The sequence below is a fragment of the Nilaparvata lugens genome, chromosome 5 (genome assembly GCF_014356525.2).
Source record: "Nilaparvata lugens isolate BPH chromosome 5, ASM1435652v1, whole genome shotgun sequence".
Taxonomy (NCBI): Eukaryota; Metazoa; Arthropoda; class Insecta; order Hemiptera; family Delphacidae; genus Nilaparvata; species Nilaparvata lugens.
Window position 1 is genome coordinate 31,500,598 of NC_052508.1, and position 72,089 is coordinate 31,572,686.

General features: G+C 34.6%; 1 protein-coding gene across 1 annotated transcript; it reads left to right on the plus strand.

Moving 5' to 3' along the window:
- Positions 1–2,159: 2,159 nt before the first annotated feature.
- On the plus strand, positions 2,160–53,994 carry LOC111050519 (anamorsin homolog; the record flags this gene model as incomplete). The annotated part of the gene is given in 5 exon segments (XM_039428172.1): positions 2,160–2,264; positions 14,542–14,716; positions 46,495–46,787; positions 50,889–51,022; positions 53,792–53,994. Coding segments are annotated over 5 exon segments (821 nt in total), but the record flags the coding sequence as incomplete, so codon positions are not given.
- Between the last annotated feature and the right edge of the window lie 18,095 nt (positions 53,995–72,089).

Sequence of the window (72,089 nt, forward strand, 5' to 3'; positions counted from 1 at the left end):
TGATTTGCGCCTTGTATTTTATGCAAGTTCCCATTATAACAATAGGGCCATTCAAACTTCCCGCCGCTTCTTGCCTCTCTCTGTCATGGCTGCCAATGTTCAATTCGTAACAGGAATAGTGGCCACTCAGCCGCTCTATAGTTTACTATAATAGCTCGTTGGTCAGGGCACAGAATAAGCAACGTTAGTAGACAGAAGGTTGATCACTCACAGGTGGAAGATTCGAAGTGGTGGGGGAAACGCCAGCGTGACGTCACGTGTAGTAAAAAAGTGATAGAGTAACCACACTGAGCATACAGTTTATTCACTGTATCTTCAAATACGGTACATCGTCGTTTAATCCCCTCAAGATTGACCTAGAACTTGAAAATTCTCCATACGTATAGCGATTGAATCACTGATTCTAATGATGTTGTTAAATACTTCAAGTTCATTCAACTTATATGAATAAAGTTAAGTTGAAAGTTTTTCAAGAATCTAAAAACGTGACACGAAAAAGTTAATAAGCTGGAAAAGCGTTAGTAGACAACGTTATACTATTATAATTTCAGATTAACCCATAAAAAATCTTGATAAACCAATGCATTGCAATGATCCGATAAACCGATCCTAATAAATCCGAAGAATTTCATTCATATAAATGCACTGGGGGCTCAACCAACTGACCCAACTCCCATTTGACCCAACCTACCACTAGACCCAATTTTTTAAAATAGAGAGAAACCGCGAAACCATTTGACCCAATAGACATCTGACCCAATATACCATTTGTCCCAACTCTATGAATATCAAAAAACCAACTGACCCAATTGACATCTGACCCAACCTACCACTTGACCCAACTACTGTGCTGCACTCTGGCAAAACGTCTGCAATGTTCCAGGCTTGGTTACTCTCTACCTACGGTCTACTCTTCAGGTAAAAGTCTAGAAGGCCTTGAAACCAAGCACAACTGTTTTGACAGTTCTTGCTATCTTTGAGGTTAGATTTGTGTTATTTTGTGATTTGAGGTTAGATCTGTATTATTAAATTTGGATGAGGTTATTAGATTTGGTAAAACCACCATAAAAGCATCTTATCAATCAGTAAATGATTGATGATTATTCAATTTGATATAGGTAACTTTTCACAACTAGATTTTACCTTACTCCAAGTATTGTAGTCTATTGTTGCTATCATAGTTTTTATTAAGTCAGAAAAAAGCTGTTGACAGGTATCCTACAGCCTACGATATAAGTTCTGTAAGACAATGGAATTGAGTTACTGTATTAGAAATAGAAATTGGAAATGAATATTTATGGACGTTCCTTATAACCTAGGTTAAAACCTACAACATAAATAATTGTAGAGAATGACTTTGATGGAATCTGCCTTAAAAAATTTCCTCACAAGTTTCTTCCCTCAGTAAATGAGGATAAGTGTTTCTAGAATACATCGATTTAGAGTAGCCTACCTACATAGTTTTATGAATATTTCAGAAGCTATGTTTCTGGTTGTACTATTTATTTACTGAGAAATAAACAATTTGCACAACGAAATTTGTAAAAAAATCAAATAATCTCCATGATATAGTACCCTACAATTCTCGGTTACCGGTACTTATGAGACTGCATTTCTCAGTTGAGTTATTTATTGAAGTTGTCGAAGGAGTACCACTCATCAAGAAGGCATTGATGTTTTGCACACCATAAACTATGCCACGAGAGCGCAGCACAGTAGTTGGGTCTAGTGGTAGGTTGGGTCAGATGGTTTTGTGATGTTTATAATATTGGGGCAAATGGTATATTGGGTCAGATGTCTATTGGGTCAAGTGGTTTCGCGGCTTTTCTCGATTTAAAAAAATTGGGTCAAGTGGTAGGTTGGGTCAAATGGGAATTGGGTCAGTTGGTATGCACCCAATGCACTGAACATATGCTGGCATCGAGCACATGTTCTACGAGAATCAAAATATCTCATCCCCGAAATTCACAAGCTGATGTATAGCCAAACTACAAAATATAAACACGACCTAGAAGATGAAGAAACCTTAAGGAATGTAAAGGGAAGGTTAGGAGTTGGGGTTTTTGCTTTTATATGGCAAAATACTTGTATTATTCAAATGTTTTGATGATTATTGTAAAGCAGAAACAGAAATCTTGCATGTCAGAAAATGTTTGAAGATTTTACATCAAGTGTTGAATGGATTTCAGGTCTCAAACCAAATACAAAGCAAGAAACCAAGTTCAAGGAAGTGATTTTGGAGCAACCAGATCTTAAAATAACAGGTAACTAAATATGATGTTTTATGGCTTAATCTAGTTGGTAGGTAGGTAGGAAACATGGTTTAAAGTGGCTCCAGGGCCTTAGAGAGCCGTGGCGGGCCCCCCGACTAGACCCGTAACGGGCCCCTACATATTTATACACGATGCAGTACTTGATCACTAAAACGAACACAATGGCCTACACATGAACACAATGTTTTTCAACCTTACTTATGATACACGAATATTCTCTCTTTTCATTAGGATACCGTAATGGAATTGCATAACATTAATTTTATAATAATTCATGTAAGTTTATGTGTGTATATATAATACACATATTTATGTTTCATGTAGTGAAAATATAACAAAAAATCTTTGTTGAAGGATTAAAAACACAGAAAAATACTAGTGAGACACAATACCAATTTGATTCTTTGAAACATATACAATACACATGAACGTGAAAATAACGTGAATATTTTTTGTGTGTTTTGAATTGAAAATAATTTACAATTAAGTTATTCAATTAATTCACTCAATTATTGAGTGTGTAACTGAATAATGTTGAAGTGACTCATAACCCAGATACATTTAGACTGTTGTATAAATTAGAATTAGAACCCTTTTAGGCGTGAACCTGTGGTATTTTTCTGTAAGTAGTGTAATTGTGAATGATTAAATTACGTATTATTTATTTAGGTACCGGTACCTACTTATTATTCTTATTTCCAAAAATTACAAATCAACTTTCCTTGCTTTACGACTAGCAAAATTATCAATGTCTTTGCTGAATTCCAACTTTCACGCTAGTTCACCTTTTAAGGCCAGCACCCCTTGGCCCTAGGCTTGAAAGGCGATCTTGAGCCATGATAGATCGTTGAACATTTTTCACACATGCCATCAAGCTGAATGAATGACTCTAAGCCTCGGCAACAGTTACTGGCAAGTGCAGAAAATACTTATACTTACTTGATACTTGAGGTCGTTGCCATGACTGGGGTTTCCAGATTGGCAGTGTCGGAAATATCAATAAAATAACCTAACATGGTCATTCACGCTGTGGAGGAGATTTACTCCCAAAAAGAGGTTCACTGTAAAAATCCTGCAGTGAGTAGAGTGGGTTTTCCAGGAGTTTATTTTTCAACGTGGTATAAAACCAAGAGTCCCGTGTTTCCTGAATTTGTCTAGAAAGGCTGCTAAAAAATCTAATTGCCTGCGAAGGAAAGCTATTGTAGGTCCCCGCCAGTCGGCTCCGGTGCACCTCCAGTCTAGTTGCATGTCGTGTATTGTGGCTGTGTATATCACACCTTTTTTGTAACTGCTCCAGGTTCTTCTTGATATACATCAGCGAGCACAACACATATTGACTGTATACCGTAAGTATCCCAAGATCCCTAAATAGTGGCCTGCAGTGATCCCTACTACTACTACTGGTGTTCTAAACACCAGGGCAGGTCTAAACATGATTCCTCCTTCTCCATTCCTCTCTGTCCTGTGCAATTCTCTTCATCTTGGAGTACTTTCCCTCCTCCCTGATATCATCCACCAACTTCACTCTTTTTCGTCCCAGCACCCTCCCTCCTTGCACAGTCCCTTCCATTGTCTCCACAAGTAGTCCGCCATGCCTCAGCAAGTGTCCCAGCCAGTTCCGCTTTCGTCTCCTTATCACTGCCATAATATTCCTTTCCTCTCCTACTCTACGCAGTACCTCCTCATTCCTCACTTTATCCCTGAAGCTGGAAAATGTCACTATCCTCAGAGCCTTCTTTTGCAGTAGCAGCACATCGTGGACAGCTGGTCGTGACCCCACAGGAGCAATCCACAGATGATATGGCTGTGAAACAGCGAATGATAGGCCTTGATAAGACTTCTCTGAGATCCACCACACATCTCAGCTTACGAAGGAGGTATAGCACCCTGGACAATTTCCTGCATACTTGATTCACATGATGATTCCAGCTCAATCGCTCATCCAACCAGAATCCTAACAGTTTTACTGGATCTGATACAACTAGTTGTCTCTTCAATGAGCAAACCAAGATGTTTGTTTTGGAAACCTTCCTGCCACAAAGCAGCTGTTAATGGCTGCAGCCAATGGTTCAGCTATTTGTTTTTCCTACAGTTACGTTGAAAAGTGGCCATTGCTGCACTGATTACAGAACGCAAAGAATCACTTTTCCGCTCTAGTGCGGGAAAATTTTTTCTGCACTCCAGATTTGCAACATGGCAACGCAAAATACTTAGTAGGTTATATGGAGCAACAGTGCAGCAAAATCAAAATGAAGTTGGTAACAGTGACTGCTGTGGCTGCTATAGTGAGCAGAGGTGCAACGAAGCACAACGCGCAAATTATTAAGTAGATATTATAACCAAGGACAACATTTTTATTCAATTTGACAATAAATTAAGGTTTTTATCAATAATAAAATTACACAGAAAAACATTTGATGGATTTCAGGCAATTTTACCCATAATTACCCACTTTTCATATTCAATGGTAACTGTAGGAAAAACTTAATGTGAAGTACGTGCGCAAAGTTCCTCTGCTGCACTCAAGAAACCATTCCACGCAAGTAAACGTTTCTTTCGGTGCAGCAAACTGTCACTTTGCGCACTAGTTGCACAAATAACTATTGCTGTTGCCTTTAGAACAAAGGTCAGCACTCACCGGCTTCCAGTCCATCATCCGCTGTGGCACCTGTCCTACATTGTTGATGGGATTTGAGCCACAGTCAGGCAACTCCTGTAGAATGTTTTCTGCCACACTAACAAAGTAATTGTTAAATATGGCCGGTTGCAGAGTAGTCACATAACTTTATTGGCTCGTATTTAGCCTATGTGCATCCACATAAACACAATTTGCTTTGCACAGACGCCACACAGCTATGTGGGCTGGGGTAAACTAAAAGCGCTCAATTAAATCCTTTCTCAGGCGTTGCACAGTCGTCTGATAGCATTTATGAGCATCTACATAAGCTAAAATCATCCTTTTAAACTATGGGTCCGAAGTCGTGCTGTTAAAATCTAAATGCATGGTTTTGCGATCTGCAATTCATCACTGGCCTTCACGGAGATGACGGCTCGTTGGAGAGGTTCAGTGCATGACAGTACAATCTTCAACTCTTCATCAATCAGATTAAAATTTGAGATGGGCGTGTTTCAGAATTGCTATTTGTTGGGAGATTCTGGTTATCCATGTCGGAGTTATTTGTTAACACCAGTTCTCAACCCACAAACTGCAGCACAGGGTCGTTATAATAGAGCGCAAATCAAAACAAGGAATTGCATTGAATGAACATTTGGGGTATGGAAGAGGAGATTTCCGTGTCTATCTCTAGGCTTGAGAACTAGAGTTGAAACGACATTAGCTGTAATAATTGCAACTGCAGTACTGCACAATATTGCCATTCAAAAAGATGATTATTTTGGATTTGATGTCAATAATATTGCAGTAGAGCATGAAGCAGGATTGTTGCAACCCCATGCAGCTGATGACAATCAATTTGCTGCCCAAAATCATATTATTGAGACAGCATTCTACTAGTAGTCTGGATACCCCAGTTTACTTACCCTGCAGTATAATTTTTCTGTACAAAGTTAATTTTCAAATTAATAATAAAGTTTACTGCTATTAATTCGTTATTTTGTTCTCACTGAAGCCCATATAGCTGAACTAAATTGTTCGAGAAGTATTCTACTCAACATGTAACAGTGCATAGACTACACATCTGTGCGCCGTGTCCCAATTTCTAGGTTTCATGTGAATCACTGGCGGTTTGTTGATCAACAATTAGGACCCACGGCGCACAAATGTGTATGCACCTTGGAACGGCACAAGACATACATGAGCCCAGTTGCACAAAGGCCTGTTGAATTCCAACCGTGATTAAATGCCATAAAAACCAGTCAGGGAAGCCTTCTTTTCAAAAAAAAACCTTCTCTGATTAGTTTCTGTGTCATTTTCAATCATGATTAAAATTTAACATGCTTTTTTGCAACCTGGCTTTTGACTTTACTTAAACGTTTCCAAATTACAAGTTGTTTTACAAATAAAATTCAATTTATTCTTTGTGTGCTCACTGTTAAGCTGCGTTTACACCAAAGTTATTGACAAAATGTTTATTTTTTCGTCCTTATAGATTCTATTAGATTGAACGGAACTTGACAAACACATATGTTCATCATGTGCATGGTAAGTCATGTTCAATCTAATAGACTCTATAAGGACGGATAAACGCAGCTTTACGGTGTGCGCAAAGCTTAAGTTTTGAAATTAATAGTTCAGTATATATTATTATATTTATAAATAATTCAAAGAAGACATGAAATTAGTGAATTCTATATCATGCAAATTAAGGAACAAACAAGCCATAATAACAAAAGCCGATAAGGAAAACACAATAGTAATAATAAACAGACTAACTTATAATGAAAAAGTATATTCAAATTAACACTATAATACCCTAACCAATATTTACAACGACCTAGAACCAAGTTTCATAAAATATTTTACAATACAGTATTTACACATCTCGAACATCTCTGTCCATTTTCAATTTAAACATTTCTAAATTAATTTTTTCTTTCTCCAATATTATTCGAGCCGTTTCCTCTTGGACATTCAAGAGTCTAATTTTTTTATCTACTAGCTCCTCTTCCTTTTTCAAATTTGAAATTTTTCTCTCTACAGCTCCCTCCTCCTTTCTCGTTTTTAGTTTTAAATTGACTATTTCCTCCTCTTTGTTTAGAATTTCAATTCTTTTTTGATGTTCAGTTCTCTGAAAATCAAGTTTTTTTGGGAAAAATTGATTTTTTCTCTGGAGTAACTCTCCATGACCACTGTTGATTCACCAGCGGTAATTCTTCTTATTTTGCTGTCACTGGCTGCAGCAAAATGCATGTCCTGGCGAAGTAGATCCAGCCGAAACTGGTCTAGGTGCAGGTGCTGGGTGTTCCTCTTCCTCCTCCTCGATAATACAAATGATTGGAGACCCAGCGGCTGGGGTCGGCAGCTGTTGCTGCTGGGGCTGGGGCTGTCCAGCGGCTGGGGGAACGACTTCCATTGGTAGGGTGTCATCCACGATATCGATGACTGCATTCCCCTGCGACAGAAATGTGAAGGAAAATTGAAATAAAGTTGTGTGAGTTTTGAGATATTGGCTGAGTATCATATCATATTTAAATGTAAAACTTTTTTTTCAAATTCTAACTTCTGTTTAATAATTGTATGTTATCAAATTAGATAAATGTAGGGAACCTCATTGGACTATTTACAATTCATGTGAAAGATTAATTGAAAATGTATTGTTGTAGTTATCCATGATTGTGAGCTGTAGTAAATGATACAATGAAACATACTTCCACAAGCAGAAAATGTATTGTTAAGTAGTCATGGAAAAAAAATTCATTCAATATTTAATAAATTTTTAAAATTTTATTTAAATTGTTCAACTGCCCACCTATTGAATTAATAAGAATTTAGGGATGTATGAAATCTTAGAATTAAGCTGAAAGACCTTTTACTGTCTGTCTCCCCCTACTCACTGACAGCATTTCAAAACTATCACTAAACTTTACTAACTTCTAATAGAGTTCTTGATCCTTCACTGAAACTTGCATGCTTTCATCTATTATTAATTATTTGAAGGACTGCTTCCTTGTACGTAGTTGATAATCTTTCCCAGAAACTCACTTGCTGTTAATCTAGTCTTAATTTTTAGTTTAAATTTTTTTTAGCTTATATTCGACTCTCTAAAGTTTTATTATACTTTTCTGTTTATCAAAATGTATGATGTGTTGCATGTTGCTGGAGTCTATGACTGCCAGACAATTGCATCAACAATTAGATGAATAAATGAATAGATAATTTCATTTGATATTTTGCATCTGAATGTGAAAGTGCTCTGTATTGCACAAAAACCTGTTAAATTTTAACCGTGGGTAATTTCATGAGAAGCAATCAGAGAAGACCTTTTTTATAAGACGGCTTCCCTGATTGGTTCTCGTGGAATTAATCACGATTAAAATTGAACCGGATTTGTGCAACCGGCACCAAGTATTATTATCATAATATTAGAAAAAAAAAACATTTGACAATGTAAAAACACAATCCATGCAAGTAAGATGACTGGCAAACAACCACAAATATGGTGTGCTGCGCATTCACGAAGTGTTTGTAATTATAATATATAGTGTATGACATTTCACCAACCTTCAAAAGGCAATAACTGGAGTCATACTTGTTTAGTAATGGCTCGAACTGAACTCCAAGTTCTCCAACAATACGAGCCGATAATTGACTCATTTCACCAAGAAATGGTCCACCCCCTGTTTCCATTGTTTTCACCTGGAATAAAATAATTGTATATGGTTAAAAAAAACAAGTAACATACAAAATGAGATGTATGGGAACCCTTCAATAAGTGCGAAACTGTTGTAGATATAATACTGTAACTTTCAGGATGAGTTACTGGTCGAATGCTCTATCTTATGACGTACAAGAGAATTGCAACCATTCATAAGGGGGTTACTTAGGGATTGTAACTCAAACATTTTAAGAGTAAACACGCATTGTGTGGAACATCATTTTGAAGGCATTTTTAAAACAAGAAGGATGGCATCAATAACAATTTTCTATGATACTTGTATCCAGAATGGTGGCTTGAAAGTTTTTAAAGAAATGATTGGTACAGTAAAGAAACTTCTAAAAACCTTTTTTTCTAATAAATAACGGAATACATTGAAAAACTGGTTATTTATTTGGTAATCTGTTCACTACTAGTTTTTTTTAAATGTATTTCGTTATTTATTAAAAAAAAATGTTCAAAATTTCTTTACTGTACCAATCATTGCTTCAAAAATAAATTATTATAATATGTGAAAATATGTCATAATAATGAATGTGTCTTGGAATGCCAATAAATTTTACATGACATCATGAAAAAGGATAGAGAATTGGATGAGTTTATAGAAGTATTTGAAAAATGCTAGACATTTGATTGGATAGCTTTGCACAAAAAATATTATCTGAAATTATTTTAAAATGACTTAAGTTACTTACTCTTTCGTTTGTTTTCTCTTTTCTTGCTTTGGCTTTCAATGCCTCATATAAGGCCTTCAATGCCTTGCTCTCCCTTACACCAGTTGATTGCAAGGCATTGAACTCTGCAGTTATTCTACTCCAATAATCGGATTTTCTGGAAAGAGATATTTTGTCGCTCCTCTTGTTTTCTATTACATCTTTATACTTCAAGACTATTTCCACTAGTTGGGATTTTTCGATTTCGGAGAAATTCCTTCCCCTCTCTCTTTTGATCAGCTGTAAAAAGAAGAAATCACTATGAAGCCCTTTTACACTGTCACAATGTTTTGATCAATGATGAAAGGTAATTGCAATGTTTTCATAATAAATAATTAATGTCCAGTAGTATTATTCTTGATACTTGTGTGTTATAATATGGAGTGATGGAAAGTTAGTGGATATTGTCAGCTCACTGCTCACACGGACAACAAGTGCAGTTCAAAGTGCAAAAATAGGTTTAGCATTAGCTACAAATTAAGACCAACTTTCGCTTCCAGCTTTGCCGTCCTTATCTCAAATTTGTATTTTGTTTTAATATTTCTAAACACAGACTTAACTATAGGGTTGTTTGAATTTTTCCACCTAGTATAAGCCACAAGAAGCAGATTTTTCATCGCCTCCAGTTCCGGCGTAAACCATTCTATTATAGACTTATTTCTATTTCGTGGGCAACTTCTGACTTTTTTCTTTGGACAGCTTATGTGAAGATTAAGTAACAGAATATTTAAAAAATCTTTTACAGCTACATCAACATAACATCATTATTATAAATACCTGACCAGTTAGCAGAGATCAATAAACTTTTATACTGATCGAGTTTATGTATCATGCTTGTGCACAGTCAGTGTTACAATAATTATGTTATCATTGCCTGGGGAGGGGTATCATCTGCTTGATCTGCTTGACTGCCTCTTGCTGTCACTCAGCGCACCATTATAATTAAAAAAAAAGAACCCAGGTATCCCACGTCGCTGTTGTTCTCAGACTTCCCTGTGCTCAATTTAAGACAACTGTATATTAAAACTCTTCTCACATATATCAGGAAAAACAAGATAGAACTACTCACGAATATTCAACATAACTATCAAACTCAACACAGGAATAATCATGGATATTCAACACCTCAATTATATCACGGAATAGAACTTTGGTTTCCTCACTATCTAGCAAAAATCGTCTATAGAAATTTGTAGACGATTTCTATATTATTTTTATTTTTCCATGTAATGTGAATTGTAGGAATAATTCTACATTGATTTGTCACTGTTCTCTTTTAAATAACTATCCATTAATTTGTAACTATTCTCTTTTGATTAATTATGATTGATCAAAGTTAGTCTTGATTTTGTAATAGGGTATTTTTTCTAGTATGAAATGTAAAGGGTTGTGAAATATGAAATACTAGCAGGTAACCCGTGCTCCGCAAGGGTCTGATTAGAAACTTGAAAAAACTGAAAACTTGACCTACTGAAATCTCGACGAATCTAAAATAGGCTTATAACCATCCTCGGTAAATTAAGAATCTTCATGTAAATTTCAAGATTAATCAGTCCAGTAGTTCAGACGTGATGATGTGTCAGTCATGTATTTCCCATTCCATATGTGATAGCCAATTTTTCCATTTATAATAGATAACTGAAGAAGACATAATACTTGAAAACCTAACAGTACCTATCATATTTATTTTTCCAATACATCAATTTTAGTATCGATTAGATCCTCTACAATTTTAATAAGCAGCCTTTTATTTTATTTTATTTATTTATTTACAATGCAAATGACACTAATGTAATAACATTGAAAGATAAAATAATAAGGTAGTCCTTGTGCTATTTTTCTTCCAAATTTATAGGTGAAAAAGTCCAAGATAAGGTTAGAATTTCACGTGTACAATTTTTATAAAATTTTGGTCCAAAATAAAAATTAAAACTATAAATTTTGAATTTTGTTTCCCCAATTCCTCCCAAAATACCTAGAATATTCGTTTCACTCCGAATTTGTGCCTGATGGTACATCATAACTGAAGAATATAAATTATTACTAATTTTATTGTTATCTGTTTATGTTTTTCTTATGAATTCCAATGATACAGCGTGAAACCTATGTCCATTTCATTTGTACTGGTTGCAAAATTTTACATTTTATTATTATTTGATGAAATCCAATTTCAATCATAATGAAAACAATTTCGTTAAAAAAAATTTCAATTCAGTAATACGTTCCGAGAGAAAAAATCAAGAACAAAAAAAAGGGAAGAATCGGGGACTCGAACCGAGAAACCTTCGCTCCGAAGTCGAGTACTCTACTGCTAGACCACGACACCGCTGAAACAATAAGTCTTGTAACAATTTTATAACCTCCTCATAAAAAAACACATTCTACAACAATGAAACAATGTAAGCCGTATGAACTTGATGTCCCGTGAATGAATTTTAAACTTCAATTATGAAAAATCTAGAAGGAAAATTGAAATTTGGGCTACGAGGTGCAAGAGATTAATATTTTTAGAATCTATGTGCAAAATTTGGAGATCTAAATCATTCCCGTTTTTCCAGTATGCAATCCACAAATTGACATGTTTTGATGCGAACAAACACGATCCTACTCTCTCTTATTATATAGAAGATATGTCAGTCTACTTGCGAAAACTTCGGCACTCAAACGTGAGCTTGCGAGTAGCTTGGTTGTTGGGTTCGGTGACGATATCCAAGCTCCTTGCACGCTGGCGTCAACGAGTCTCCCCGACAGCTCATCCCTACTGGTTCAGAGGGGATTAGTTGTCGGGACCGTAGACGACAACACTAAGCTCCTCGCACTCTCACGACAACCAAGCTCCCCTTCAGCCAAGCTCCTCTCTCAGGAGCTCGGTTGACGCCGTCAACCAATCCCCTCGTAAGTGGTTTTAAAAGGAGCTCAGCTTACGGGGAGCTTAGCTGTCTGGGAGCTTGGTTGGCGCGTTCCCGTTGCAGGGGTGCAACGTAACGCGCATACCATACCTTTACGATGTGGTATATAAAAGGAAGCTGTTGAAATGGTTGATTTTCATAGGTTGGGCTGAAACCAAGGGCTTATTCCATTCCTATGCTTGGCGAAGCGGTTCTGGAATCTCTACAATTTAATAAATACATCGTCACGGCCTCTTGCTCTTTTTAAGATCTTTCGTTCCATTTGAGTACTTTATCTTGGTTATGCACTCTTTGACAAAAACATCAAGGGAGTTTCTGCTGCTACAATTGAGGCTCCGTGCGTATTCTGTGGTCACACAACCGTTGGATTCAAAACTGCAGTCTTCTCGGTTGAGAAAGGAGACATAGTCTCCGAAAATTTCCCCCATTTCTAATGTAAGTTTTTAAGTGTTTTCAATCTATTTGTATCGTGTCTCCTGTTTTAATTTATATTACAAACTTTAAAGTGTCTTCTGTTATGTGCTATATATATATATATATATATAATATATATATATATATATAATATATATATATATATATGTGTGTGTGTGTGTGTGTGTGTGTTAACTTAGTATGTATATTTTTTGCTTACTACTCTTTATTTCACTCCTTATTCACTTTCATTTTGCTATTAGCTTGCTTCTAGGAACTCTCCCCCATTCACAGACCTATAATCTTCTTGGGGGATTCCATTTTTTAATGTTGTTACAATTTTAAAACAAAATAGTAATATAATTCATCTCATATTTATTATTTTATTGTAACTGAATCATATTGTACAAACTTGTAATTTCATGTGGAAATAAATTGAAATTGAAAAATATATTACAGTACTGTATAATAACATTTGAATGTTTCTCTATTCTAAAGGTACTTATAATTTAGATTCGATAATTCATTAGATCGTTGATAATTCATTGAATCGTAAAAACAAAATAGTAGCCAACACTTTCAATTCATCTGTCGCCATAACGTACTTACAACTTGAAATTCAATAAGTCATCGAATCTAATGAATGCTTGTAGCCGTGCGTCTCGAAACTCCGCTAAGATCATGTACTTCAAGGTGTAATACATTATAGGCGTGTCGACACACGCCGTTTAAGACGCGCAGCTGTTAGTAGGCAGCTCGATACGCATCGCCTCTAAGAAATTGCACGTTTAAGTGACGATTTAAGACGCGCGGCTAGAGCACATAACCTATGAATTCATTAGATTTGTTGATTAATTGTTTTTTATGCTGGATGAAGATTTTGGTAGCTGATGAACTGGTAGTGTTGGCTACAATTTATTGATTTTGCAATTAATATTAAGTCCAATGAATTTATAGGTTATGTTCTCCAGCCGCGGCTGCTCTAAAAGCACGGCTCAAGTCGTCTCTAAGGAATTTCACCTTAAGTAACCTTAATATGAAACAAACATATAGAAACGTGTTAATACAAGGCACCCACCACCTCTAAGACCATGGAAGCACCTTTTCCAAAAAAGGGTCATGTGTTAGTGGTCACATTAAGCACTGCTAGTGCTGACTTTTTGATGCATATTGATTGAGAGCCTATAATTCGCAAATTGGGCACCCACACAGTCTGCGAATGCTACATCTTGACTTCACTACTACATGTAACGTGCAAGGTTTCAACACTGCAGCAAAGGGAGCAAGTACACCACTACATCAACGAATGAAGATCAAACCTAGACGTACCACGATGTCGTTTATTAAAGGTGTGAGAATGCTTCCCTGTGTTGGCGCTGAAGATGTTCAATCACTTATTTAGGTCAGGGAGGGTCCGCCCAGTCAGTTTTTTCAAATCTTATGTATCTAAATGGGTGATTGAAAAGAGGCTATACCAGACACAGGATAAATGATTTTCTAATGTTGATAAGGACTGTGAAGTGTTGTTATCATGACCATGCAAGTTGTGATCTGTTTAACCATTGTGATGGACGTCTTTTATACTTATGACTTGTACAGTTTTTATTTTATAACGTGATCTATCCAGGAGTGGCCTGGTCTACAATCAAGATATTGAATTAATGAATATTATTGTATATTAACACAATGTCTATAGTAGTTTGAAAAATAATAGATGTGATGAGAGTGCAATTTAATGTTTGGCACAATCTACCACGAGCTCTTTCAACTCATTGATGTTTGTTTTTGGATCGCTTCAAAGAGAAAAAATATCAAAAATTATTTAAAAAATCTGTAGAATTTCAATAGTTAAATAAGAATAGCCTAAAATAATAATAAAGTTTCATTCTTTTTGTAGCGAAGCGCGCCGCCTCCTCAGTGGATGCTATTTTTTCTGTTATTGTTGAGCCAGACCTACACACTCCAGAACTTCTGGGAGAGTACTTGAGAATTGTCAAACCCAATGGAAAACTCACAATGATTGAATCGGTGCTTACTGAAGGAACAACGGCAAACAATTCTCAGATCTCAAGGTAAACTGTCCAAACTTTCTATCGAATTCTATATCTACACTCATTTTTTTTGTCAAATTCAACTTGAATTGGAATGATTTCTGTGGAAGTTCATACATTTTTCTTGTGAATCCGTAAACGGGGTAATTATACCTTGGTATGATAATATTTATTGTAAATTTTTCAAAATTATATTAATGATAATAATATTGGTCCTATAATAATGATATTGGTCCTACTTGGTCCTATAATAATGATAATAATTGGAAATTGTTATCCTGCTGTACAAAATGCCTAAACTTGAGCTTAAACTTCAACTTTAAGCTTAAACGACACATCTACACTGAGAGACAGCCTCCAAGTGAGCGATCTCTCACGTGTGGAGACGCCCTAAGGCCAGTAGTCCATTCACTAAAGAGGTTCACCTGGACAGGTACACTTGAGCGTGTGTACCAGTCGCTTCCGTCGTAACTGTGCAGGCAAAACTGGTTGTAATAGAATTGGACTCAACACGAGCTTTATTCGACATTAAATATGTGTCTTAGTAACAGAGATAACAGATTATAAATATTACAGCTGTTTTATCATCACAATCTTCCCCCCTTAATATCAATCGGCACTCGTGGGGTATGGGGCGAGCTGGCGAAGTGAGACTGTCGATTCTCTGCCGTCGTTGTGGCGAACAAACGCATATTCAGGGTTACTCTCGATTAATTCAACTTTTTCAACTTGCGATTCTTGTTTTGAGTTTTTTGTCATCTTCTTCAACCATACTGGTCCAGGTGTCAATAGCCAGGTTGGTAATGGTTTTCCATTACTTGAGTTTCTTGCATGTAAAAACATCCGCTCATGTGGTGTGCAGTTGGTGCTTGTGCATAATAGGGAACGAATAGAGTTAAGGGCATCGGGGAGAACTTGTTCCCAGTGACTGTTGTTCAAACCTCTCGATTTTAGGGCTAGCATCACACTTTTCCATATAACTCCATTGTACCGTTCGACTTGCCCATTACCGGCTGGATTATAGGGCGATGTTCTGCTGCTGGCAATTCCTTTTGATAGTAGGAAATTTTTCAAAGCTGATGACATAAACGATGTTCCTCTATCGGAATGTATGTAAGACGGTACACCAAAAAGAGAGAATAGTGATGTAAGGTGTTTTATTACTGTATTAGTAGTCATGTCAGGACAGGGGAAGGCAAATGGAAATCTGGAATATTCGTCTATAAGAACTAAAATATACTTGTTCCTTGAACTTGATTGTAGTGGGCCTTTGAAATCCATATTAAGACGTTCAAATGGTCGAGTTGCTTTGATAAGGCGGCCAGTTCCTTTGGCATAGCGTGGTTTCATTTCAGAACATGTAATACATTTGGAACATACTTCTTTTACATCATCTATTGAATATGGTAAGTTCTTTGTTTTGGTCCAATGATGGAGTCGAGTAACTCCTGGATGACACAGGTCCTCATGAATTTTTATCAGTTTCTTTATATCTGTATGGCATCCAACAGTGGCACAGACTCTTGATAGTGTATCTGCTGGTATATTCTCTTTTCCAACTCTATAAATTATATTGAACTTATATTCTGACAATTCAAGGCGCCATCGTTGGATTTTGTCATTCTTAATCTTGCTGGTTTGTTTATTACTAAACATGAATGAAACTGATTTCTGGTCTGTGATAAGTGTAAATTCTCGTCCAAGTAAGTAATGTCGCCATTTCCTGATTGATTCCACAATGGCATAAGCTTCTTTTTCCACTGCAGAGTGCCTAGTTTCAGATGTGGAAAGAGTTCTTGAGAAAAACGCCACTGGTCTCTCATTCTGTGTTAATACTGCTCCAATAGCGTAATCTGAGGCATCAGTTTCCAAAGTGAACGGGACTAAAGTCGTTTTCTCGGTATTTTTATTCTCGTTTGCTAGGACTGTGTTAACATATTCTGAACTGGTTTCGTATTCTTTAGCAATGTTTTCAGCATTCTCTAACATTCGTGCTTGTGAGATAGCGTCTTGCAAAGTTAGCGATTTCATTTCGAAAAGATGTTGTCTGATTTTCGATGATTCTAATCCGGAGATGAACGCGTCTCGGATATATTCACTTTTGTTATCGTCAGCCGTGACTGCTTGAAAGTTACATGGTAAACTTAGCCGTTTTAGTTTATTATAGAATTGATCAATTGATTCTCCATGGGTTTGTTTTGCTTTAGATAAGCAGTAACGTGCATGTACTACATTTTGAGGTTTTATAAAGCTTTCTTCAAGAGTTGTTATAGCTTCTTCAAATGATATACAATTGCAAATACTTTCAAAAATATTCGGTGACACATAATTGATCAAAACATTCAATTCATCCTTTTTCGGGATCCACGTTTTCGGTGCTTCATCTGAATCTTGGTCAATCGATAAAACTGTTGGTTTCAGTATTTTTCCAAGCATTTGGTTTTGCGAATCGTTTTCTCCTTCACTGACTAAATCTTGACGTTTACTCGTTTTTCTTTTCGGACCCATTTATTTTATATTTAATGTCGAATAAATTGTAATAGAATTGGACTCAACACGAGCTTTATTCGACATTAAATATGTGTCTTAGTAACAGAGATAACAGATTATAAATATTACAGCTGTTTTATCATCACACTGGTCAATAGAGGGGACTAGAGGGTAATTTAATTGCAATTGTTTCTATCTGCACAGACTAATTGTTTCTATCTGATTGCTTGTGAGAATCATCAGACAAATTTACACCAACGTGAGGATAGTTGTGGCGAATTTGGATCTGTTTATAGTCACTTAGCCTATGGTGTGCAACTATGGGAAAATTCCTCAATGGCCATCACACCTTTCAGACTACAGAAAAGGCTATACGAATTATTAGTCATGCGCCACCACTTGCTACTGGCAAACCACTTTTCCGAAAATTGGGGGTTTTGACTCTCTCATCTCTATATGTATAGAGAGTGAGTCATATGTATGGGAACCCTTCAATAAATTGGAGACTGACTGTTGTATATCTACAACTACACTGTAACTTTCAGGATAATTTATTGGTCAAATTCTCTATCTTTTGACATACAGCTGAAAAACCCCTCATAAGGGGATGACTTTGGGGTTGTAACTCGAATATTTTAAATGTAAACACCCATTGTGTGGTACATCATTTCAAAAGCCTTTTTAAAACAAGAAAGATGGCATCGATAGAAATGTTCTATGATAGGCCTACTTGTATCCAAAATGACAGCTGATTTAAGTTTGTGGTTTTTAAGAAATTAGGGGTTGTAACTCAAATATTTTGTATATAAACACCTATTGGGTGATACATCATTTTGAAGGCCTTTTCAAAAGGAGAAAGATAGCATCAATAAAATGTTCTATGATACTTGAATCCAAAATGGCGGCTGATTGAACTTTATGAATCATTTCTTTAAAAACTAAAACTTTAATCGGCCACCATTTTGGATACAAGTATCATAGAACATTTTTATTAATGTCATCTTTCTTGTTTTGAAAAGGCCTTCGAAATTATGTACCACACAGTGGGTGTTAACATTCGAAACATTTTAGTTACAACCCCTCATTTCCTCAGAAACTTAAACTTCAATCAGCCGCCATTTTGAATACAAGTATCACAGAACATTTTTATCGATGCCATCTCTCTTGGTTCAAGAAGGCCTTTAAAATGATGTATCATACAATGGGTGTTTACATTTAAAATATTCTAGCTACAACCCCTAAGTCACCCCCTTATGAGGGGTTGAAATTCAGTTGTACGTAAAAATGTAGAGTTTTGGACCAATGAATTATCCTGAAAGTTACAGTATTATATCTACAATAGTCTCCAATTTATTGAAGGGTACCCATACATATGACTCATTCTGTATATTTGTTTAATGTGCATGAAGAAAAGCTCGAGTAAATATAATATAACTGCTGATGAACATAATTATTAGAGGTAGGCAGAACATAAGACTTGGTTTTCACAAACATGCAAGTACTCAGAGAAATCGGCATTATTGAAATTGTCTATTTGCCCAGTCAATAAGGGTTTTTTTGATCCGAAAATGAAATAAAAGCTGAATCTCTTCGATTAACTTCGAAGCAAGTGATTTTAAAGAAAAAGGAGCCACTCTCATTGCGAACCCATTGATGTATATTGTTATAAATAGAAATAAAAACCTCAGTATTTTTATTTTTTTATTTCATCCCAAACATCCGAATAATCAGACTGAGGATAAGTCAAAAAGAGCAACCTAAAACCTAAAGGGGGGCGATGTCAGGATACACCACCGTCAAAGTCAGACACATCCATCCTAGCACTAAAAATCAGTCTTGTTTTGGCGGTGGCTAGTTTTGTCGTTCTTGTGCTGAAAAAGAAGTGTCTTGTTTTGGCGGGGCGAGTCCGTGACTAATTTCTCTACCTGGAAAACAGTCTCTGGTTGTCGCTATCTGCATTTGACGCTTATGTCAGAATAGCTTGGAAGTAAACTGGTTTTAATTTTGGCACAGACTGTACTTTCTTTGAAATATTCTGTTTATAACTTAGAGTGACTGTAGAAGTGTGTGTGTCACCACCGTTAGACAATACTCCTGCGTGACATTGTCTCTTATCTCAACCTTATTATTTTAGTTCTATTGCTTACTCTCTCATTCTCCCTCACGCTCTCCCCCTCCCTCTCTCTCACATCCTCCCTCACACTCTCTCTATCACTCCTGCGCCTTTCGCTCTCGCTCTCTGTCTCACACAAACACACACACACACACACACACACACACACACACACACACACACACACACACACACACACACACACACACACACACACACACACACACACACACACACACACACACACACACACACTCATACACTCTCTCTCTTACCCGGTTGTGTGCTAATGTTCTCCTTTCTTCAAAACCCCTCAGGGTTTTGTTATTATTTCATAGAATGCTTCAGACATATTATCTTCAACCTATCTTGAATTTGACTTTCCCATGCCTAGATTTGTATTTTTTTTTTTGTGTCAATAATATTCATTACTATCAACTCTTGCTTGTAATATTGTGAATTCCCTCATTCCACTGAGTAGGATTGTATAATATAGTTAATGTAGCATCGTACTGGAAGGTTGATGGTTGAATGTGAGAGAGGGCCGGCCGTGCAAAAAAACTGCAATTCAATTGAATCCTCACTTCTTCACTTTCTCACTATAGGCCTATATCCATCAGAAACACACTCTCTTGTAAAATACTCAATCCCCTAGACTGAAATAATTTGACTCCTTCAAGTTATGTGCTCCCAACTTGATAAACCGCCCGTTGTTCTCTCAATAATATTTGTTGAACGAGAGCTAGCAAGTTCTTACTTTATACTCAAGTTCAAAGTTGTTGCCAGTCTGTGGGTTTGCTTGTTTGTTTGAATGCACTACAATAACTTTAGAAAGAGTTGATCGATCAGCTTCAAATTTTGAACACGCACTCTTCGAACCTTTTTACAGATCAAGTTCGTTGAACAACAAAATATTTTACTCACTTCTTCGTCCTTTTTCAGGATATAAAAGTAACATTGAAAGTACTAAAATAACTTGCTCCTGAGTGTCTGCCTGACTATTATCTTTCAGTAGCATACGCGTAATATTAATGATACAAATTGTGATGGCAGTTGCTATGTCGTTGGTATTATTAATTTGGCAAACTTTGAATTTTGTTTCTGAATCATTTACCCATACGGAGAAACCTATGAAGTTCTATTGATTCACGAAGGCCTACAGCGTAATATTAATAGGAAAACAGTTTGATGTTCCTTTTCCCGAGATAATTTGACAGTGGGCTCCACTGGGATTCCTATTCAAATTAAAAAAAATTCTGTAGGTAGCTTCATAATTTAGGTCTGCCATCTTCGTTCCGCCACATTGAATTAAACATTTTCTTTGGGAAGGTTTAATACAAGATTCAAATAAAGAATTTCAAGAGACAATGAATGGTGGAAATCGCTCATCAATGTATCAAACCACCGTTTCAAAGATATTCACATTTTAGTGTTGAAGTTTTTGGATATCTGTGATACAGAAATATTGCTCGCCTAGAACAGGATAGATTATTCATCACATTCTTATTATTATCGTTCCCTAGCAACCTATGTTAAGCGTTTATGTAGTCGCTGCTAAGAATAGCAATTGTTGTCAAGTATAAAAAATATATATATATATAATTAAATATATTTGAATTGTTTGTATTCACAATTATATTTTTGTTCACTGCCAGTCTGTCTCCTGTTTCAAGAAATTCACATAGTTCGTACATGGGCCTTCCTTTGAGAAACTCACTAAGTCTTTTTTTCAATGTCACACAATCCAGCCTCTTTATCTTCTCCGGTAGGTGATTCCACAGTTTTCTGCCCACGTATGAAGGTTTCTCTTCGAAGATTGCAGTCCTGTGCCTTGGGAGTACATAGTTGTCTGCCTGCCGAGTGACGTATTTATGAACATCTGTGCCTCTCTGGAGATTTAGTCGGCTAACATGGGTGATGACTTCCATGATGTAGATGTTGGTCACCGTCATGATGCCCAGATGACGGAAGGCATCTCGACATGTCTCCTTTTGTTTGAGACTTGCCAGTGTATTAAATACTATATTCGACTAAACAACAAGTGACCCAAATGAAGCGATTCAAAATATTTAAAAAAAAAATGGGAATGCGAAAAATATTATGATATTTGGAACTCCATAACTTATCATTTAACAGACATTTATGGGATTAGTAATTTTCTGAAAAAGACTAATAATTGGCAATAATAATTAAGCAATATTGCACTAATAGTTTTAATTTTAGATGACTCTCTCCTGGATTATTGAAATCTGTGTTGGAGATTCCTAAGTGATTGCTGCATCATCTGAGAAAACCCCGTGGAAGGGAGCTCTGTTCGAAATTAACAGAATGCTCAAGTATAGACATTTAGAAGAAGACAACCATTCCATTTAAATAATTGAATAAACCATTTCATTTAAATAATTTGTTCATTGAAATCGACCCCATCAGTATTTACTCGTGAATTACCAGTAGTGTATTGTTAATGTATCAAGATTTGAGAAGATAATATAAGCATCTTATTAGTTTTTCTCTCAATGATTGTAATGTATGGCTTAATTGCTTTTATATAATTATAAAAATATCACAGTTTATTACATTCCAGTTCAATTATCTTGTTTCACCATCCATTTCTAAGTAGAGCTCATAAGTATCGTAATCTTGCCATACAATTACCATACAATAATTGAAGTTGATTTCATTCAACTTTAGTGGCGCCATTTCACCAAACTGCTTTGGAGGGGGAGGGGCAAAAACCAAGAGGTATTGGGGGGGGGAGGAATACCCCCAAAGGATAGAGGGACCTGGGTTTTCGAAGACGCTACATTCGAAGATGTTATTATTTATGCTTCATTTTTTCCAGTTTTATATAAATGTGGTTGAAGTATCAATACAGACATATTACATTTGATTGTCTGATTGTGCCCTTTGTCTTGCTTTCACTGTGACATCTTGCAACTTGTTAATTCTCACATTGAAATTTATTCAATAACTCACTTATTGTGCTCTGATCAATAAGTGTACCCATTCTGTATTCAAACTATACCACAGAGAAAAGTATATTCTTTATTACTCTGTACCCATACTTTCAAGGCAATTTTGCTACATTGTTAATACTGTAGAAGGAATTATACTACTGCTGTTAAAAAAGTATTAAATTTTTATGAGACTCTAAGGATTCGTGTAGATAGACCCGCATTTTCATTATTTATCTGATCCTTGAGGGGGGCTTAGGACCCCCTTTTTACTGTCCCTCTTAGGACTGATCAATTTCAAGGCCTCTGACATGACCTAACGACTGTTTCCAGGCAGCTGGGACTGGCAGTTTAACGTGTCCAACCGAAACACGGGAGTGGTATGAGAAACATATCTTGCCCGGGCCTGAATTTGTTATACATTTATAATAATAATAATAATAATTCATTGGATATTCTAATTCGTTATTATTATTATTATTATTTTATTCTAGCAGTTGGTCCTCGGCTGCGAGTTTTAGGATTGGTGATACCGCCGTTGTGCAAGAGGCGGATGATGTGGAACTTGCACCAATTTAAAATAATATATTCTAAGTTATTTATTTTGTTGTCCAAGTTGTTTTAGGTAGTTTATAATCTCTCATTTATTTTTCATTCCATATATATTATAATAAATTACTTTAAAAATGTATTGGTTGTTCACTATATTATACATTATTTTAAATATACAAGACCGTATGAAAATAGTCTCATGAGGGTAAATGCAACGTTGCCAAATAAGATTTGATCAACTTCGTCCGCAGCTGATTATAAGTAAGAATTAATATTGATATTTTCATAATACAGTACACCTGAAGAATTGGCAAAGTTTATGGTAAGGGGTGAGGAGGTACTCAGCTCTTCCAACTAACATCGGATTAGTTTCATGCAGTCTACTATAACAGACGTTCCCATATGGATGTTACTATAGACGTATTTATCATCGTATTCCATTTCTGTTTGTTAGTTTGTTTGTCAGTATGTCTGATGGAAATCGAAAACGGCTTTAACGATTTTGATTAAGTTTGAAACATAGTATATAGTTTGAAATATAGTGAGTTTGTGATACGAAAATCATCATTTTAATTAGGACTCATGTTTAGGATAACTCACTGAGGGAACTTAAAAATGATCAGGTAATAATATTCATCAACCGAGTAGCAGCTGACTGAGAGAGTTTTCCGTCGTCAGTTGAAAGCAATTGATCAAGAGAGTTTTTCATCGTCAGTTGAAAACAGTTGATCAAGAGAGTTTTTCATCGTCAGTTGAAAACAGCTGATCGAGAGAGTTCGCCATTGTCAGTTGAAAACGAGACAGATGTGTTGAGTCACCAAGTTTGTTGACGTCATGTTTTAAAGTTATTGCATGATTCGAGAAAATAGGTGCAGAGAGCAGCCGAGTGTCAGCAACGCAACGCAAATTTGAATTGTTGGCGTCATGTTTTAAAGTTATTGCATGATTCGAGAAAATAGGTGCAGAGAGCAGCCGAGTGTCAGCAACGCAACGCAAATTTGAATTTGTAACATAATGATTGCGGTAATATTAATCAGGTAAATGCTAAAGTAGTCAGTTTTAATATACCTGGGTAATTGAATTATAACAAATCATTTACTTCTAAATTTCCATTTCTATGCCTTTGTACTTTCAACTCTATCCTTTGATATTGTTATATTCATAGACGTGAAGTAGATAGATAAGGGTGGGTGTCTACCATAAGTAAAATGAAATGTCTATTTCTGACTTCTGTAGTTGAATACTTGTAGCTAGTAGTTCTGTGAACAGTAGAGCTTGTACAGTAGTTATAAAGTTTATAAGATCTCATTGTTTAACAGATCTCATTGTCAATATGTCACCCCAATAGCCCTTCGGACATCGGAAAAAAGAAACCGGTACCGTGACGAGAAATCGGTAAGTGTTGAAACGGCCAATGACTGATTGGCGTGTATTGACGATGGCAATATTACCTGTTATGAATGAAACCGAGAGCAGTGCCAAGCTGTAATCATCAAAAGCTAATCTACAAACATGCCAACGTACATATACAGACAAAAGCAAATCCCGTCGTTGAAACGTAGAAAAATCAATCATCAAAATATTATCATGAAAAAATAACATTTTCCCGCTTTTTTGGGAAACGACAACTGTATATCTTCCAGTATTGAAAATGACATTCGAAATGAAAAACAATACTGAAAAATTTTATTATAATCAAAATTCTCAATGTTCGAGTATGTTAACCCCCCAGTAGACTACATTCAACACAGTAGAACTACTATAATTTGTAGCTTACGGGACCAAGCATTTAATAAGAATTTTGGAGGGTGACGAATTATATATCAAGCTCTGCAATATCGAGGCTGATAAAATAAAATACAAAAAAAATATATCATGGATACTGATCCCATAATTACCCATAATTAATTCATAATTATAGCCTGTATGAATGGATATTAGAAAATATTGTTAAATATTAATTTGACATACTTCTAAAAGAAAGTTCACTCCGTATGGGTGAATAATTCACAATCAGAATTCAAAATCCCTAAACTAATAATACCAATTACTATAACGTTAAAGGTATTGCTATCACAAGTTGTATTAACTAATACATGTGGGTGGGCTATGTTGAAAACAAACAATACCTAGACAGGCAGACAGACATTAAAGAAAGCGAGTTGATGTAAGTTTCGTATATTAATCAGCTGAATTCAGCGGAGTTATCAGTTACTATGGCATACTAACGTATTTATCGTTATGGGAATACTAGTTACAGTGTTTTTGATGGCAAAACTACGAATTATAGAGTTATCGAGAAGTTTCAGTGTACTCACTAATCTTGACAATTGAACTATTAAGTGAAGTTATTTTTGTTTTGTGTCAAGAAATTTACTAATAGTTATATTATTCAAGCTCCAAATAACTGCAGAAAAGAGAGACAACTGCACAAAATAGGAATGATTTATATAACGAATTATACAGTTACAAGATAAGTCATCGCCTGATATTACTACGAAGAGGGATAGAAAAGAGTGATAGGTTTCAGAAATAAATTGTCAATGGTCTTGTTAAGAATAGCCTACATGTGGGGATCCATCAGAACAATAACCATTGTTTGAAAACCCAGACAGCTCTGCGTAGTACAGTCCGTCCAAGAAGTATACCTTTTGGAAGTGTCAGAGATTCGATGTGTCTGACTTTGTCGTGTCTGTACGAATGTAAAAGTGTCCGGTTTTGGCGCCTAACACACACGCCAATTCGAGACTCTTTCAAAACAGTCTTTCCCTGTCGCTGGCGTACGGTGTCGATGGATGAGATAGTCGCTGTCCACTCCTGTCAGGTTCTGGGTGTGTCGGAGGACTAAGGTGGCGCGTTCCCCAAAAATGAGGCTGAATTCTGAAAAAAATATCTCAACACATATCATAATTCATTGATAAAATACTGTAATTATACAATAGTCACATGAAATATTAATATATATATATATATATATAATATATATATATATATATATATTTACGTTTTTGTGCCTGTTGTGGCATATATATATATATAATATATATATATATATATATATATATATATATATATATATATATAATATATATATATATATAAACGCAGTTAGTCAAGAGTACCTATGTACAAGGACCTGGGAAGAATCAAAGACAAGGAACAATAATATATCACTCCTGCAGAAACTCATCCACAGAATTGTATGGCCTTTCAAGCAACAGCCTCTTTAACATTCCTCTGAATCTTCGTAAGTCCGCCATGTCTCTAATATCCTGAGGTAATCTATTATATATTTTTGGGCCCATATATTGCGGAGATTTTTCAAAAATTGCGGCTTTATGAGCAGACACTGATAGAGAGACTGAGTGCCTTGTATTGTAACTGTGGATTTCATTATTGCGGTGAAGTTTGGTAGGTTTTTGTGAACGTATGAGCAGATCTCCAAGATATACAGTGACGGCAGTGTAAGTATCCTGCTACTAAGGAATAGTTCTCGACAGGGATATCGGAGGGGCTTACCAAAAATAACTCTTAATGCTGTTTTCTGAGATCTAAATACTTGGATGAAGAATTTTGATCTTCCCCAAAGGGTTATGCTATACTTGAGGAAAGGAAAAAGATAACCGTAATATACCACCATTAGGACTTTGAAGCTCAATGTGTTTTTGAGCACTCGCAGAGAGAAAATAGCCGAGTTAACCCTGGAGCATATTTTTTGAGTGTGTACTGACCAGTCCAATCTACTATCTAGTGTTACTCCTAGAAGATCAACAGCAACGCTCTGCTGGAGTACACTCAAATCGGCCAACTCATTAAAGTTTCTGGCTGCATAATGGGGGGGTTGGAAGGTAATGAACTTAGTCTTACTTGAATTCATAGACAGAAACCATCTCTTGATATTCAGTAGCTCTTCCTGTGTTTGGGTGACTACAGCTCTCAAACTTGAATTAGTGATAATAGAAGATGTGTCATCGGCATACTGAATAAGTGGCTTAGTAGAGCAAGATGACAGATCATTTACGTATATAATAAATAATGTGGGACCAAGAATGGAGTCCTGTGGTACACCAGCATTGATTACAGCCCATTTTGATTGATAATTTTTATGGTCATGGTTTATTAGGGTGGCCTGCATCCTCTCTTTCAAAAACGAATTGAACCACAACAGCTCCCTTCCCCGAATGCCATATTTTCTCAACTTTTCAACAAGAATATCATGATTTACGCAATCGAATGCTTTTGACAGATCGCATAGCACTCCACATACCTGCTGGGAGGCGTCTAAACTTGCCGACACAGTATTGAAAAATTTTATTAGAGCAATTCAATTCAATTCAATTCAAAAAATTCTTCATTCCTCATAGAAAACAAAACAATATGATTTACAATCTGCTGTCAGTTCTACATACTCTTACAAGAACTCATACATAAGAATAATATTTTGTACAATAAAAAACACCAAAAAATTCAAATTAAATCAAATAGAAAGTGGTTCTCAAAAAATACACAACCTAGTATTTCATCATGATTGAGATTCATAGCTTATCAGGGAAGAGTCGTGAACCGACAGTGCTTTAATTAGGAATGATCTTCACATGGACCTGAGGTCTGTGTGTGAAGACTATTTCTTCGGATTGCCAATACGTTGGAAGATTCCGAGGAATGATTCAGATTTTTGTAAACATTCACGTTAATAAGGATTGACTTTTTTTAAATAGATAATATGGTGAATTGATAATATTATACTAGGTATTACAAAAACAACAGCTACAATAATCTGTTGATGATTGTGTTTAATAGCACTATGTCATAGGGTATTGGTATGCAGACCTGTTGTCTGGATGACGATGACTAATCCACAAGAAACAGGCGCGGGCCCCAACAGATTGACCAATTAGGGATATTGTAATGGTCTCAAGTTGTAGAATAATAATAATAATAATAATGAAGGGTTAGTTTAATGTTAAAAGTGAGTAATTAAAAAGAAAAAAAATATATGCAGTGAAATGTGAAAAATATAATGTAAAAAATTAATAACTTTATAAACAATGTTGATTGGAGGATGAGCCAGAGGGCGTCCCCAGGACCATGCGCGGGCTCTCATTCATCAGGTTAAAAAAAAATAAATAAATAAATAAAGAACATTTATCAGAGCGCGAATATATTACAATTAGTTAGATAGATATTGAAAATAAGATTAATAGATATTGAAAAAATAATGTCGATGAGATAAATTAATTCCAGGTTTCAATTATTTTTATGTTCAGTTCGGTTACCTATATGCCGACATTATTAGTCCTTCAGAGTTCTCTGACCCTATATTTGATAGCAACAGGCGTGTTTTCTTCTTGAATGAACCTATTGAGAGAGACTCAAATAGGTTCCAACTGGTAAAGTTGCTACTTATGTTTCTATAGAGAATTTCAGAAATATATGAAGGATTGGTTGTGGAATAGGACTTATAAAGATGGGAAGAAAAAATTTGGATGTTTTGTGAATAGCGAGTATTATGTTGATGTGTGATTGTGGAGAAAATAGTGTTTTGATTTTTATATATATGAGTAAGGAGTGTTTTTATGAATAGTTGCCTAATTGTAAGAATAGCTGTTTCCTGAAAAAGTGCAATAGTTGGGTGAAGTCTAGGTTTCTTAAAAGCTGTTTTAATGATTTCTCTTTGGACCACTGCGAGGGGTTCAAGCACTGTTTTAAAAGCTCCCCCCCAAGCAATGATGCCAAAGGAGAGGAGAGACTGAATATAAGCATAGTAGGCCATTTTGATTTCGATCTCATGGAGAATGTCAGTCAGCATGCGAAAAGCATATATAAATTTGCGAACCCTACACTTCAGGCGGTAGATGTGTTCTGACCATCTCATTCGGCTGTCAAAAACAACTCCCAAATACTTGTGATGACTCCACTTTCTCTATGCTTTCACACCTACATAGGTTGCTCAATGGATTATCACAATTATGTATTTTTATATTCTCAAGGTTGTAGTCTGTTATGGGGCGCAGAGATATTGGCATATACTTTGTTTTTGATATATTAAGGGAAAGGGTGTCCTGGTCCAGCCATTTCTTCACCTGGAAAAGGTCCTGTGAAGCCTTGTTACGTACCTCCTCCCATGATCTTCCCTTCAAAAAAATAAGAGTATCATCTGCAAATAACATAATTTTCCCATTAAGTTGTAGTCTCGATATATTGTTGATGTAGATAAGGAAAAGCAGAGGGCCCAAGGTACTCCCCTGGATCACCCCATAATCCACATCTGTTTCATCACCCAAAACACCTGCTATGGAAACTGCCTGTCTCCTTTTAGAGAGGAAACTGCGTGACAGGGAGATGCCACGGATACCTATATGTTCCATTTTTTTCAATAGCTTACTTCTATCTATGGAATCAAATGCTTTTTTTAAATCGAGAAAGATCATCATTGATTTTGTGTTTGAAGAAATAGCTTGGTTTATCTCTACATTTATATCAAAAAGTGCATCATTCAGTGTTTTGTCTTGCCTAAATCCATACTGGCATTGGCATATTATTTCATTTTCTTGAAGGTAAGTCGTCAATTGCTCCTTAACAATCTTTTCTAAGATTTTTGAGAAAACACTTAGCAGAGAAATAGGTCGGTAATTACTTTTATCATTATGCGCTCCAGATTTGAATATTGGAATTACTTTTGCTAGTTTGAATGGGTCGGGAAATATACCGCTAAAAATACTTAAATTTATAAGGTGGAGAAGAGGTTTCAAGAAAAGATTTAAATTATTTTTGAGGAAAGTAGAAGAAACAGAATCATAACCAGGGGCGGAGCCACCACGCAAGCTGGACACGTGACGAATGACATTCTGCTCTGTGACTGGTTTTATTATAAAGTTTGAATGTTTAATGTACATATTGTCATTTATAAGAGGCTCTCCTCTGCAATCTATATTGTCGGCTAGTTTCCTGCCTACTTCAGAAAAAAAATTGTTAAAATCGTTGGATATGTTCTTATATAAATCTTGGGGAGAATCATGGTTAGTTGTGGAGAGGAATTTATGCACAGGGAATGAGTCTTTAGTTTTAGAATGACCAGCTATTTCATTAACTGTACTCCAGAACAATCTAGGATTTCCATAGTTAGCATTAAGTTGTGACCGATAGTAAATTTTTCTAGACTGTTTCAAGAGATTACTCAGTAGGTTTCTGTGATTTAGATATTGATTTTTCAAGTCAGTATTAAAGGGTTGTCTCTTCAAAGATTTACTCAATTTATCCCTTGTTCGAATGGCTGCGACAAGGCCAGATGTAATCCACGGTTTTAATTTTTTTGATTTGGCTGATTGATTAGGTGAATTTTTTCTTGATTTCTCGATGCATTGTTTTATGTTTTGACAGAACATCTGAGCACACACATTGGTATCATCACTGGCGAAGAAAGGCTCCCAGTCCACCCTCGCCAGGTTATCGTTAAGTAAATTTTCTACTTCAATAATAAAATTATCAATGTTACTGTCAAATGTTCTGTACAATCCTAATAAATTGAATACTTCCCCGCGATAATTGAAATCAAGACTCAAGCCATAAACATCTCCGAGAGTTACCTCAGTTGCCGTTACTGATAACTGCTTATTGACATAAATAAGAACACCATCATTCTGGTTGCGATAGTTGTTAGTTCTGTATAGATCAAAGTCTGTCAGGTCGACCGTACCGTCACACTTTGACAGCCAACACTCTGAAAAAATTATAATATCTAATCTGGGAAAAACTGAGTTTAAATAGACCAAATAATCTTGGAAATTTTTATTATAACTCCTTATGTTACAATGTAAAATTTTTAGGCTGTCAAGACCGGCACTATTGAAAAATGTGGAATATTCGGAAAAACTGTCAAGGCTCGCGCAACCCCCAACCGAAAAGGAAAAGCCATCGTCATCCTCATCATCACTCAAACTATTCATTGTTGTTAGCAACGTTGATTCCAAGAACCAAGGCTTTTTGGCCGAACTCGACCTACCGGCTATTTTATGTGTATGAATCTCATAGCAGTTTTATATTTTGAGCCTCGCTGAATGCTATAGATAAACACTGGGTTCAGTTATTTGATTGGAACAATATAATAACAATGCTTATTTAAAGAATTAAAAAAGTTAAAGTTAAAATTGAATTATTGCTACTCAACTAAACATGCGGATTCAACTGTCATTGAGCAATTATAAATTAACATATCATTATTAGCATCTACGAATTCGTCGAAACAATGGCTCCATACAGTTTTTTCATTAGATATGCCATTCAAGATTAGAGGCATCTGGCGAGACACAAAGTGCTATAATTCCATTCACTATTAATATTGAATCAAATAAGTCTGAAATTAATAATAAGTAGCTTGTAATATAGTCTATTACTAGAAAAAAAACAGAGTACTACTAATCCAGAAAAGTATACAGAGGGGGCTCCATATATTTATCATTTACAAGACAACTAGACACAAAATTACCTCATATTCCTTCTTCGGTTTGATTTCAAAATTACTTCATATATTCATTTTTATGATCGTTTGAGGCATGTGCAATTCTACATCGGCTGAACTTATAGTTCATTTTTATTGTGAGAATACTGAAGGCAAAATTATCTTCGGTATTGTAGATAAGATTTTAGAAAACTGCCTTGTGCCAGAGATTATGAGAGATTATATATATGTACATTCAAGAAATTGAAGTATATACCGATTTCATGCTGTCATTTGGGGAACCCTAGAATATAGATACGACTATCAGTACGATAAGTTGGAGCTCGCTAAAATCAGTTGTAGATTGATTATTTTAACGGAGTAAAAGCTTATTGTATTGTATTTCCTATAATGCACAGCACTAGGGATACGTTTGAATAGCGATTGGGAAGTCAATTTTAATAAAGTACATAGCAACTCTTAATAATAAAAAAATGCAATAATTTGCGGCTTCATGTCATTCGAATTATGTTAATTTCTTGTTGATTGATATCCTTCAATTATTGATCAAATAAATTAATTATTTACTCCTATCTAGTTATAGTGTACAGAACAACATGCTATAGAGAGGCTATAAGAGCAATATTATAGATGCATATTATGTTTGAATATACTAGCATATTATAAATTAAATTCATTGAGGTATGATTAATATACGGGTGATTATTACTAAGGATGAATATAGAACGACACTTAATTGATGGCATGCTAAATAGCGTTTTGAGATATATTTTATGACTGAACTGATAATGATTAGTTTAGTATAGACTTCGAGTTAACCCTGTTCATAGCACTTTGCTTGTTAGATAGAGCCAGACAGTATAAAGTGTAGAAAAGTGACGATAACTCAAAATGAAAAAACAGAAAAGTAACTCACGATACGGCATTTGAAGTCACTAAAATCACTACTTAACACTTTCCACCTTTCACTGCTGCTCTGGGGGTGTTGTCTTGGATGCTGACACTCTTGGTTGGGTCGCCGCCCAAGCTGTCCACATGTGCCACATCACGGATCCGGAAGGGGCGCTGCTCCAGCGAAACCTTGGCCATCACTTTGCAGTCCGATGTCCATACTGACAGTAGCTTCCCGTCCTTCATCAATTTCCTAGCGGCGGTGAAAGTAGCCCTCGTTTCAGGTGTGAGGTGTTCATTGAGGTAGATTTGAGTTTCAGGAAACGATTGTTTGAGTTCATGTGCTGTGAGTGTGCCCTTGTGTCTTCTTGCTCTCAGCCATATATTTTTGGTAATTCGAGATGTAAAGTGAACTACAATGGACGGCGGTCTCGCGTCTCCTCTCCTACCCTGTAGCCTGTGCGCCGCACATATGTCTGAGTTGTAAAAGTTCAATTGTAGGGTCCGGGCTATCTCACTCAATATTTCAAGAGTATTCTCGCTATAAGTAACAGGTACACCGGTTATCAGGATATTATTTTTACGCGTATATTGCTGAAGGTCCTGTACGTTATCTTTTACATGTTCCAGTTCCTTTTTCAGACGTACGTTTTCTTCTTTCAATGCGTTGACGGTTTCACTCGTTTCATCACATTTATTCTCGACTGCCTGAAATTGTTCCTTCATGTGTTCCCACATTTCCTTATTTTTATCCCACTTTTCGTTTGTCTCCTTCCTGAAATCGGTGATTGCCTTCATTAATGCAGCGTTAGATGGTTCGTGATCCACTGTTTTGTTAGTTCCTGTGGCTGGTGTTACACACTTATCACACTTCCACTTTTTATTCCGAGTAGTAAGACCAGTGCAGCTCAAGTGGTATTCAGACTGACAGTCTGAACATTTAGCACCATCCTTCGTGATCTCCGATTTACACTTAACACACTCCATAACGCCGAACTTAACCTACTCGAGAAATAACACTTTGTTTCTATTATTAGGTTATAAATAATTGAGAGAGACAATAAGACCGCTAGTAGAAATTCAATTTGAAGGTTAATATTTCAGTACAGTAGTAGCCGGCCAGCCGGTTCAAGCTCGCAGCCTAGGAGCTCGATAAGATTGCTTCCGATCGCATCGGCTGCCCGATCAGAACTGAACAAAACGTTAATATGCATTTTTACATTGCATAATTACAGCAGCTTCTGTATCAAGTCACCTTAAGAAGCCAAATTGTGTATTTGAGACTATATTATTCACTCTCATAAAGGTTTTGTTTATATTACAAGTAGCCCTATACAGAAAAGAGACAGTATATTGTTATGTATTTACGATTTGATTTGACGCCATGGAAGGGGAAACTGCGGTACGGCGCGGCTGACTCTCTTCGCCATAGTAAACAGTAAATCAATTATCTCTGTAACCATTAATCGAAAAAAATCTATCATATGTCATTCGATTCGTTACATTATGGACTACAATATTAGTCGTATTCATTTTCTCGATAAAACAAACCGTTTTCTTAATAAAATAATATATTTATGTTGAAATTTAGGGGTTTTTTGATTTGTTTTTTTTTCGATTAACTTAGAAGCAAATAATTTTAAAGAAAAATGAGACAAATAGTTAATGTAGCCACTTCTATTGCGAATCCATTGATGTATATTTTTATGTATTTGTGATTCAAGTTGACGCTGGGGAAGGGGAAACAGCCGACGCTGCTGACTGCCTTCACCATAGTAAACAGAATAGTACTGCTTTCCACATTGTATCTCATTTACACTATGGCACTCGAAACAATCAATTTTGTCTATTGTTTTGACATGCGTTGAATCTAGATTTTCACTTTTCAATACTCTAAAAAAATATTATAATTTTCTTGATTTAACCACGCTGATGATAAAAATCAGGATTTCGTTGTCTGCTCACAGAATTTATTATATTAATTTGAAGTGTGCCTTCTCAATACGAGTCATAGGTATCACAATTTGATAACTCTAGTTTCAAATATTCATGTTTTTCAATGCAGTTTGATGATATATTATGTTTCCGACTTTCCGACTCCTTCATCTTATCCTTATTTTGTGAAGAATGAAGATTCAAAATTTCTTTTCATAGCTTTTTTGTGTTTTTTATTGTTTGATTACTCTTTATAATTTAAACACTTGATAATGGAATAAATATCATCAGATCACTTTAACAAAGAAAATAGAAGGGTAGGCCTACCTGTGATACTATAATGATAACACTGTACTCCTGATAAGTTGAAAAATTTCAAGCTGAAAGTAGATTAATTTGTTGCTCATTCGGTTTAAATATTAACAAATGTTACCAAATATTACCAATATTATCACATGCAGTGAGAACAAATTATTCTGAAGTTTTCTCTTCTCACTGAACATGAAGAGGCAATACCAAGCCAGAATTGCAGTTCCGTTCAAAATCATTATTATCAGAGCTTTCAAATTGATGCTATGTAAATTTAACTATGGATTTTATCTCCGTCTCACAATTTCCCTATTTATCCTTATCGTGATTTATAATAAAGTGGTTGATCTATATAATCAAAAGAATGAATGTACAGTACCTATAATAAATATTACAAATAACAAAATTTCTAGTAATAATACAACTTTTTCTAGGTACGAATTTCAAGGCTCTCAAAATGACTTTTTATCAATCACAGGCAGAAATTCCAATGATCATCATTATAGTAATTCAATGAAAATTTTTTGTATTGTACATTGTTCGACGTAAGATAAGCTACATCCTTAAGGTAATCAACTTATTTAGGATTATCATGTTTATGAATGAAAGCGAGACTGTGATAAGAGATTAGTCAAACTGAAATATAAACATTATATACAATGCATATTTCTGATCAACTAAATTAAAAATGATAGTATCAAGCCGAAATGAATTGAGCAACTGAATTCCAAAGTTCAAATTGCACTGTGATTTCAATGTGAAATTCTGTGCAATATTACACACAATTTCAATGTGTAATTGCATTGTGAAGGCCAATATCCACTGTTCAAATTGCACTGTGATTTCCTTTAACTTCCAAATGGATTAAATTGCTTGACTCTTCAATGTAACAATTATTGTAAAAAAACCAATGGAATGTGAAAGTCATCCAAATATCATTTAAATTTGAATTTTCAGATCATGAAATGCATAACAAACTAATTCTTGAGAGAATAGTGATGAATTTCAAACAGTTCATGTAACATTGATACAAATCGATACAATGAAAAACAACATTGATTAATTTAATACTGGACTTATCAAATTCATATTACCGTACCTTTAAAGCTCATAAAATGTAAAACCAACATTTTCAATTTTCTCTACTGGAGAAAAACATCATTAGAAAATAAAAAAGCCTATTATAACCACAAAATACTTGTACTAGAATTCACTTGAACTAACTCACTTCAACCCTTCAACGATCACAATGAACTAGAATGGTATAAAAACTATAAAATTGATAATCAGGTAAATTTTTAAAATAACTTCACCCAACTTAATCTGTAAATGCAAAGTCATAAGAAATCATGTTCACTAGATTTAATTTATATGCTTCAACATATAAATAGAAATTGATCTATTCTTTTGGTGCCCGAATCAAAATTATTAATATCAATCAACATTCAAGTTTCAAGTTCAAGTTTCAAGTTTTTATTGGGCCAGTTGAACATAGAAGTATATATAGCCAATTCACAATTCACATTAAAGAAACATACAATAAATTGCACAGATACAATACATACAATAGACAATAATAAATAAAACAGATCAGTTAAAGCAAATTTACAATTAGATCAGATCATTTAGTCTCCTGTACTTGGGTATCAATAGACAAAAAAAGCATTATATTAAATTGACTATGGTGTTGTGATCAGCAGTAATGAATTCCTCTACTGAGTAAAATTGATTAACAATCAACCAGGATCTAAGTACTTGGAGAAAACGTTTATTTGGCAAGGATCTAACTTGAGTTGGTAGCAAGTTATGGAATTTGTAGCCTATCACAGGGTAGCTCGACTTGGACTTTGCAAGTCTGCATCTTGGCATATATATATACTCTCACGGTTTTTTTTGAAGTGACTGTGAATGTCATTGCTCTTTGGTAGCCTATACTGCATCTGACGTATATCCTTCAAACATTGATAGATGAACTCATTAATGACGGATAGAATGCCATTTTAGAAAGAAGGGGCTTACAGTGATCGAGATAGCCCGCCCCAGAAATCACCCGGACTGCTCTCTTCTGAATTAACAGCACTTTAGAAGTGCTAGATGCATGACCCCACAATCTCAAACCATAACTCATCCTCGAATGAAAAAAAGCAAAATAGGCCTGTCTGACCACCGAAATTGGCAGTTCAGACATCAGCCTTCTCAGTAGATAGACAATGCTGCTGAGACTGGAGCACACCATGTCTATATGAGGTTCCGAGAGTAACTTGGCATCAAGAGTGAACCCCAATAATCGGACCGGCTGCAAATACTGACATCTGATTGATTGATTGAGTAGGCTACTTTATTTATGTAGATTACAATATATACTGGCTTATACACTTATATACAATAGCTTACAATACAGCAAAATTATAGATGAATTTACATAATATAGACTAAGAAAATAATCATTGAACTGTATATGATATGAAAAAGTAATTTTTAATATAATAACTATAGATAATTATATTGTTATGCATCTACATAAATTGGCGGAGCTTTGGACATATCAATGTCCATTCTTCGGAAAGAATATTAAAAATATCCTCCTCACTAACTCTCTACCAAAAAACTAGCTCTCTGATAGAGAGAACAATATACAATATATATGGGTTTTTGCCTCATTCAGAGACAATCTGTTTAGTGAGAACCAATCACGAGCTTTATCATACAGCTCCATCACATCTGCTTTAGCCTGGGTGACACTCTTATTTGCAGAGAACAAGGAAGTGTCATCCGCATAGAATATCACATTTCCCTCTAGATAGTAGTGCAAATCATTTATTGCTACAAGAAAGAGTAATGGGCCCAACAATGAGCCCTGTGGCACACCCCGTTTTATTAGAAGAGAAATTGAGCACTGATCATTCCAATGTACAATCTGTTTTCTCTCAGAAAGGTAAGACTCAAACACCCGAATTGCACATTCCTGTAAGCCATAATGCTCCAATTTAATAGAACTGTATGAGGAATACAGTCAAATGCTCGTGAGAGATCACATAGCATTGAAAAAGTTGATTTCCGCTCCTCAATTGATAATCGATTCTAACAGTGATTCCACAGCCATGACAGTCGATTTTCCCTTCCTGAAACCAAACTGAGAAGGAGCCAGGAGGTCATGCTCCTCAAGGTATTTATACAATTGTGCAAATATGATTGCCTCAAATATCTTAGCAAAAACAGGAATTATAGAAATTGGTCTGAAACTTGAGGTGTGACAATAGGGACCCTTCTTGTAGACTGGGACTGTTCTGGAGATTTTGAGTTGATCAGGGAAAGTACCGCTAGCTAAACAGTTGTTTATACACAATGCCAATATGGGTGCAATAATAACTATCATCTGCTTGAGCAAATTTGGGGTCATGCCATAAATATCCTTACAATTGGAACTCCTGAAACCTAAAACCGCTTCAATTACATCTTGAGCACATACAGGACTCCAGGTGAATTCAGAAACTATGGCAGGCATGTGAGTAAACTGAATAGGTTCACCGTCATTTGGTATATCATTCACAATCTTCTCAACTGACTCAAGAAAATAATTGGTCTCTTTTGATGATGGTCTTATTTTGTTTATAAGGGTCCAGGCAGCTTTTATTTTATTACTAGACTCCATAATGAGTTTTGCGTTTGCTTCCAATTTTGTTTCCCTAATTTTATTGCGATACCCTTGTCTAAGATTCTTCAATACAATGTTCAGATTAGGGTTTGTTTTATACATGTCACTTACCAACAGAATAAGCTCTCTCAGTTCTTCAAGTTCTGGAGTGAACCAATCGCAACTTGGATGGGTTGGACCACCCCCCAGTCGACCAGCATTCCTCCCCGATGATGATAAAACCCTTTTAGTCTTCACAGGAAAAAAAGAATCCATAAGTTCCTTAAAACTACAGAAGAAAAACGAAAACTCCTCCTTTGCTGACAACGTTGAAATCATATTAAACCAGGGCTCAATTCGATCCTGTAGTGAAGCACAAAAAATCTGAAGACAATTCTCATTAAATGATCGATACTGGATAGTTTTGAGTGTTTTACCCCGTCCATAGCAAGCCAACCGAGCTCTCAGAAGGATATGTTTGTGGTCTGATATTTGATCCTTGCTAACATTCACAGTGAAACAATCCGGATTTAAATTTGTTACAACTGAGTGAAGCGAGCTGAGCATCCTCTTGTTGCCTCACTTATTAAACTTGTCAGCCCAAACCCCTGCAAAACATTCAGAAACACCCTGGCATCCCTTGGTGAATAAATTGCATTGAAATTATGGTCAGTTCCAATCAACACATAATGACCCACAGACAGTGCATAAGACATACAAAGCTCCAACTTATCAAAAAACAGGTTTGCATCCCCTCTAGGAGACCTATACATCGATATCACTATGAGTGATAGCTCAACAATATAAAAACCTGCAAATTCCGCCGAAACTTCCACACAGTAAGTTGACAAGTCAAGTGGTTTAATAGTAAAATTATTTCTATCATTGAAATATACAGCTACACCGCCCCAAGGTGACTGTCTACAGAAACTGCCAGTAAGTGCCAGCCTATCAATATTCTGGTAGAATGGTAACTTGTTCAACCAGCCAATGCTCTATGATACACAATATGTCAACATTCTGTGATTTACATAAGATTTCAAGTTAATTCAATTTGTTTCTTAAACACTGCACATTTATGGAGCATAAATTCAATTGAATTTTCTATTATTATTTCTAGACGACTCTAAATAATTAGCGCTTGACTCATTTACATGCATATCAAAACATAGATCACTCTTAGGGGCGCCAGGTCGAATCCTAAAAAAGGCTGACTCAAATCAGACAGTGATTGCTGACCTCCAGAAACATTCAGACAATCCCTTCCATCCTCAAGCATTATTAATCGACATCAAGAAATACTTCTGCCAACCTTGTAATTCCAGTATGATTCTGCTCATGCTTTACTTCATTTATAAAGTTCTTATTAAGGCCCTTGTATAATGAATGACAAGATGCGAGTGGAGGTGAAGAATCAATATGTTAACAAATAATAAAAGATGATGAATCATCTTTCAATTCATCTAATACGGTAGGTACTTGGTTAATGACTATTCACGAATTTTCCATCTCCAATGGACCGGTTTTCAATATTGAATATTCAACATTTTCTATCCTACTTGGTCAACTTGTGATTACGAGGGTAGAATGTAAAACACTTTCATGATTTTCCTACTTTTTATGCATATTTATTCCTCCTAAATTTGTATGTTTGCATGGCTTTCAGATTTAGAATCTACTGAATTTTCATATTAGGCTGTTTAGATATGTAGATTCAACTAGTAAGAACGGAAGATAAGCTACTTTACAGAGAGAATCATATAAAGTTACAACTCAACAAGCCCAATATATAATTTTTTGATGCCTCAGCCGTCATATATGTTTGCCTCAACTGTAGATATATTATCAACCTGGCTTGGAGAATAGTAACTGTGGAAAACAGCAAACACTGCACGCTATGATTTTTCAGGAAATTTCCACTGTTAACACTATTGTAATCTATGATTTATCTGTTTTTGACATTCATAACTTATGATAAATTATATCATAGAATTATGATCATAAACATAATTATGTATAAATATTTATTATAATATTATGTAAAAGTATGAATATTTTATCGGTTGCAAACAGTATCATTGTCCGTCATAGATTGCATGATTAAGCACATATAGCCTACAAAGTACACAATACATGTATAACAAAATTATGAGTAAATTAACACATTTCATTCAAAACATAGACAGCAATGTGATGTACCGTAATAGTTGACCGTAAGGCTAGTTTCACACTCATTCGGTTCGTTTCGTTTTCGGTTCGTTTTAGGAAAATTCCGATAAGTTTGAAACGGGAATTCGGTTTGAATTCGGTACCGAATAGAAACCGCATAGAACCGAACGCCCACTTGACTCTAATAAATTCCATCAGGTTTCAATTCGTTGCTAGCGAGAGGATAGCACACTTTCGGTTCGGTTCGTTTCGTTTTCGGCAAATTCCGATAAGTGTGAAACGATGATTCGGTTTGAATTCAGTACTAAATAGCAACCGCATTGCACCGAACGCCCCCTCGACACGAATAGGTTTCATCATATTCGAATTCGGTGCTAGGGAAACAGGAAAAAACAAAGTTTTTTACACACGCTTGCCTTTTTACTTTCCTTGCCCTATTACCATAGGTAAGGAAAGTATTGCTTTCCGAAAAAAATTAAGGTACCCCAATTTCTAAATTTCTATACGTTTCAAGGTCCCCTGAGTCCAAAAAACTGGTTTTTACTTTCCTTGCCCTACTACCATAGGTAAGGAAAGTATTGCTTTCCAAAAAAAATTAAGGTACCCCAATTTCAAGTTTTCTATACGTTTCAAGGTCCCCTGAGTCCAAAAACATGATTTTTGGGTATTGGTCTGTGTGTGTGTATGTGTGTATGTGTGTGTGTGTGTGTGTGTGTGTGTGTGTGTGTGTGTGTGTGTGTGTGTGTGTGTGTGTGTGTGTGTGTATGTCTGTGAACACGATAACTCCATTCCTAATTAACCGATCGACTTGAAATTTTAAACTTAAGGTCCCTATACCATGAGGACCCGACAATAAGAAATTCAATAAAATTCAATTCAAGATGGCGGAAAAAATGGCGGATAATGGCCAAAAACCAGGTTTTTCACGGTTTTCTCGAAAACGGCTCTAACGATTTTCTTCAAATTCAAGCCATGGGTAGCTATTCATAAGTCCTATCAAATGACATTAGTTTTTTCCTTGGAAAATTTCAGGAGCTCCGTAATATTCTTGAGAAAAATGGCGGATAATTACTAAAAATCCATGTTTTTCACCGTTTTCTCGAAAACGGCTCTAACGATTTTCTTCAAATTCAAGCCATGGGTAGCTATTCATAAGTCCTATCAAATGACATGAGTTTTTTCCTTGGAAAATTGCAGGAGCTCCGTAATATTCTTGAGAAAAATGGCGGATAATTACTAAAAAACCATGTTTTTCACGATTTTTTCAAAATAACTTGACTGATTTTTTTCAAATTCATACTATGTATAGTTATTTATCAGCTCTATTAACTGGCATGAGTCTCCTTTCTGGGAAACTAATGGGGGTCCACCCCATCCTTGAGAAATGGACTTTGTAACCTCCTTCTCGTGCATGAGGTAGGTAGGTAGAGCAGTTCATAAAAAGAACACATAGTCGAGATATTTCATCTGTAGAACAGCTGTTTTGACGACTTTAAAAAAATGACGACTAAAAAAATCATTGAATTTCACAATTTACTCAAAGGAAAAAGTACTCTGAAAACAATTATATATACACATATGCAAAAGCCTGATCGTAGTTTCGAATATGAGCAAGGAAAGTTGTGTGAGTGTACCACACCAGATTTTTGGGTATTGGTCTGTATGTGTGTGTGTGTGTGTGTATGAGTGTATGTACGTCTGTGTACACGATATCTCATCTCCCAATTAACGGAATGACTTGAAATTTGGAACTCAAGGTCCTTTCACTATAAGGATCCGACACGAACAATTTCGATCAAATGCAATTCAAGATGGCGGCTAAAATGGCGAAAATGTTGTCAAAAACAGGGTTTTTCGTGATTATCTCGGAAACGGCTCCAACGATTTTGATCAAATTCATACCTAAAATAGTCATCGATAAGCTCTATCAACTGCCACAAGTCTAATATCTGTGAAAATTTCAGGAGCTCCGCCCCATCAATGCAGATAGATTCCCAATTATCAGGCTTCAGATACAATTGAAACAAAAAAAATCAAGTGGAGTAGATTGAGCATGAAAATCTCTACGATTAATGTTCAGTAACATTTTCACCTAAAATTGAAAATAAGCTTTGAATTCGAGAAAATGTGATTATTCAATTGCAAATTATTGTTGATTCCATTAAATCATTCACTATGGAGAGAGCAGACCTCATGTGTGTCTCCAGCGTTATTGCCCTGTCACCAGCTGGCTCAAATCTTTGAATAGTAGGCTTAAGATGCGCGGGAACACTAGCGTCAGGTTTCATAACGGCAAGGAAAGTTGTGTGAGTGTGCCACACCAGATTTTTTGTTTTTATTTTAACCTGATATCGTGATTATCTGTTTCAAAATTTTCCATGTCAAAATCATATGGTCAATTAATTTCTGTTACTTCACAGAAACATTTTTTTCTCAATGAATAGTTTGCTGAAAAAATATGAAAGATATAAATTAAACTTAGGGAAAATTTTTATTATTTTTTCATTTTTCCACGAATATTACATGATTTCATCAATGGAGAGAAGAGATGAAGTTTATATACCATGTGACAAAACAACTAACAAATTTTTGATTAAAAAAAATAATCTCTCTGAACATCCAAAATTAACATAATCAAAAAGAAACTATTCAAATAATTCACAATTTTTAATTAACTTTAAAATTTTTTGTTCTTGAAATAACATCTTACAATTTAACACCAGCTGTTATAATTTAAATATACCATCATGAACTGTGAAAATCCAAACACAGCTGTGTTTGAGAAGAAAATACCTAATTAGAACCGTACGAATTAAAACCTGACATGTATGAAAGCCTCATTCGTTTTCGGTAACGAACCGAACCGAGAACGAACCGAATCGAATGAAACTGAAAGCGTGTGAAGCTAGCCTGATTATCTGTTTCAAACTTTTTCAAGTCAAAATCATATGGTCAATTCATTTCTGTTAGTTCACAGGAACATTTTTTTCTCAATGAATAGTTTGCTAAAAAAATATGAAAGATATAAATTAAAACTCAGGGATAATTTTTATTTTTCCACGAATATTACATGATTTCATCAATGGAGAGAAGAGATGAAGTTTATACAGAGTGATTCTTAATCATGGTAAAATAATTTAATACGTGATAGTAGAAATTATTTTTAAAAATTCCAATTCAACATCAGAATTAGATGTATAATATTATCCCCGATATCCTAGTAGTGCTAAAAAAGTTTCAGGGTTGAAGGATTAAAAGGAAATTTAATTTTTATGATAAAATTGGAAACCTCACGAAGATTTTTTTTTCTTTTGAATATCACTTCTCTCAGAATCATGTAGCGTCGTAATGAGTAGATGGGGCGGTGCTCCTGAAATTTTTACAGATATGGGACGTGTGGCAGTCGATAGAACTCATCAATGAATTTTTTAGGTATGAATTTTATCAAAATCGTTGGAGCCGTTTTCGAGAAAATCGCGAAAAACCCTGTTTTTGACAACATTTTTGCCATTTTAGCCCCCATCTTGAATCGCATTTTATCGAAATTGTTTGTGTCAGATCCTTATATTGTAAGGACCTTGAGTTCCAAATTTCAAGTCATTCCGTTAATTGGGAGATGAGATATCGTGTACACAGACACACATACACTCATACACACACACACACACCACACACACACACACACACACACACACACACACACACACACACACACACAACACACACACACACACACACAACACACACACACACATACAGACCAATATCCAAAAACCACTTTTTTGGACTCAGGACACCTTGAAACGTATAGAAATTTAGAAATTGGGGTACCTTAATTTTTTTCGGAAAGCAATACTTTCCTTACCTATGGTAATAGGGCAAGGAAAGTAAAAAATCAGAACTACAATATAATTGCAAGCACCAATGTATATAGTGACTGGACTATATCTCCCTTCTTGAAAAGAGATTTGACTGTAGCCACTTTCCAAACTTCCGGGATCCTCAATTATTGTCTCCCGCACATATCAAATGGAGGAAGCGAAGTTTGGAGAAAAGTTCCTATGCTTGAACAGCTCCATATTTAAACCATCCGGTCCAGCTTGTCTTATTGTATACTCTTTTCTCACCTTGTATTCTGCAGGCTTAAACCTATTTAATTTTAAATTTCCGTTGATGTTCCTAAATTGAAAAATTTTGAATTTATTTCAAATTGAAAAATTTTAAATTTATTTTAAATTGAAAAATTTTAAATTTATTTTAAATTGAAAAATTTTCAATTTAGAAATACCAATGAAAATTTAAAAATAAATAGGTTTTAGCCTGCAGAATACAAGGTTAGAAAAGAGTATAAAATAAGAAGTTTTATCACCCAGCATTGGGCAATGAAGCGACCAATGACGACTTGCAGGTTGCAGGGTCAGTGGGCGCGCACAGGCTCACTCAATGACTGGAAAAATATACACCTATGCTATGCGTAGAGTGACTGTATTTACCAAAGTTTTTATTGTTTATGCCACAATTAACACCACACATGAAAATACATGAAAATTCATTTGAAAATACAGTTATTCTTCCAACTTTTTGCACTTTCAGGGCTTATTACTCAACAACAAGCATCGAAAAAATGTAATTTTTTATACAGGGGGTAGGAGTGAGGACTTTTAATATGATTACTCCCGTACTATCCTTAAAAGAAGAGCTATGGGGTCAAAAATTGTGTTCCAAAATTTTCCCTCTATAATATTTCATTGACTGGACTATATGACTATTTAAAAGACAGTGAGTTGTAGAGCATTCAATTCTCTTCAATTTAATATATTTTTTCATCATTTTTAACTTAGGAGTAGGAGTGAGGACTTTTTATATTACTATACATTCACATTACACTAGACATAGGGATGATATAACTAGACCTACAGTTAGATTGACTAAAACTCTAAAAAGTCATAAGTACCTACAAATTCGCATGTTTAATTTACTACCAGATAATGTTAAACAGTTACCATTGAAAGCGTTTTGTATTTCTGTTGATAAATGGCTCAAGTCTGAAGCTTTCTATTCTGTAAATGAGTACCTGGAATATTTCAATGTATATGTGTAATTTGTTCGTTTCTATAGTCCAACTCGTGATATTTTACTACAATATTTCAATGTGTATTTGTAAATTTGTTCGTTTTATAGTCCAACTTGTGATATTTTACTTGTGATATTATTGACGAAGCCTATTGCTTACATTTTTGTAATGTTGTTTTATGGCAAATAAAATTCTTGATTCTTGATTCTTGAGGCTTTGTTGCTGTTAAAAGCCTGGTGGTTATTAATTATGTTTATATAATAAATTGACGATAAATATTATGTTTATTGCATTTATGTTGAAGTTTTATTACAAAAAAGGTTATGTCTGTCAATGTATTGAAAGGTGAAATGCTTGGTTGGGAGTTTGGCTTCTTTCTTCTCAATTCTAATAAGCCTGGTTTCCACTAGTAGAGTTAGTGGTCGAGTAACTGACATACTAACTCTACTTACTTGGTAGAGTAACTTTTTTCACTACAATTGAAAATAGTAGGTAAATTGTGTTGTCTAGTGAACAGAACTAACCTTAAAATGTCAATACTTTTTAATAAATTAACACTTAAACACTTTGATAAATTAACACTTTTTAATAAATAACAATACTTCTTAAACTTGATAGCCTATGGCACGACTCTACTCTACTAGCTCGTAGTGTACGTCATGTTTTCAGTTTGTCTTGTTTTCAGTGTTTCAAGTAATAACTGTCGATCTACTCTGTCAAACGCTTTTTCGTAGTCTACAAATGCAAGGTGTGTCTCCACATTAAATTCTACTCGTTTTGCAATTATCTGCTTTAATAAAAAAACATCGTCAATACAAGACCTTCCTTTCCTAAAGCCGGCCTGCTCTTCTAATAAAATCACATCCGAGATTTTCCTGAGCCTATTGTTCAAGATTTTACTGTAAAGCTTATACACATTGTTTAATAAACTTATCCCTCTATAATTATTTGGATTATTCCTGCTGCCTTTTTTAAAAAGTGATATAACTATCGCCTTTTTCCAATCTTAAGGAATATACCTTGAGGTCCAGCACATGTTTATCAAGTGAAGTAGGCGGTAGTTTTACCAATTGTTATTTCAATCTTTCCACCATATTGGCTTGGATATTTGGTTGATTTCTAACCTTACAACAAGTCAACAATGTGATACTTGACTGGTCGTAGATAAAATAGTAGACCCTCATAAAACTGTTGTGTAAACTACTATTCATTCATTGTAGGTTCGGGAACGAGCTGATATCTACTTTGAAAATAGCGGGATGGACAGATATATCCGATTTGAAGATCTTATCGAATGGGATTTCGCTGGGATTTGCCTTTGTGGAGGTGACTTGTAAGAAGCCGAATTTCGAAGTTGGTGCTTCGAGTCAGTTGAAATTGAACGTGAAGAAGTCGGCTGCGGCTGCGGTGTGGACCCTGGACGATGACGACATGATGGAGGACGACCTCATCGACTCCGACAAACTTCTCCAACCGGACGATCTTAAGAAGCCGGTAGCCGAGTCGCTCAAAGGTCGGTTCTTCATTCAACATTTTCCAATCTCAATTCTTCAGTGTCTCATGTACCTACGGTACTTAATTCAAGTTACCAATATTTTTCAATATATTACATATAATATACTGATCATTCATAATTTATTCTTAGAAAATTATAAAATTACAATTTGTATAATAAAAGTTGTATAATATAGGAATAATTAATCCATCGGAAGTCCTTTTGCATACGCAGTGAGTGAACAATCATTAATGCACCAATACTCTATAAATACAAAGAAGCAAGTTACATTTGCATGAACAGAAAATTGAAAAAAAAAAAATAGGCAACAAGTAATATAGACGGTTCTATTTGTATTTTGGGGCGCTGAATTCGAGTATGAAATTTGCTGACACACCAGAGGGCGGCTTCACCCCCAAAAATCCCTAAAATTTCGGCCTTTTTTAAATTTTTTCATTTAATCTCGAAAACTTAGAGTTTTGGAGAAAAATCATCCTCTACAAAATTGAAGATAATAAAATTTCCATTAAATTGAGTGGTCTCGCAGGATTCTACCATTTTTGGTTCCGGAGCTACAAATTTTCAAAAAAAGGGGATTTCTAAGGGGTTTTAAAAATTATGCAAACCCACCACTTCTACCCTATACAACTTGGATATTTTTCTAGTATAGATAAAAAACCACACATTACGTGAAAGAAAAATTGATTCTAAACAGTATTCCTCAGGAATTTTCAAATTTAGTAGTGGGGGGAGGGGGAATATACCCAAAAATAGAAAATCATCTAAAGTCAAAATACAAATTTTTCATTATAATACCTTTTCAAGGCCTTCCTAACAAAAAAATGAATATTAATTTAGGCTGAAATCATCTCACGAGGGTTATTTTCCATGAGAATCACCCGTTAGAAACATTTAATTTCAGTATCTCCTAGTGCGGGGGGGGGGTACATCATAAGGATACGTCAAGGATCAAAACTTTAAACACTTATAACTTTTGACAGAATGATCACATCTCCTCGTGCTTCAGCTCATTCTTCTCAGCTCGTCAAGGCGGTTCAAAATCATGTATCATAAATTTGATGAAAAAATTAAAAATTCCTCCTTTAGTGTATTTTAGCCCATATTTAAATATACAGAAAAATGGCCGATTTCTATATTCAAAACTCTGTATCTCGGTAACCCAAAATGATAAAAAATAGTACTTGGTCTTGATTTGAATAACAGAATCTCCTCTTTCATGTGAGGTAAATGAATTTTGTATAAATATAATCGTGAAGTAAGATACGTTTGTTTCAAAAAATCAAGAAATTTGCGATATTTTCCTCATTTTCACAGTCTCAACAGTTTTTCGATAATAAACAGTCTTGCGAGATGAATTGAAGGCAACGTAGCTTATAGAGCATGTAATTCTCTTTCATCTGAGACGAAACGCAAGTTTCTACCATGTATCTTACTCGTTTTAGAGACTCTTGAATAACAGTAAAATCGCAAAAAAATGAGAAAATGAAGATAATCATTTTTTCAATTGACTGTAACTTTTGAACGGTATTGAAATCAGAAAAACGATCCATTGGAGCGAAAAGAGGAGAAAATTCTCTACAACATTGACTACTTTTTGGATGTTTTATCTGAAGTGTTTCACAAGATACGCAACTTTGAATATGCGAGACTATGACAATGATTAACGTATCACAATTTTTTCGCATATTCAAAGCTTATCTTGTGAAACACTTAAAATCTATAAAAGTAAAACATCTATAAAGTAGTCAATGTTGTAGAGAATTTTCTCCTCTTTTCGCTCCCATAATCGTTTTTCTGATTTCAATACCATTCAAAAGTTACAAAAGGGAACCCTTCAATAAGTTGAAGACTGTTGTAGACGTAATACTGTAACTTTCAGGATAAGTTATTGGTCGGATACTCTACCTTTTGACGTACAACAGAATTTCAACCCCTCATAAGGGTTGACTTGGGGGTTGTAACTCGAATATTTTAAATGTAAAAACCCATTGTGTGGTACATCATTTTAAAGGCCCTTTAAAAACGAGGAAGATTATATAAATAAAATTTTTCTATGATACTTGTATCCAAAAATGGCGGCTGATAGAAGTTTTAGTTTTCAAGGAAATGAGGGGTTGTAACTCGAATATTTTAAATGTAAACACCCACTGTGTGGTACATAATTTCGAAGGCCTTTTCAAAACAAGAAAGATGACATTAATACAAATGTTCCATGATACTTGTATCCAAAATGGAGGCCGATTGAAGTTTTAGTTTTTAAAGAAATGATTGATAAAGTTCAATCAGCCGCCATTTTGGATTCAAGTATCATAGAACTTTTTTTTTATTGATGTAATCTTTCTTGTTTTGAAATCGCCTTTAAAATTATGTACCACACATTGGTTGTTTACATTTAAAATATTCGAGTTACAACCCTAAAGTCACCCCCTTATGAGGGGTTGAATTTCAGTTGTACGTCAAAAGGTAGAGTATTCGACCAACAACGTATCCTGAAAGTTACATTATTATATCTAAAATAGTCTCAAATTTATTGAAGGGTTCCCATACATATGACTCACTCTGTATTATAGTATGCATATGCAATCATGAGGTGCGTACAGATGTACGCGCTTCAAACACGCTCCAATCATGAACGTTACGCTAGGTGCTACACACGGGCTCACTAGAGGTTCTCAATTATGGTCGAAGGATGATCACGCGCTTGTCGTATTGTTGACTTCGCTACAACCTAGCCTCATAAATGTGAAACGTTCAATCCTGCTGATTGGGTGACAAAACTAAGTAAAATATTCTGACCAGGGGATTGCTGGGTAGCCGAATAATACTTTATGTTTTTATAATAAATTGATGATAAATATCATGTTTATTGCATTAATGTTGAAGTTTTATTACAAAAAATTTATGTCTGTCAATGTTTTGAAAGATGAAATGCTTGGTTGGGAGTTCGGCTTCTTCTACTTTCTAATATGCTGATACCTATTGTTAAAAATGTTTTAATGATTTTATATTATTTAATTTTGTTTTGTGACAAGGGTAGGATTTGATTACTTGATTGATTTTTTCGTGTTTTAGATTTAAGATTTTTCAGGAAAAAAGACTGATATTAGAATAATAGTTGGACTATAGTGAGAAAATATAATTTAGTGAGTAAGTAGAATTATTGCAGCGACAATAAGATTGTGCTAAGTTATGTGTGCACGACTGTGAGAAGCAGCAAATTGAGGGATATTTGCTAGTTGTGAGGGGTAAGGGGGCTGGCTCCACAAGGCAAGGACACTGTGGCGGATGTGCGGTAGCCTGTAGATATTTTCACAGAGGAATACTGCACACCTGGCTGCAGACCCGCTTGCCCAATCAAGTGACAACCGACTCACTGTTCCACTAGCAGCAGGGCCTTAGGCCTTCCACCACACTCACGTCGAGAGGGGGAACCAGTCGTTGAAGAACCGAGATACCAAGCGGATCAAAAACCATATTGAAAAAATAACTTAGTTTTCCGGCATCATGAGAGACGTGAGTGTCCTGTGTTTTGGGATTATGCACCTGTAGACCAACAAAAAAATTAGAAACATTCGAAGATAGTCCATAACTATTTTGGCCTATGTAGCCGGGAGACATTGCTGTGTCCGGCCTGCAAAAACTGAGCTTCAAATTGATAATTCAAATTCCTTTCAGAATAATAATTGAATGTGATTATTAAAACAGAGAATTTTCCCCAAGCATAGTAAAATTACGAAGTTACTTATTGTTCATGAGGCATAACGAAATTCCCTTCTAGAAATTTACTTAATTTAGCGAAGATCTCGTTTCAATTCAATTTCAATTTATTCACAACACACAAAAATACAATGAGAAAAGACAATATACAACAAAACAATAACAGTAACAATGATATTAACACGTTGAAAGACAATATTGCTCAAATGATGTGTGCTGGAAGAAAGAGGGGGAAAATGCCTTGCCAACTAAGGTTTCCCATGTAATAGGCAGGTAAATTGCTGTTTATTCTGAAATCTTGTTTTCGTGTTATAAGAAAGCCTCCACCAATTGGTGAAGTTAAAAAATGTCTACTTATTTGGTTATGATTTTGTGGCTTAGTTGGCTGTGGAGTGGAGGTGGCGGCGGGAAAGAAGAAGGCGTGCAAGAACTGTTCGTGTGGATTGGCCGACAGCCAAGCTGAGAAGAGCAACGACAAACCTGCTCAGCCGGCAGCTACCTCATCCTGTGGCAATGTCAGTATTCATTTCAGATTTTTCATAACAAGCCTTATGTCCTATAGCAGCTGCACCAGGTGAAGGCCTCTCGCTAAGCATTTCTAGCTCACAAAATCATGTCATATACTGTAGTTGCTAATTCAATTGTTTTTTGTCAAACAAGTAGATACGTTTTACCAAAGTAATAGTTATTTGTATATCTAGAGTGAAAAGTGAAACTTTTGTATTTTTTGCTTGTGATGTACACAACATTTTCCCTCCATCTACATTTTTCTATAGAAACTGCAAATCAAATCATTTCAATAACTTACGTTATTGGTGACAATGTTTTCAACAAGATAACCTAAAATCTAAAACCTAAAAACCGGTAGTCTGATTGGCACTGCCGATTGCGCTATCTATCGGCAAAAGTTGTAACAATTATCAGCTGGGTGGCTATAAAAAATGGCTGACTCCAGATCACGCGTTTCAGATTTGGATTGCAAATGAAATATTATATTTGTTGGCTGGTATTTTGAATAGAATAAAATATTTTAAAATATGTATAAATTTTTATTGTCTACTAATATTAAGTATGTAATATCATACAAACATATATTTCATGAGTTGATCAAATTTTTCTGGTTGTGGTATCGAATTCAGTTGACTCAATAACAGACACCTCTATTATGCTTCCTCATCTGAGCTTAGACCTTACATATTTCAAATGTAAGTTATTAAAATAGAGATGCTTCCCATATTATATTTAAATGGAGTTACTTTTACGCTCTAGGGAGTTTTTCTCTTTTTTTGTCCCGTGAGCGAAAAAGTGACACTTAAATATTATGTTCCAGGGAGTAAAGTAAGCACTTTAGACAGTAGCTGGAGAAAAAAGTATGTTTATAAAGCCAGTTGTGTATGAGTTCACTCTGCCTCGTGAGAATAGTAAAAACCATATTAAGTTGATGTACACATTAAGATCAACGAGTATATCGAGAAAGTATTTTTCAAAGCTAGTTGTTTAGAGTATGAGATCACTCTGCCTCATGAGAAATGTAAAACCCATCTGCCATCTACGAAGTAGGTACAATAATTATTAATGCACTTGTGAAGTAGATATGATTATGTAGCCTTTTTTTTAAGAAACTTAGTCAAGTAATTGACTAAGTTTGTTCTGAACAAAGCTCAGGCTAGAGCTACCAGAGGACTGTAATTTACTATTTAAATAATCAAATACAAACAAGGGGCAAAATTTAATCTTCAATTTGAGCCAGGTTATTTGTACAGTCAAACTCTGCATTAATGAACAATAAAAAAAGAGCAAAAACTCACCAGATTTATTCCAATCTTGACTACTTGCCCTTCGAAGCCTTTATTAGGTGTTTTGGTCAGATTCAGGGTGGGACGAAATCTGGGAAAAGACAGGTTCTGGCTTCCGGGCTGCCTTTTCGCGTTCAACTTGCAGGCTATGCACTGTGTTTTGAACAAAGCTCAAACTGGATTCTTTATAAATTCAAATCTGATTCAAATTAATTCAATTCAATACTATTTACGCTGTTATATTCATAATTCACACACACTACACTCAAACAATTATTTACAAGAAATTTCCGATCGAAATTACATGACAAACACAATTTTGGTCTTGCAACAAGACGGGCTGACGAAACAAGACAGACTAGACAAGGACATCGAGAAGGCCAAAGCAGCAGGACGGTCTGCGCTGGCGCAAACACAAGCCTGCTATTGGCAGAACTGCAGTCTGGCATTCTGGCGCTACAATTCGAATTCTCTGGCCAGACCAAAGTTAAACAAGAACTTGAGGTTGGGGATAGATTGATATTATGCAGAAAGTATTATGGAAGTTTCTCATAATATGAAATACACTCCACCGCTGTTTATGGAGAGGAATTACATTACTAAGTTGAACCATCTTGAAACGACTTCCATTCTAATGAGAACTGAAGCTGCATATTTTGAAGCCTGTGAATTCATAGTTTGATTCTAACTACAGTTTAGACATGTCATTTCTAAAATTTGTATTCTTTTAATAGTGAGGTAAGTTATTTATGTAATAATTATCTCAAATTATGGCAAAAATTGGGAGAGGAGCAACCTTTCCAACCCAAACTTTTTTCTTCTCAGAGTTTTGAAAGAAAACTATCTCAGTGAAGATATATAGTAGGTTCAAGTCTTTTCAATTCACAACTTCATATTATTGTAGTGAATCTTTGTCATATCTCTACAGAAAGTACAGATGATCATCTGTACCAGTTGCCTGGTAACCAAATTATATTATATTGTAACAAGTCTCCATATTAGATTTGCTTTTCGTTCACGTTTCTCGTTCTACTACTGCATTTAATGTATTCAATAAAAACCTTCCATCATATTTAATCTACTTTATTCAATCATAAAAGTCTTGTTGGAAGAATCTAGAACTGGCTTCAATATTATTTCTTGTGACTTCATCCTTTTTCATATTGTCAATAACTTCATTCATTCAACTGAATTCCTTTCGTGTTTTTTTTTTTGTTTAGTTTGTTAGTAGCTAATTATTAATTAGAACTAGTAGAATTTTATTGAGTCAGAACAATATAGAAGCCAATAATTATAACTCTTGAACTGATTCTATAAAATATTTATTTTCTATATTTTGACTCTTGGAAAACTCTTAACCCTGAATCCATTTCTTGTTCTTTGTATGTGCTTAAGAGTTGAAAATTAGTTGAGTCTTTCTGAATAGTTGTGAAGGTGATATTGTAATTCATAATTAGAATTCTCATTGATTATTCTATTTGATTACAGTGCTACTTGGGTGACGCATTCAGATGTTCCTCGTGTCCCTACCTGGGCATGCCAGCCTTCAAGCCCGGTGAAAAGATTCAGCTCTCCGACAGACAACTCAAGGCGGATGCGTGAGAAACTTAGAATGTAAACATTGCGATTCCTTTATCATGCATTACATTTTGTTAACATTTTTGAACAATAAATTGTGTAATTAGTGAGTAGCTGTTGTATTTCTGGTTGCCTTCCTGCCATAATACACTATTGGATTAGTTATGTAGTTGTTATTACAGATATACTTAGTACAATATCAACACAGTTTAGCCGTTGGGATCAATTTTTCCCGCCGCAGACATAAGATTCCATCTGTTTTAATTTTATGATGGAGTGTATATTGTAGTGTCGGGCATCCTGCTGTTGACGTCAGAAAAGCAATGGAGTGAAGTCTTTGTATTAAGCCAGTCGGGCGGTCTAGTTTTCTAAAGTCTTTTTGTGAGTTAAAAGTAATAAGTCAATAAAGAATCAAGTGTCTAACAGTCTTTTTCAAATTTGTCAGTGGTACTTTTGTTTCAAAATTCAATGACAGACATTGGTTATTTACCCGTAACAGAAGAAGGAGTACTTCTATACGCAAATAAACAATCAAACAGCAAATCATGTGGGCTTATTTGCATTTTCTTTTTAATCTTGTCCAGATTAAACTTGGACAATAGAATTTTGAAGGTTTGCACACTACGCTCTGCCAGACCATTTGATTGCGGCGAATACGGAGGTGAATAAATCAATTCAATTCCCTTCCGTTGACAAAAATCTTTCATTTCATGTGAACTAAAAGGTGGTCCATTATCACAGACCAAATTACGTGGAAATGAAAATCTAGAAAACATTTAAGCTAATTTTGACAATACCGAGCGGAAATCACTTCTGTCTTTCAAAAGAAAACATTCTATCCATTTAGAATAGGAATCACAACATATCAAGTACTTATTAGTTTGAAAATCAAATAAATCAATGTGTACTCTTTCCCAGGAACTCTTGGCAGACGGCCAAGGTTGACGGTATTGATTGTTTGACCTGTTTCTAGTTGACTGACAAATTTCGACTGACTGAACTGTATGATAAATATCATTATCTAGACCTGGCCACCATACATATGAGCGAGCCAATAATTTAGATCGTACCACACCGGCATGACTGGAATGAATTACCCCATAATACTTTTTTTCTCAAACTTCTTGGTACGACAATGCGATCTCCAAAATAGAGATTTATTTACCACAGATAATGAACATTGATTACTCTCAAAAACTTTCATATTAGCATCAATAGTATGTGGAAAACCATTTGTTACTTATTCAATAACCTTACTCAACAACTCGTATTTGCAAGTGTGTACATACACTTCATCTACATCTATTAATGGCGTTGATAAATAAATGAAACAAACTTCATGCTCTACTACACTACAAGCTGACGGTATACGTGAAAATACATCAGCATGAGGAATCAAAACTCCTTTCTTATTTACAATTTGATAATTATATGCTGATAAAATAACAGCCCATCTCATCAGTCTGGATGAAGCCATTACTGGAATTTTCTTATTTTCTCCAAATAGAGTTTTCAATGGTAAGTGATCGCTACAAATAGTAAATTTCCTACCCCACAAATATTTATGAAACTTTTTCACTTCAAAAATAATAGCAAGCGCTTCCTTATCCAACTGTGAGTAATTTCTTTGTGCTGGCGATAATGTCGCCGATTCAAAAGAAATCGGTCGCTCCTCCCCATCAATAATTTGACTCAAAACAGCACCAACGCCAAACGAACTGGAATCTACAGATAACACTAATTCTTTACTTGGATCGTAAATCGTGAGAAGTGAAGCTTCTGACAATGCAGTTTTACACTTTGAAAATGCAACCATACAGTCTGAATTCCAAAACCATGGTTTGCGCATTAACTTATGAAATGGTTCTAAGATATCAGGACACATTATGTACAAAATTACGATAATAATTGAACATGGAAACAAAAGCTTTCAACTGTGTTAAATTCTCAGGTTGCGGCATTGCCAAAATCTTTTCAATCTTAGAAGTAGACGGTACTCTACCGTTAGCTGACAATTCAAAACCCAAAAATACTAAAGATTTGACAAAAAACTCAGACTTTTGAATATTTAACTTGACATTGTATTCTTCAAGGCGACTCAGTACCTAGCTCAAAGTTTCTTTACACGAATCAAGATCTTTACCCCCTATCAAAATATCATCCAAATAGGGAGAAACGTTATCGATTCCCACTAAAATTGACTCAATTACAGACTGAAATATCGCGCAAGCAGACGACAAACCAAAACATAAACGATTGAAGCGATACAGACCCTTTATTGAATTTACAACTAATAAATCTCTGCTTGATTCATGAAATTCTAACTGTAAATAAGCTTCAGTTAAATCCAAACGACAAAATACAGTACAACCGGTAAAATTATTGAAAATATCATCAGGAACCGGCATTGGATGTTGATCTACTTATAAATATTTATTCAGTGTTACCTTAAAATCAGCACACATACGGATTTTTCCATTCGGTTTAGGGACTATTACCATGGGACTGGCCCAATCAGATGTTTTCACCTTATTAATCATTCCCTTTGACTCCAATCTATCCAATTCATTACCAATTTCGTCCCGCAGTGCATATGGTAGGCCTACAGTGTATGATCTGTGAAAAATAGGCTGGACGTTGTCGTCCTTCAAATTCAGACTAACCTTAAATTTCGATATGGGTTTTTCATTATCTTTGTTTGAAAACACTCTTGGATATGACTTGGCTAGCGTTTCCACAGTTTCATTTTTTGCAATAGACAAACAAAAAATTATCATTTTCATTAGACTTTGGCAAAATGTTATTTGCCCAATTGGGTGCAATTACCGACAACCAATCTCTACCTAATATAGCTTGACATGAAATTTGATCGATTACAACAGCAGATAGCTTAGTATATACATCATTGTAAACAACTTCTACCTTGCATGAACCAAGGACGTGTGGCAGATTATTATTAACACCCCTTATAGCTCCGAAATAAGGCACTAATTGTGACAACAACTGGAGCTCTTTTGCAATAGCTGAGCTTAAAATAGTAATTGAACTCCTGGTATCCACTAGAAAACGCACTGATTTACCATTAATGACAATATTCACAAATAATGAATCACACTGACCTGATTGTGATGAATTGACTGACACATTGACTGTGGATTTGACATAATTTACTCTTTGCTGGTCACAACATTCTGCCGTGTGACCTGTACGTTGACACTTAAAACACATCTACTTATTAGCTGGACACTTATCAGGAGAATGCCTGGAGAAACAGTGACTGCATCTTTTTCTCAGTCCCTTTTCTGACTGTTGAGAAGGCGACGGCGAGCGACCCCTGGAGACCAATGAACCCGCTCGACCCCTCTGCGACATGGATGACGACTGACCAGAAACCGACCAGGAACGTGCAGGAGACCCCGACCTTGGTGACGAATCCCATCGGGACCGGTACGATGACGGACGTGACGGCGACCGCTCAGGATAACCCTGCCGTGGTGACGAACCTTGCCTGGACTGGCGAGACAAGGAACGTGAAGACGCAGATGATACCATGAGAGTCTCTGTAGCATCACCAGCCAAGACCAAAGTGGACTTCTCAACCAATTCCATTTCTAATACTAGACGACAAGCAGTATCAAATTTCATGTCATCTGGCTCAGACAAAAGCCGACTCACCATTGACGTTTGTAGTAGGCCAGACACCAGTCTATCGCGTAAAGCCTGGTCACAAAAGCTTCCATATTTACAGGTGGTGGCCAAGCGAGATATTGCTGAAATATAGTCATGTAGTGACTCGCCTGCAAGTTGCTTCCGAGAATAAAATTTATATCGTTCTAGTATTACTTTACACACTGGTTTATATCGGTTCGTCAAAGCCTGTACGCAATGTTCATATGTGGCTGTTGCGATTTCGACGGGAGACAATGCTGTTTTCAACTCTGCATAGATAGACGGAGGAAGATCGACAAAAGAGTGACCTTTTTTTACCTCATCCTTGAAACCTTCGATGCTAAAATATAGTTCGAGACGCTCCAAAACGTATTCAAAGTCCTCCACACTGGGTTCGAAAACTGGAGGTTTGGACATGTTGACACGAGGCACATAAGTGAGGTTAGATTATAGTCTAAACATAGTCTATGATTTCAAACACACGCGAAGAAATTTTACCAAGTCCAGAAAACATAGTGCAAAACAGAATAACCGAAATCGAGACAAACATAGTTCAAACACGAATACAAAACACCAAACGAAAAACGTAACTACGACACACAGTCCACAAATAAAGGCGCCAGAGTACATAACCACAAAACAGGAACACGCGACGCACAACTTCACCATTAATTATCTCATTGCCAAATATAATGTTAATACTTTAATATGATTATTTGGAGTACTCGTTAATAAAAGACTGTTAGACACTTGATTCTTTATTGACTTATTACTTTTAACTCACAAAAAGACTTTACAAAACTGGAACGCCCGACTGGCTTAATACAAAGACTTCACTCCATTTCTTTTGTAAGCAAGATCTGCCTTCACCAAATATGTAAGGGTGGGAAAATGAAAAAAAAAACACAAGAAAAGATCGTACAGGTACACCAAATATGTAAGGGGGGAAAAAAACACAAGAAAAGATTGTACAGGTTTTTGATATTTAAAACAAAACAATAAATTATTTATTACAAAATTAGAATTATAATTAGAAATTACGAAATAATAATAATCAGATGAATATTTCAGGGGCTACTCGTTTTGTTGCTAATGAGGATTTAATGTTTGTGGTTATGAAAAATTTAAGAACAATGACTCAGTAGTCACCTACCTTTTTGAAATAGCTTCCCACTTTGGTATCCACTGGTATTTCGCGGCGTTAATTACGGTATTAATTAAAAATCAAAATAACTGATCTAATGAAATGGGTTCAGATCCCGTCCTATTCAATAATACAATTCTCTCTAAACTGCCCGAACTGCGAAAACTGTATTATAAAACAAGAGCAAAATCTATCCCCTTCACCAAAACAGCCGGACTTTACTCACAGTCCTCTCGAACGAGCTCACACACCGACCAAAAGAAAAATTTTGGGTATTAAATATAACTCAGTCAATGCCAAACATGAAAGCCATTTCAGTACATATTTTTATCTGTCGCACAAGCGGCTCGTTTGTTATTAAAAACAAAAGAGAAGCTACATTAATTTTGACAACAAATGAAATAAACAATCTTTCTGTCGATGACAAAAATTGTTCATAGACAAAAACACTGTTCATTAAACTTTTCTAAATTAAAACTCTAAAATCCTGATCAATATGAGATAAATATATGATTCATATAATATATGTCCCATATGACCAGGTGACACATCACCCATCCCGCTGAAAGACTCGTCCCTGAGTCTGTAGTCAAGAGGGGAAAAAAAATAATAATAATAAAACAAAATAATATACTCTGGAAACAAAAGTGTGCCTGATTGACTTGATAATGCTACTATACATTGAAATCAAACATTTACATAGAAAGGTAGGTTACTCAAACTAAAATACAAACATTCAAATCAAATTCAAATTGAAACTATGCTGTACAAACAATAGTTCTCTAAATGAATAAATTTTCAACAAATACAATTCAAATTTTAGGGGTTCTGGAATGAAGATAGGTTAAAGTAGTTCTCAAAGATGTAGATGATATTTAGATGTCCTGAGCGATGAACTAGCAGTCGTCCTTGTATGTGAAGTCCTCCCGTATTTGTCTGATGTTAGATGTCCTCCTGTATTCGTCCGATTTTTGAATGTCCGCTGTTCGTCGATGATCATTATAGTTGCTTCAACTCCTTCAGACCTCCAGACACAGGTACAATATTGAACCATGTACTAAAGATAAGATGACGATCGTAAGGCATCCATATTTCTGGTTGAAATCGAGCCGTCTCTTAACTGTCGAAGAAGTATCTCGCAGCTCAGCTCGCATGTAGTAGCATGTGTGTGTCCAACCAGTAATAGGCTACGGTAGTTGAGTAGTCACTGGATATTAATTCATCCAACTGCCATCCAATCGAGCCGCCAAAATAATGAAATCTCCCAGCATCGAAATTCATCTGTTATAATTTCCACAGAAGATGAAGTTAAGTTCTTTGTTATACGGAAGCTCTGATTACCGCCTGATGTCCTCTCCGTTGTTGAGTAGTGTACAGCATAGTACGTGATGAAAATTCAGGCCCTGCTTGTGTTAACAGCCAAACGTCTCTGCTTGCATAATATCCTCCAGATCTTCAGGAAAATCGATCTCGTAAAGTGTAGTGACAATTCACAAGTCACCTTGCGCTGCAGCTGAAGTCATCTCGAGAAGCCCGTGAAGTCCGCAAAATCCCATGAAGTCCCTGAGTGCTTGAGTCATGGAGTCCATGAAATCCCGCGATGTCCCGAAGTCCCCGAGGTGAAGTCCACATACTCCCGCAAAGTCCGAAGTCGAGAAGATGATGTCAACAGCAGGATGCCCAACACTACATATATGAGACTATAACTAAAATCTATCAAATTTAGTTGGTAGAAGCTCATTATGTTGAATTTATAATCTCTATTAAACATTTTTCAATTCCCAACATGTTTTTTCGAACTTGAAACAGTAAATGGTGGATAATTACGAGAATAATAATTATTAAATATCAGGGCACAGAGCTTCGCTCATTATTTTTATTCATTGGTAAACAGAACACAATTCTCTAAAATGATCGTGTTTATATTTTCACAGCTGGCTATACGTCATCTTATAAATTTTGGGGAAGCGATATTTTGTTTTTTCACATACTCACTCGCTCACTCACTTTTTTACTATCCACAGACGACAAAAGTCTCAGCTGTTTCAGTCAATGATGAATTATCCTTTTGATGTCGTTCAGCGAGTTTTCCCAAGGATGAGACCTAGTGCAATCGAATTTTTATATAATAAACCTACTATGTTCCAAATTTCGTGAAAATCGTTAGAGCCATTTTCGAGATCCATTGAACATAAATAACCAGATATATAAATACAGAAATTGCTTGCTTAATAATTATAATAGGATGTAGGTACTGTAACCTGGATGCTTACTGACTATTTATCAGTGATTACAGATAATATAAAAGAAACCCTACGTTTTTACTTTCCTTGCCCTATTACCATAGGTAAGGAAAGTATTGCTTTCCGAAAAAAATGAGGGTACCCACCCCAATTTTCAAATTTCTATACGTTTCAAGGTCCCCTGAATCCAAAAAAGTGGTTTTTGGGTATTGGTCTGTATGTGTGTGTATGTGTATGAGTGTATGTGTATCTGTGTACACGATATCTAATCTCCTAATTAACGGAATGACTTGAAATTTGGAACTTAAGGTCCTTACAATATAAGGATTCGACACGAACAATTTCGATCTGATGCAATTCAAGATGGCGGATAAAATGGTGAAAATGTTGTCAAAAACATGGTTTTTCGCGATTTTCTCGAAAACGGCTCCGACGATTTTGATCAAATTCATACCTAAAATAGTAATTGATAAGCTCTATCAACTGCCACAAGTCCCATATCTGTAAAAATTTCAGGAGCTCCGCCCCATCTAGTAAGATTCCCAATTATCAGGCTTTAGAAACAAAACAAAAAATTCCAAGTGGAAAAGATTGAGAATGAAAATCTCTTAAAATCTAACCTCTCTTGAAAAAATAATTATCAAACTCTTTGAGGTTCCCCTCAGGAACTGTGACAAAGACAATAATAATTATCAAGTATGGTTTAAAATTATTCCCTAAAATATACAGTATATATAGTAGAAATATCCTTAAACACATAATTATGTTAACCTTATACAGTGAAATTCATTTTATAATAATATTAAATGATTAAAAACAAATTTCCATTGATCCCTAAGTCTAATAGCTCTGATAAGTGGCACATAGTCAAGAATCATACAATAATATTTTAAGTTCCAGAACTTTTCCTATTAATCCAATAAAATTTGTCTAGTAATCCTAAAACTCTAACCTTTCTTTAAGTTCCCCTAATATGTCTATCTACTCAATTCCCCAATGAAATCATTTTATCCAATCACCCTTATTAAAACTGTAACATTAAGTCACTTATTTTTAATATATGCAACAATTGACATTTTGAGAAATGAAATATAATTATTAAATATTCAGAGTAGAACTCCCTAAAATATATAACATTGATACCAATTGAGTAAACTTATTATACATTTCCCATAACCTATGTAGTAATAGTTCTTGTAATAACAATTGACTACATGATAAAGAGAATTTATTTCCCATTTTCAATGGGTGAAAAGGTCTTATTTATTTTAATTGGAAATTATTCATTGTAATATTCATCTTGGAAGTCCAAAAGATTACATCTAATCTTTGCTTATTTACAATAATAAAATTGAAAAATGATTCTATACTAATAAATTCCATCAATTATTAGAATTCATGATTAATGCAGTGTTGATAATATACTAATAAGTTTCATTAATTATTAAAATTCAATAATAATAAGTTTTTAAATTATAATATAGTAATCAATAATATCGATTGATAATAATTCAACTATATTAACAATGAAAATTCAATCATATTTTACACGAAATATTCATCTTTATTTACAATCTTCCTATCAGATAATTATTGAGTAAACACATTTTATGATAAAAAATGAAAAATATGTGTCAGGGAATGATATTTGATCAATTATGTATAGAATAATATTCGATAATACAACTTTAAATTAAACTTCATTACATATATAATAAAAGTTCCTAAAAAATATTTATTCTTGATTGAAAGGAATCCTCTTTGTAGAGAAATATGTATAAATAAACATGGCAATGTATTGTGTGTACATAAAAAAAACAAGAATAGTCTAATATAGATATAAGTACACCATTTATAGTACGAATAATTATGTAATAAATCAATCAAATCAAATGAGACAAAAATCCTTAACAATTTTTATTAAAAATGGAAAAGCGATTTTATTTTAATTAATCAATCTTGTGGTGTTGATTGTGAAAACTATACATAATTTCAATCCTTCAACTCCACCATTTGAATGGCGGGCTTCTGTTGAGATTTTTGGATAATCAGTAGCATGTGATCTTCAGTAACAAGTATAGCCTAATAATGCCAAAGTGATTATTCCTAACAAGCATAAATAAAATAGAATGCCATGGAAGTGGAATTGAAAATATCATGCCAACTGTTTGGTAGTGTTACTTTTTCGAATAAATCTGGAGCTATATTATTATGAATAAACAGAGTTGGTACAGTAACATTCCAGTCATCTTTTTAAATTATGAAAATGCGGATTGTTATGGGGCTGGAAGGAATCTATGTTTAGTGATTTAATATTTAGCCAGTGAAGAGGTAAAAAATGTTGGATTTTGGGAATGATTGGTGCACGGGAGTCACAAGGAAAGGTTGTTCTAATTAATGTCTTTTTTTGTACTGTAGCTCACAGCTGCACGGAATGGATATATGTAGAGTTCCTGGAATATTTGTAGATAATATGTGATCTTCCCCTTCTTCACATTTGATTGTGGTTCCTGGCTGGTTGTTTGTTATATAGAACTCCGTCGGCGATACTTCTGTAATCTCACTATTATCTGTGTTGCTTGTGCAGGAGAACACACAAAACTGTTGCCGTGCTACCAATTTATCCTAAATAGGTTGAATAGCATTTTTCACCTATTAACCTAAAGAAAGTTATCGGCTCAAAAATGGTAGATTCTTGATAAATTATGAATGGATCTATTGCTAATGAATAGTAAATCCAGTTTTCAGAGCAAACCATTTTATAATCTCCAGAAGAATTTTGGCAATATACAACACAAATCCACAAAACAATACCTTACAACACTTAAACATATAGCATCATTACAAGCTAAAATACTTATCCATTTATATAGTTGGAAACAATGGCTATAGGCTTGTAGACACACAAATCAAATTATACAAAATTAGAACACCATAAAACTGTTCAAATCTCAAATTAAAACATTATAAATTTCAATTAAACAGAAAAATATTCAGAGAGCACAAAGCACTTTCCATAGCCAGCCACCATTTTTTAGAGAAGGGCTTACAAAGATAGCATTTTAGATGAAGCCAAAAACAGTGACGACATTATGAACACATCATCGATATTAAATTCCAAAAAAATATAAATTACAAGTTAGAATTTACATTTTACATTTGTTCTCAATAAAACTTTATTTCGAAACTGTTATTTTAAATTTATATATCCTCTATATTTATAATGATCTGTTAATTCTGTTAACTCTGTTTCGGTGATACCATGGAATGTGCAACACAATTATTTATGTTAAATTCTCAGTTAAAAGTTGTCTGCATATCGATTACTCTGATATTTACTATCAAGTTTTATAGATCTCGCATTGAAGATTCAATTTTAATCGAGAAAAAATGTAATATTACAAATACCCCCCTCTTGACATAAAAAATTTTACTGTTTGAGAATTTAAAGAAAAAAAATTACATTGAAACAAATGGGAATTGTTGAAATTAAATTCGAGAACAGTAACAATTTTTTCTATAAAAACATTACATGTCATCCTATAATATTGAAAATTGTTATAAAAATTCATCAATAGCATTTGTTATACATTTCCAAACAATATTTCAAAGTATAGAATATCAAAATTACTTTTGATTTAGCTTTATAAATTAAGGAAAAAATCTCAACAGAAAGTTTAATATATATAAAGAATAGTTTTTGAAATTGCACATAAATTTAATAGATAGAAAAATTCAATTTTTTATTGCATAAAAATTTAGTATGTTAAACAGAAAAAATTTTTTTTCAAATGAATTGATGAATTGTTACATTTAATTTTCACATAAAATTTCAATAAATCAAAAAATGTTCATTTCTTTCACTATTGATGCGGTTGATTTTATTGATGCAAATTTTGGAAAACAGTCCGTTAAGGCACTCAGTATGAATTTCAGTTAAGTGTGACTCCAGTGTGATGACATCAGTGTTGGGCTGATCCGAATACTCGTAGTGTTGGGCTGATACTTGTAGTCGACTGATGCATACCAAACTCGATACAGGTGACATCTCAGTTAGCATTGCCTCATGCTTGTAGTAGACGGCTGCATACCAAACTCAATACAGGTGACATCTCAGTTAGCATTGTCTCATGCTTGTAGTAGACGGCTGCATACCAAACTCAATACAGGTGACATCTCAGTTAGCATTGCCTCATGCTTGTAGTAGACGGCTGCATACCAAACTCGATACAGTCACATAAATTTTGTATCATATAATTATACAATGTACATTTCAGGCTTGAAATGACAATGTAATTTGTTTTTTTGGAAAAGAGATAGACGCTGCATACAGGATTAACTTAGGTGAGGATTAATTTAGGTAAGGTTTGGTTTTTTGATATTTTCAGCTTTCAAGGTTTAGAGTTCTGCATACAGGAATAATTTAGGAGATGATTTTTTTGAATCAATTTCTTTCATGATACTGTGACTGTTATTCTGAATTCAAAGTTGCGAACGTGAACATGGATGGCAATTACCTCCAGGTAATGTGGTAGTGTTGAAGTTTGAGTTACATGGTCAGCAATAGGCGTTGGCATTGTCATTGGCGTATGCATTGGTGTCAGCATTGGCATTGGCATTGTCATAGGCATTGGCATCAACATTGGTGCAGGCATTGGCATTGGCATTGTCATAGGCATTGGCTTCGACATTGGCACAGACATTGGTGTAGACATCAGTGTAGATATCGGTGTAGTTATTGGTGTAGATATTGGCGTAGATATTGGCGTTGGCATTGGTGTAGGCATCAGCTTAGATATTGGCGTAGATATTCAATTAATGAGTCACACTAGTTCGAAAATCACCCAAATGTTCTTAACACTCTTCATGGCGTTCACTTGTTGTTGATTTTGAGATTCACGTGATAATTATTTTGATGTTAATGTCCATGCTGTACCTGTTATTTTAAAATGCTTATAAACTAAAAGGAAAATTTTGATTAGGCTACCAATACAAACTAATACACATGAAAATTATTTACAAGTATATAATCAATATAAAAATGAAATTTGTTAACATCTTATTATACAGTCAGCAATACATAAATTGTGAAATTTAAACAAATACATGTTACATAAATTTCATAACACTCTGTATCATTATCAAAATTGTGAAAAACATCAGATCATCACAACAAAAATAATTTCAATACATATTTCAATAAATTCAGACAATTGGTCTTCTATTCACAATCATTTCATAATACAATATATCTGCATTTCATTATCATTTAGTATAACATTTCATTTATAGCATTTCACATTTATGATTTATCATTCAGGGTTTCAAAATTATTTATGTAGACAAATTTATAAATTTTCATTTTAATTTTTTGTTCAAATATTGTATAAAAAGCAAAATATTTAATATTATTAATCATCGTTTACCAGATACTATAGTTTATTTCGACTTTTCAATGTTCTAAACACAAACTACATTTCATGACAAAACTTTACTATCAATCATTAAACAAGAAATCATTCAAAACATCAATAATATTTTGCTTCAAAGGCAATCAATATTCATAAGTAATCATCTGCATCCATGGCAATCAACATAAGTAATCAACACAAAAAATATTATCTCATTACTGCCTCTCAAAGTCATAACCTCTGTTATTCCTTCTTTAGGCAATAATGAGTTTCCATCTCAAAAAAAATCACATACCAGCAAAATTCTAATCAACAAACCCCACTAAAAATTCTACATACACTCCAGCATCCATTTCAAACGATAATCAATCATATCAAAATTTATTTATTTTTTTTATTTATTTATTCATATGCAAATACAATTCAGGTAAAAACAACAGGCATTTGCCCAAAACTGTTTCAAACCTTAATTTAGAATACACAGTCTAAATTATAGAACAAACAGTTTTTAAAATTTAGAAAAAGACATCAATTACAAAAACTTTAGAGAAATTTTAACCTTTAACTCATTTCAATTAATAATATGACAAGACGTTTTTATTTAATGAAAACATTATTATTCAAGTTAACTTTCATTTATATTGAACATCTCATATATATGGCGACACAATTCATTAATACTTTCAAATTTTGAAGTTTTATTATTATAACAAAAGAATTTATACATAAGATTAAATTTCAGCATGTTCTAAATTGAACCATTTATTTTTTAAATAATTTCAGAATTTGAAGACTGTATAATAAGTACAAACCATTTCAAGATTACAATACAAAGACGATCAAGATGGATAATGGGTAAATAAGTTCCTTAAAAAATACAAATAAGAGTAAAAGAAAATTGGGTGAATAAATTTCCTAAATAATACAAGGAAGAGAAAGATTAATTAGAGCCTATCCTACATGTCAGTTCTGAACTTTCATAAGAAAGTATATTTAATAAAATATACTACTATGGAATTTTGTAGATTCCAAGTATGACTCTAATTTGTTATAACTGTGAGCTATCACTCCCACAGAAACAACTGGTGAAGGAAAAATATTTTGACTATTGTGACTGGGTGGAGAGTTCCTAGATGTCTGTAAGGCAATGTGATAGCAGACTCTAGTATCAAACCACTAAAACAAAAGTATGCAAAAGTATATTTCGCACCTAGGGCCGAAAATGATATATTTCCGGCTCGAAATCGGTTTTTAAGTCCGAGGCCATAGGCCGAGGACTAGAAAAGATTGAGAGCCGGAAATACATTTTTGCCCATGGTGCAAATGCTATTTTTTGCCACACCAAAAAAAACCTTCCCAATATATAAGAAATTAAAAAATGAATAAAATTCAAACAGCCTATTTTGATAGTTTGAATCTTGGTTATGACAACTTTTACTGTCAATTAATTTCAATATTACTAATTAATAATTTACAATAGTGACCATATTTTTATACTATTAATATTAGGCACAAGCTTTGCACCTGGTGCAATATATCATGGATAGATGGATGAATAGAATTTTCATTACTATTTTGAAATGATGTGATGGAAAAATTAATAAAATTGCATATTTCACAGTTTTGTCTCAAAATATATCTAAAAAAATTGATTGAAATTTAAATTAGGGTAACTAATATGAAAAATAGGTAATAAAAGTCGAAATTCATCGACAAAAAAAAAGTTATTGACCGAGATTCGAACCTAGATCATGCTTGTTATTCACTGAGCTTTGAGTTCTGATGTATTACGCCTTTACACTCTCGGTCATAGCATATTGTTGAACAAAGGGGCTTGACTGATAACACTTAGCATACACGTAATACTGTACACTGTAAACTGGACTTCTAAAAAAGTTTACTTCACTGCTAAAAAGCGTACAACAGACTTTGGCTCATGACTTATATTATTAAAATTAATATCATTATCTTTCTCACAATAAAATTTTCACTCTGAATTAAGTCAGGTAACGTATGTAGGCTACTATAATATAGTGTATAGCGGCAAATTTGAAGCCAGTTTGCCGGCATTTTCACAACAAAATATTGCTCTGAAAATAGTTAAATCATAGAGAAAACATTCGAAGATTCAATCTAGAGTGGGCCTAATGTTTTCTCTATATGGTTTAATATTGAAGAAAAATTATCTAAAAGTTTTAATAATGAATTACGAAAAAATTACTAGGAATTTTTCAGTCAAGGCTGAGTTTCACCAGTAGGCTTACCTTAAACTTCAGATCTCTGCTGTATTTTCTTATTATTATTGTTGATTGTATTGCATTAAGAAGTGGAACTCGATAATAAAAAAGAAACAATTATTACTCTACCTCACTTTTGAATATTGATACAATTATTGTACTTTGATTTCAAATTTGATTCTTCACTTTTAAATACTTGCGATACATACCTTTCTGACAATGGACAATGCAGCCAACATTATATTGTTGAGGCTATGGAGATATCATCGGATTCTATTGTTTGATATCAAAAACACAATAATAAATATTAAATGATGAAACAGTAATTTATAAAAAAAATATTATAGACATAATACCGCAATTCACGATACATAATTATATAGATTTTTACAGTCGTTATGAGATTATCTCTCTATGATTTTTGTGAAATCGGACACTATCAGCTGTTATTCAAGGTCATTTTACAGCCCTAGGGCCATAAAGTTTTACCGGCCTGGTCGGAAAACAATCACTTTCGGCCTCCATATGACACACGTAAACCAGCTCATTACATCCAAGTGTGGGGAAATAGTATATTTCACACCTAGGGCGGAAAATGAGATATTTCCGGCTCGAAATCGGTTTTTAAGTCCGAGGCCGTAGGCCGAGGACTAGAAAAGATTGAGAGCCGGAAATACATTTTTGCCCATGGTGCGAACGCTATTTTTCGCCACACCAAAAAAAAAACTTCCCAATAAATAAGAAATTAAAAAATAAATAAAATTCAAACAGCCTATTTTGATAGTTTGAATCTTGGTTATGACAACTTTCACTGTCAATTAATTTCAATATTACTAATTAATAATTTACAATAGTAACAATATTTTTATACTATTAATTTTTCGAATAATTGTTTGAATTTTTATAGCTCGCGCTTTGCGCCTGGTGCAATATCTCATGGATAGATGGATGAATAGAATTTTCATTACTATTTTGAAATAATGTGATTAAAAAATTAATATAATTGCATATTTCACAGTTTTGTCTCAAAATATATCTAAAAAATTGATTGAAATTTAAATTATGGTAACTAATATAAAAAATAGCTAATAAAAGTTTAAATTCATCGACAAAAAAAAATGTCACTGACCGAGGTTTGAACCTAGATCATGTTTGTAATTCACTGAGCTTTGAGTTCTGATGTATTACGCCTTTACGCTCTCGGCCATTGCATATTTTTGATCGAAGAGGCCTGTAAGTCAGGTAACGTATGTAGGCAACTATAATATAGTGTAGCCTATAGCAGCAAACTTGAAGCCGGTTTGCCAGCATTTTCACAACAAAATATTGCTCTGAAAATAGTTAAATCATAGAGAAAAAATTCGAAGATTCAATCTTGAGTGGGCCTAATGTTTTCTCTATATGGTTTGATATTGAAGAAAAATTATCTAAAAGTTTTAATAATGAATTACGGAAAAATTACTAGGAATTTTTCAGTCAAGGCTGAGTTTCACCAGTAGGCTTACCTTAAACTTTAGATCTCTGCTGTATTTTCCTATTATTATTGTTGATTGTATTGCATTAAGAAGTGGAATTCGATAATAAAAAAGAAACAATTATTTCTCTACCTTACTTTTAAATATTGATACAATTATTGTACTTTGATTTCAAATTTGATTCTTCACTTTTAAAGACTTGCGATACTTACCTTTCTGACAATGGACAATGCAGCCAACATTATATTGTTGAGGCTATGGTGATATCATCGTATTCTATTGTTTGATATCAAAAACACAATAATAAATATTAAATTATGAAACAGTAATTCATAAAATATATTATAGACATGATACCGCGATTCACGATACATAATTATACAGATTATTACAGTCGTTATGAGATAATCTCTATGATTTTTGTGAGATCGGACACGATCAGCTGTTATTCAAGGTCATTTTACAGCCCTAGGGCCGTAAAGTTTTACCGGCCTGGTCGGAAAACAATCACTTCCGGCCTCCATATGACGCACATAAACCAGCTCATTACATTCAAGTGTGGCGAAAAAGTTTTTACAAACATTTGATGTTGCAGTTTTATGGTTTTTTATATCGCAAACAAGTAGGTCAGATAATCAAGTCCAGCCATATGTGGTTCACGCCCACACCTCTAAAAGAATCACACCTACTTGTCTACCAAAAATCCAAAGTATTGGACAGCAAAAAAAAAAATATAAAATGCAAAATGGGTTAAAAGCCCAGAAGAAAACTATAACCAAATTACATATGGCTTATGGCACGATATGCAATGAAAGATGAGAAAATGGAACATAATTTGCTCTGAAAAACCTAGTTACCTAATATGATACCTGACAAAAAATAGACATAATTAAAATATGTAATACATGATGAAAAAATATAGGTACCGCAAGCAAACAATTATTTACACTACAATAGAAAGATTTTAGGAAAGTTAAGTTTTATCAACAATTTAAAGATTAGGAAAATAAGCTACTATTTTAACTTCCAAAATTATTTCAGAAAAAATACAAATTTAAATGACTATGGACAAGATTGGTTAAGATATGCATCATAGAAGAAATTTACTGAACATTACACAAAAACAGGAAAGAATCGAAATTTGAAACGATTAAGGGCCAAGAAAAATAGGCTACAGGAAAGAAAAATCTGGTGTGGTATACTCACACAACTTTCCTTGCTCATTGAACTATAAGCCTCATTATCAAACGAGAATAATTTAGGGGAATAACATAATGACGATTGACGGCAACATATTTGCAACTACGATCAGACTACTGTATATGTGTATATACAATTGTTTTCAGAGTACTTTTTCCTTTATGTAAATTGTGAGATTAGATGATTTTTTTTTGAAATACGTCAAAACAGCTGTTCTACAGATGAAATATCTTGACTATGACTGTGTCCTTTTTATAAACTGCTCTACCTACCCACGGTATATGGAAGAAGAAAAAGTAAAAACCGTGTACCAACCTACCTCATGCACGAGAAGGAGGTTACAAAGTCCATTTCTCAAGGATTGGGTGGACCCCTCATTAGTACCCCAGGAAAAAGACTCATGTCAGTTGATAGAGCTAATAAATAACTATACAGGGTATGGATTTCAAAAAATTCGTTAGAGCCGTTTTTGAGAAAATCGTGAATAAATGTTTTTTTAGTAACTGTCATTTTTCTCAAGAATATTACGGAGCTCCTGCAATTTTCTCATAAATAAGACTCATGTCAGTTGATAGGGCTTATAAATAGCTATTCATGGTATAAATTTGAAGAAAATCGTTGGAGCCGTTTTCGAGAAAACCGTGAAAAACATGGCTTTTTAGTCATTATCCGCCATTTTTCTCAAGAATATTACGGAGCTCCTGAAATTTTCCCTGAAATGAGACTTATGCCATTTGATAGGGCTTATAGATAGCTATCCATGGTATAAATTTGAAGAAAATCGTTAGAGCCATTTTCGAGAAAAACGTGAAAAACATGGTTTTTTAGT